We start from the raw sequence: 72,089 nt of genomic DNA on the forward strand, positions 1-72,089 counted from the left end.
ATGGTAAGTCTAAGTGATGTAGAATACGATCAGAAAGTGCATTAAACAGAAAAGAAAGCATGTTAGTTCATACAGTATAGCATTAAGTCAATGGAGATCATGATAGTTACTTGATAAATAAAAAACTGTATAATAAAATTATATATGTCAAATAACTGTAGGAGATAAAAGTTTAAACTGTAAAGCAAATCCATAAGGACATAAAAGCTTAAATTGTAAAGCAAATCTCAAAATGGATGATAGGCGCAAGATAAATATTCTATCACCACTCTTATCATTCTACCTAAACTAAGAGAGAAGATAAAATCAATTTAGATATTTTCTTTGATGATAATAACCAAATGAGGGATACATTTATGTTGAGTAAGATTTGTGTTGAGTAACCTGAGTGCAAAAGCAGTGTGGACAGCAAGGTCAATGTCTGGAGCTAACAAGAAGATGATTGAGGCACTAGCTGCTAGGAAGAAGGAATAGTATCTGAAGAAGGAAGAGTACTTGCAACAATTTAAGATGAACTGCCATAAGTTCCATTTTCAAAGCTTTCATCCAATATATGCATGTTTTCAATAATGCAAATAGTAAACCAATGACACAAACCAATGTAGTATTGATTTATTCTAAATAGAAATGTAGTATTGATTTGCTCCATTTTATGGACTCATATTAAATGTCCATAAATTATTAATGAATTAGAATTATGTGTATGAGTTATGTAAATGAATCTTGCAAAATAAAATATATAAATAGAAAATTACATTAGACGATGTTAATTAATTCTCCTTCATCATGATCATTACGATTAGCATGAATGTCGTCAACTTCTTCTTCTCTGACAATGTTAGGGGTGATTTGTGCGGTCAAAGGACTAACATAGGTGTCCATGTATGAATCATCATCTTCTACATTCACACCAATTGTTTTGCCCTGGAGAACCACGCACCACCTTTCATCACAGGGGTCTTGCACGTAAAATACTTGCCTAGCTTGTTCTGCCATGATGAAAGGGTCATTGTGGTAACCAAGTTTCTTTAGGTCTACCAACATAAATCCTATATCATCAGTGCGCACACCGGTGTTGTTGTCAACCCATTTACATTTGAAAACACATACAGTAAATTTCACATAGTTGAGCTCCCAAATTTCATCAATGAACCCAAAGTAAGGGATAGAAGCTACACAGGGATTGGCGTCATTCACACTTACGAAGTGTTGAGATTCAGCCCTTAGGGTGACCCCGCTGTTCTACATTGTACTTTTGTCATCTTGTGCTTTAGTGTAAAATGAATACTTGTTTATCTCGTATCCTTGCCAAGTTATAACATTCCTTTTAGGCCCATCTGCTAGCTTTCTTAATGTTTCTGAAGCATTCTCATCTGCGAAGATTGTATCTTTAAACCAATCACAGAAAGTCTTGTTATGCTTTTTCAACACCCAATTCTTTGACATTTTTGGATTATTCTGTTCGACTAAAGCTTCATGGTTAAGTATGTATGGCAAAACTTCATTACTATTGTTCAAGACATACAAGTGAGCTTGTAACAAATCTTCTACACTTGGAGTGATCACATGCAGTCCTCTTGAACCCTTACCACCCACTCTGTCATCATGCCGAGACTCAGGAAGGCCAATAGGTTTAGCCTTCTCAATGTATTCTGAACAAAACTCGATGGCTTCTTCTGCAATGTACCTCTCAACAATATATGCTTCTGGACGATATAGATTCTTTGTATACCCTTTTAAGATCTTCATGTATCACTCAACCGGGTGCATCCACCGTAGATAAACAGGACCACAACATTTGATTTCTCTGACCAGATGCACAATCAAGTGAATCATGATGTCAAAGAAAGCAGGGGGAAAATACGTCTCCAACTAGCACAGTATAATTGCGGCCTCATTTTCCAACTCATCAAACTTGATAGGATCAATGACTTTGCTACATATAGCATGGAAGAAAAAGCATAGGTGAGTTATGGCTAACCTGACTTTGTTTGGCAAGATGTCTCGTATAGCCACGGCTAACAATTGTTGCATGAGCACGTGACAATCGTGAGACTTTAACCCTACAAGCTTAAGCTCCTTCAACTGCACAAGGATCTTAATATTTGAAGAGTATCCTTGTGGAACCTTCACCCGAGAATAGTATCTATGTACAACTCAGTTTCTATGTTCTGTGTTCGGCTTATGCAGTTTGAAGATGAAGCTACTAGGTTTGTATATTATATACACACATTACTAGTATTTATTCTTTTATGTTTCAGCTTAAGCCCGTTGAACAAACAATGTAGGACAAACCAAGAGTGTGCTTCTTGGCTAGGTACTCCCTTGATAAACAAAGCAGGAGTACTTCTCTTGGGCAAGGTATTCCCTTGACTAACAAACCAAGAATAGTCCTCTAGTGCAGAGTGCTCCTCTAACTCAAGTTTAAGATATTTTCTAAAGAAATGTAATTCTGTTATTATTATGCCAAAAGTCTTCCAAGCATATAGTACATAAAGCCTAAAGGGTATGGATAATAAAAATCCTAGATAAATCCTAATAGAATATGGCATTATAATCAAAATGTGATTTTCCTAAGCTATGAAATCCTGATCAAATAAAATATCTTAACATGATAATATTTACCCAAGAATATGTTTTTCTAAATTTGATAAGAATAAGAATAATTCCTAAATAACACAAGAATTCTTAATATTGCTTTTCAAAGTAGTTTTCGAATCAAACATATAAATACCTGAGTTCGAGGCTTCAGCACAATTAACTTTCCAACAATGACCGCAAGACCACTTTTAATTTCGAAACAGCAATGACCACAGGATCAACAATGGATGACTGTCTTTGATACAACAAATGCTTCAATCTTTTTCCAGTCACTGTCAAATCTGATATAGAATGAAGAAACAAAAAAAAAACAATATGAGATAATGCAAAAGGATGGTACTAAGGCAATAAAAGGGATAAACAAACAAATAACTTACATATCCTAAAATATAAATTAGATATCCTAAAGCTTCTTAGATATGGGCAAACATGGAATAAGCTTTACTTCTTGGATATGTTTTATGTTATTGTGAGATGTTCAAGCAGCTTAAATACAGCACATCCACAAAGTTGTTAATCTTGTGACCTGTTAAAGAGCATGTACTTTGAGGATCAGTATAGTTGTAGTTTATTTAGTTTATTTACTAAATCATAAAACTATAATTTATAAAGCTATGTAAAATTGTGCTTAGATTTTGAAAAGATGTTTAAATAAAAAAAAAGTTGCATAAAAATTGAGCAAATCAAAGGTTAAAAATGTTTATAGTATGAATTAGTTGAATGGAGAAGAGGGACAAGTAATTGCATTTGGATGAATAGTAAAATTTAGTTAGACACAGAGAAACAGAAGAGGCGCAAATAAGTAACTTTACTAGGATGAATACTATTTCTTTAAGATTGGAAATGTTTATTCTTCATAAGCAGCAGGGAACTTGCATTTACACTATAGGTGGCTTCTTATAATTGTTTAGAGTATTCAATCAATATTGGGTGTTGATTTAATTACTTTGAAATAGATTTTGATTATTAAAGAAAAAGGTTTGGGGAAAAAATGAGGCAATATTTTTAGGGCAATGTGTGGTTTATGCAGTCTTTTAGCATTTGGTTAGAATAGAATGCTTCTGTGTTTAACGGAGTCTCTCTACTTAAAAATTTACATACTGCTGGTAGTAAACCCAAGCCATACAAAGTGAGCATGTCATAATTCACTGGATTCAGTTAAACGTCAGTCGTTAGATTAATTGCAAAATGTAATATACACAGTTTCTGTATCCACCCAAGGAAGATAGGAACTGCTCCTCTTTGTCCCTCAACTTGCTATGGTACAAGAATTTTAGCCTACAATTTGTAGGATACAGTTCTTGTAGCATAGCAAGTTACCATTTCAGATAGAGATTTGGTAGCTTCTGCTGTTAAAATTATGTTCTAATGTGTTACCTTTATGTTCTAGAGTATATTTTGTCCTCCTAATTAAGAACTTCCTCTCCTTTCTTTCTAATGAATTTAGAGTCAGGTGTGGAGGAAGTAATGCATGGCAACTTTTATTTGTGGCATCTCAAATTGGTGACTCTGATGATGTCATTTCCAAAATGTAAAACAATATTAAATAGTGAACATAAGTTACCTTCATTGGCAGCCACTTCAGGCAGGTATGTAGCACTACACCTTGTGTTATAGACAGGATCAGAAAATTCAATAATTATACCATGCTTTTCTATCTGCAAGAAAGAAACTGATAGAATCTAAAAGTGCAAAATTACAAATACAATAGTGTCCTAGAACTAATACTTTATATCACTTTACATTTTACAATATCTTGCAAGTCAGTATTATCCGATTATTTGAAAGACTAAACATCAACAATTAAAAAAATCAAGAAAACAACTGATTTACTTCCACATTATATTGATAGAACTTAACATTATATTATCACCAATAAAATCCCGTAAAATATATACAATGCATTCTAAGTATTAACAGAATTAGTATAATACTTTTCTTCAACAGAACTGTAAAAAAAATCTCTACCATGTTAAAGTTCAGAATGAGTTTACATTAGGGTAGTGTTGCCAGACTACTTACGTATTGAGGTCAAGCACCTTCCCAATGGTGCAGTGTTGCTTAAGTCTCACCTACTCTACAAATCAAACATGGAAGATGATAAAGGCATATCTGCTTTGATCAGTCCATTGTAGGTTCCTTGGGATATGCCACTCTCACAAGACCTGAGATTATTTCCAGCCTTCAGGGATGAACAAGGTCTATCAATTCTTTCACAGACCCTGAGGAGAACTGGAAAGTGGTACATTGTATTCATAAAGATACCTTAAAGGTACCATCATTCATACCTTAAAGGTACACACAGAACTACACTTGTTTTATGTCCAAGAGATGGTCATCAACATGAATCCCACTGTCTCACATAACAGCTCAAATAAGCTAACTGGTGTTGAGTTGCATGACAAACTTAGGGTATCCAACCCATTTTCATTAATCCATTCTCCTTGAGTGTCACAGGAATATTAGAGTAACCACTCATGTGGTAATTAAAGAAGTCAATTCCTAACTCCAAATATGTGTGTTTGGATATGACATTTCAAACGGGTAAACTAATTATCGGGGTATTTAAATTACTGTTTAATGAAATGCTCCATTTGGATACTCAAAGAATTTAGCAAGAGCATAAAATAAAATTGGAGATTATATTAGTACTTAGAATAACTAAAAGGATAATAAATTGTGTCTTAATTAGTTTAATAAAATAGGTGTTGTTACTAGTAAAAGTGGCCTGTCATACATAAGTGGCTAAGATTAAATATAGAATTGAACCCAAGTGACTCTAGTTTAATTAGTTGGGGGTTTCTAGTCTCACCCCCAAATCTCATCCCCCAGCATTGGTAAAATTACCTACCTACCATCTTCCCTCACAATCTTCTCTTACGGCACTCCCACCATCTCTTCTCTCCTTTTTTTACATCACATTGTAGGGGTAGGAGGTTAACATCAACATTGGTATAGAGAATGGAGAGTATAGTATAATAGGGTTTGGTTATTTATATATACAAATGAAATGAGAATGAAGAGTGATGGTTGGTGGGGGCGAGGGAGTAAGTACAGTCTGTAAAGGACAAGCCCTTCGTCCTCTCCTCTCCCCAATTTCATTCACTACTCTGTCATTTGGGTGTTCCTACTACTACTGCTACAACCTTGATGATGGATACATAGACTTCTCTCTCTCTCTCTCTCTCTCTCTCTCTCTCTCTCTCTCTCTCTCTCTCTCTAATTGATTATGCTAGAGTGGACAACGAGTAAGAAAATAAGAGCATGTCTGGTAGAGGGAAAGGAGTGGGAGGGTGCAAATAGAATGATGCACCCACTATTCCTAATTTCCATTCTCACATGGGATGGGGTTTCTATCTTCTACCATTGATTTGAATGATCAATCATCTCATTCTCCCTCAACAGATCCTTCCTCTGCATTGCTACCACTTACTTAATAAAGAAAATGACAGATATATATTTGGGTACAATAGTTTATTAAACAATAATTAGTTATCAACATTTGTGGTTCAAAATAATAAGGAGTTAAACAGGTTTAAATTCAAGATAAATAACACAAATATTGAGAAAATTTTAGGTCCATTATTTATTCAAGTTTTAGGTTAGTTAGAAGAAGTTGAGCAAAATAAAAATAATAAGGAGTTCAACATAGCCTTATATTATTAGGTTAGTTAGAAGAAGTTGAGCAAAATAAAAATTAGGTAAATAACAATATTAGCTGGGTTAGTTTAATGACTAAATAATTACTTATTAATTTATTATCTTTTCCTAGTATGTAAGTCACTTATATACCTACCTTCTCTAGTCTTTGGCTTGTTTGCCAAATTTTATAAAGTTACACTTTTAATTAGTTTTTATAAAATGTAAATTTTATTAGTTTAGTTATTAAAATAAATCAAGGTTTTTACCTGTTGTGGACCAAGGCTTGTTATGGACCAATTCTTAAGGCCTGACCTAGCCTATTTCAAAGCCCAGGCTGGTCTGATAAGCCAGAAATTAACTCTGTCACCTCATTCTCAGTCTCGCCAACGAACGAATAACAATCCCAAATTTTCCATCAATCTAATTCTATTTTAATTTTTTTTTTATTTCTAGCCATGATTGTTTCTATTTTTTTGGATTCAGCTGTAGTCTTTTGTGTTGGAAACAGTTTCTTATTCCGATTCAGCTCTAGTTTTGTGATTGACAGTAAATTAAAAAAAGAAAAGAAATCACAAAGTGCATACAATGGGGGAACACATGAATGCATGATATAAAAAGTCATCAATGACATAAGAAGAAAAAAGGCTTCAGGCTTCATATAACTCTTGTGCTAATCAATGTTATTTGGGTGCTTTTAATTCAGAGGAGTTGTTGTTAAGGATCCATATGCTCCCCATGGAGTTTGACTTTTGATCGAGGACTATCCTTATGCTTCTGATGGGCTAGAGATATGGGATGCTATCAAGTCTAGGGTGGAAGAATATGTCTCATTCTACTACAAGTCAGATAAGGAACTTCAAAAAGACCCCGAGCTCCAAGCTTGGTGGAAAGAACTTGTAGAGGTGGGTCATGGGGATTTGAAGGATAAGCCATGGTGGCAAAAGATGCAAACTCGTGAAGAGTTGGTTGAAGCTTCCGCTACCCTCATATGGATTGCTTCAGCTCTTCATGCTGCTGTTAACTTTGGGCAGTATCCATATCGAGGTTTAATCCTGAATAGGCCAACTATTAGCAGGAGATTCATGCCTGAGAAAAGGGTCTCCTGAATATGATGCGTTGGCTAAGAACCCTGAGAAGGAGTTTTTGAAGACTATTACAAGCAAGAAAGAGACCCTCATTGACCTTACAGTTATAGAAATTTTATCAAGGCACACATCTGATGAGTTCTACCTTGGGCAGAGAGATGGTGGTGACTACTGGACTTCTGATGCCGGGCCATTAGAGGCCTTTAAGAGGTTTGGAAACAATCTTGAAGAGATTGAAAAGAAGCTTATAGAGAAGAACAATGATGAGACATTGAGAAACCGCTATGGGCCGGCTAAAATGCCTTACACTTTGCTTTATCCTTCTAGTGAGGAGGGATTGACTTTCAGAGGAATTCCCAAAAGTATCTCTATCTAAGGGCTCTATGGTTGCTGAAGTACTGTCCCTGGCTTTAAATTAATGTGAAATAGAAGGAATTTGATTCCTTCATCAGTTGTGTATGTTTAAGTTATGTATTTGGAGTGGCTGAATGTACTTGTATTGCCATATATCTTATTTTGGGATAATTGAAGGACCCTAATTAGTAAAACCAACTATATTCAGTGACTGATAAAACAACAACAACCAACCTTTTTCCCACTAGGTGGAGTTCACTACATGAATCAGACAATGCCATAATGTTCCATTGTATCTGTAAATCTTTTTTAATTCTTTTGCTTATAGTTTTTCTTACTCTCCCTCTGCCTCTAGTGACTAGGCTATCCTCCATCTGATCTACTCTCCATACTTAGGCTTATAAGATTATCCGCACACATGCTCAACCCTCTAAGGCAAGAATGTACCATCTTTTTTACAACGGGTGCTACCCTAACTTTTTACCCAATGCATTCATTTGTGTGTGTGTGTGTGTCTCTGTGTATCAGCTATCGAGTTTACACCATATAGAGGGCAGCAGTGTGTCAAATAGTGGTGAGGACAAAAGATGCCAGAGAGAGACAGAAAGACAGAGAGAGAGCTGCAGTGTGTCACACGACATTTTAGTCGTCTTTCTAAAAGCTATACTTCACGCGAACATGCTTCTATTTTTTTTTAAGAATTGAATTCTATTTGAATGTAAATGTTTGCACTTAAAATACGTATCTCTGCATGCAACAGATAGTTGGACTTCTAAAGGATATTGAACCTACAAACTAGTTAGTCAGCATGATGAGAAAGAGTCAAGCATTTTCTCTGCATTTCTTTAGTATTCATCAATTGACTACAACTCTAATATACACAATTGACCAAAAGACTCAAGCAATTGACCATAGGAAAAAAAGCAGCAAAGTAGGTAGCCTTACAGGAGTTATTGCTATCCTAGCAATTACATCAAAACATTCAAACATTGCAGCAACACTAGCAATCAATGCATTGCAGTACACACACATAAACTAGTATCAAAGATTCAAAAATTGAAGAAATGGGATACCTGAAAATTGCCCAAGAAACTAGAAAAAGCAACGCAAACAATATATGGACCAACTTTCTGCTCAAACCCTGCCCAATCAATTTTCACTAACCCAATCAATCACATCATACCTAACCACTATTTACAACATTGAACAAAAAAGTACAGGACAAATTAGTAAACTATATTATTTTTACACACAGTGACAATGGCAATGACAATGAAAAAGAGTGAACACCCACTGAAACAGAGACAATGGCAGTGACAATGGCAATGAAAAAGAGTAAATTATACTACAAATGAAAAAGAGACCAAGCTTACCTCGAACCCAAACAGTAACAATGGCAATGAGATCTAACAAAATGGCACGAAACTTGAAGCTTTCCTTGTACCTCAATCAGCAATACTGCAACTGAAGACGTATTATTATTATTATCATCAATAAAACATGAACACCCACTCAAACTTAGCATACACGAAGTTGACCTACGTACCTCGCGGAGAAAGCTTTGAGCACCCACGACTGTTTCAGCAACCTAGTACCTAGTAGAGGAGTGTATGTAGGGTTTTCTTCGAGCCACAGTTCCAAGAGCAGTGTAAGGGGTTATGTGGGTTCGAGCGAGGGGTTTCCGAGAATATTGAAAACAATGTGGGACAATGTGGGTGTCGAGGGAGCAGTTTCCGGCAGATTTCAGGCGGGAGGAGAAAGAGAAGAGTGATTTCAGGCATGAGGAGAAAGAGAAGACTGAGTGCAAGGTTTTCGAGCGTGTGGGTTGTGAAATGTCAACGTTTTAACTTATAAACATAACAACATCGGTTTTTTAAGGATAACCGATGTTAACTTAATATAGTTAACATCGGTTTTCAAAAAATCGATGTTAACATCAAATAGGTTACATCAGTTTTTTAAAAAACCGATATTAAGATCAACTCCTTAACATCGGCTTTCTCAAAACCGATGTTAAGTCTATGAAGTTAACATCGGTTTTGCCAAAACCGATGTTACCATATTCATCTTAACATCATGTTAACATCGATTTTTTGAATAACCGATGTTAACATGAAGTAGTTAACATCGGTTTTGCTAAAACCGATGCTAAGTAACTCCATTTAATTACAAAAATGCCACTGCGCTTTCGTTAACATCAGTTTTTGCAATAACCGATGTTAATGGAGCGATGTAGAAAGCCTTTTTTTTAGTAGTGAAACAAAGAACTGAAGTTGATTGGCTTCACGGATGCAGATTGGGTTGGTGACGCAAATGATAGGAGATTAACCTCAGGCCATTGTTTATTGTTTGGTTGAACAACAATTACATGGTGTAGCAGAAAACAAGGTACTGTAGCTCTTTCAAGCACGGAAGCAGAATACATGGCAGCCACTCTTGCAGCACAAGAAAGCATTTGGATAAAGAGCTTAGTTGGAGATATGTTACACAAAGTAGACTACACAATGGAGCTCTTTTGTGATAATGAAAATGCCATTAAATTATCATCAAATCCAGTTTTTCATAGGCGCACCAAACATATAGAAGTGCATTACCATTTTGTTAGAGAAAAGGTGTTGAATAAGGAGATTGACTTGAAGAAGATTCATACAAAGGAACAACTGGCTGATATTTTTACAAAGGCTCTGGAGAAACCCTTGTTTGAGAAGTTCAGAGGACAACTTGGAATCATGAAAAAGGAGCATGCATTAAAGGAGGGGTGTGACAAATAATGCATGACACAGAAGAGAAAATTAAGCAGTTGATGTGTTTATGACCAATCTTTAATTTTGTTAGTATCCCTTGATATATGCAATTAAAATAAGTTGCTGATTGCAACATATTAGGAGAATCATTGTCATTTTAAATTTAGCCAAAGTCTAGGAGTTTGTTTCCCTAATTTTAGCATCACTAGTCATGTATAAAACCAGCACACTATCTATGTATTCCTCAGTTTAGTATACAATAAAAACACAGATTGGGTTCTGGTAGCCTTTTTCAAATATTCATTTATTTGTTTTATATACACCAACACTAGTCCAAATGCCCCTCCACATGCATATCCTATTGCTACAGGTTTCCAATCAAACCTGAATTCTTCATTGTGTTGTAAGGTAGCTGAAACTCTCAACTGTTTTTCGTCCTTGTGGCATGATTTTGACAAAGGCATCCACATAGCCCTAGATTGCCCTCATTGGAATCATTTTGAAATGTGTTGAACTGTTTACCTGTTGGTATCATCCCCACCAGCTGGTTTTGTGAAAGATCTAAGACCGAGAGAAAGTTTAAGCCCTTTGAACTGTTTACCTGTTGGAATCATTTTGAAATATGTTGAACTGTTTACCTTTTTGTGAAAGATCTAAGCATGTTTGAGGAGAGATCTAACCACTCAAGATTTTCCAAACCAACTAAGGTTTCCGGAATAAATCCAGTGATTCTGTTGTGGGAAAGGTTAAGCCCTTTGAGTAACTTTAACTTTTCAGTGATTCTGGAATGACTCCTTCAAACCTATTAGTTGAGAAATCAATAATTGAGATAGTAGTTAAGATCCTATCCAGCTCAATTTTGTTACCTTTTATGGTGACCACCGTAGAAACATAGTACACGGAAGAATATCTTGTACTATTCATGTATTGCAAACCATGATTGATATTCAGCATCATTCCCTTAAAGTCACTAATGCATGCTATTGGAAAGTTGCCACTGAAATTATTGTTGATGTCAAAAACCCACAACTTCGGAAATGTTTTCCTGGATTTCAGACAATTTATGGTACCATTGAACGTATTAGAACGTAAAACAAGGACTACTTGCAGCTATTGAAATGACTCAAGCTAACTAGGAAATGTATTTTGGATATTATTTTCCTTTGCAGATCCAAAACTGAAAGGAAAGAAAAGGTTCCAAGGCATGGTGGAAGCTTTCCTTTCAATTTATTGTGAGACAAGTTGAGTATCTCAAGGGAGCTTGCATTGCAAATAGCTGAAGAAATGTCATCTCAAGACAATTTGTTATTTGAGACAGAAAAGAATCAAGTGTTAGATGAGGGAACTGGAACGTCTCCTTCCAACATGTTGAAGCTTAGGTCAATGATCTCCCACGAGAGTGAGGGGTACTCAACTGGTGTAAGAAGGTTATGAGAATTGTCCAAAAAAATGAAGCTTTTGAAGATCGGTTAAACAGAGTATGTTATTTGGTAACTTCCCTTGCAATATTGTATCTCGAAGACTAAGAGTGACCAAAGAGAATGAGAAATTAATTAACAAAGACAAAGAGCTCGGTCCAATGGAAGACATATATCTAGGAAATCAAGAGTGAGCTCCCTTAAATCAGTTACATTTACAATGAGATTTTCCAGGGTTGCTGCTTCAAATATTAGTTCATGTGTTGAAAAGAGCAAGACTGAGAGATCTAGCGAGACTAATTTAAAAACTAAAAAGATTTAGTTTAATATTTTGCTAAAAAATTAAAAGCAATGACACCGAAAAAATATAAAGAAGTATATCCTAAAAGCATTTCATAAAAATAAAATGCTAATTCCGACTTATGTTATTACTATATATATCATTAAAATGTTTTCATTTATAAAGTAGAATTTCATATTAGATATTTTGAGAAAAGTACATATGAGTCCAACTTGGGAGCAGACCACCGTGGATCATTAAATTTGATGGTCCATTTTAGATCATGTTTTATTCAACATCAAATTTATTAGCTAGTATAATATGCAAAGTTGGAAATCGGTAACCAAAAACAGTTTTAATCAGTTTAAAACAATTTAATTTATTGAATTATATTATTTTTACATCAATTAATTTTACTCAAGTTCCCTTTTGTTTTATTGACCATTTAAATACATTAGATGTATTAGGTGCCTTATGGTGACGTTGGAAAGTAGTTGCCGGCGGAAACAAAACAAATCAGAAACTTTAGTCCCGTATGTATCCATAGCTGCCGCAAGAAAGGGAAAGAGAATATGGAGACTCAAAGGCAAAGCTAGAAGATGGCTTCATGGGTATCAGTGTTTTGGATGTGAAAAGAAATTGTTTTTTTTTTTGCACAACCACTAAAATTGAGTTTTGCGGGAAAAGATATTGACACAATATCTCATTCTCTCTCTTTCTATCTCAAAGTTCAGATCTCTTTTGAAGTATAAAATTTAGTGTTCCTTTCACCTCTCTCTCTCTTTCTCTCATTCTTTTCATACATTGAAACTTACTCTCTAAACTTCTTATGCAAAACACTCTCTTGGTATTGAAGTTTCTTCTTCCATAGCTTATTTTCTAATGGATGACGTCTCCTTTCACCTCTTCTCCTTCTCCATTCCGCTGTTATTAAACTTCAAGAAACAAAGGACTTTATTGATGGAGAATATTCAAAGCCTACAAGCTCCACATGGAGCTATGTCATGTGGTATCATGATGCAATCTTCTCTATGAAGGGATTCAGTCACCAAAGCCATGAACAAGAGGTTCTAAGAGGATTGGGCTAGAGTTGTTGTTGATGGCCATAGGGTTCTCAAAATCCCCCGGGTAGATATCTGAGTTCATGGGTCAAGGTTAGATCCACTTATCTTTGTACATATTAAATTAAAATTTCATTCTTTTTTGACATTGTATTTAGGGCTTCATAATGCAGGTAGGATACCCTAGATCAAAATGTAGGATTTTTCAGCCCTTGTATTTTAGGACACCTAGACTAGTTTTGGTATTAGGGGTACTTTTGTAATTTCATGTGCATTAAGTGAATATTTAATGTGTGTGTTGGAAAATAAATTTAATTAAATTGAGTGAAGTCCAATCCAATTAAATTTTAGAGGGAAATGTGAGCATTTGCTTGGTACACCACATTGTCACATCATAGTCACACTTTGTGCATGTTCTTTATGTTTTACATGCATCATGACACCTAAGCACACTTAGTGGAGAATCTTTGACTTATCTTGGATTAGTGGGTTGAACCATAGCTAAAATTCACTAATAATAATTAGTGAAATTTTGGCTCCAAAATTTAGCTCCACGAATTCAAGTGAAATTTGAACAGAAATTCTCAAATTTTCCTCCAATTTTGTGTGACACTTATGTTATAAATAAATGTCATATGTGTGTATTTTTTTTAACTTTGATCATTTGAAAATTACACTTCAAAGTTTAGATCACATTGAAGGCACATCATTTCTAAGCTTCTTATCCAATGCACTCTCTTGGTGGTGAAACTTCTCCTTTCATGATTTATTCCCTAGTAGATGGCGCCTCCTCTCACCTCTTCTCCTTCTCTATTTGTCATTTAACTTCAAGAAGTAAAAGACTCCATTAATAAAGAAGATCCAAGGCCTACAAGCTTCTTTAAGCTTCTATGGGTGGCGAATCACATTTTGATACTTACACATAAAACTAACATAAGTCCCACAGGATACATGTAATGCTTTTAGCTTAGGTTGATATCATGACTAAGTGCTATGTATTGGCAATCTTCGAGATTACCAATGAAATTAGAACTAAATATTAAGCATTGATGAGTTACTCACAAATATTCTAGATACATAAACCAGCAAATAAAACAACAATAAGCATAAGTATTATTCCATTAACTACAAACATATCTTTAGATATGCAAAGTTATTTTCATGAAATTCAAAGCAAATATACCTTAAATGATTGCAAACACTAAGTGAAACAAAAACACCTGAATCCCCAAATTCATCATCCAAAAATAGATGAAACCGAAACATGTATTTGTTTTTTAAAAAATATAACCACGAGCGTTAAAAAAATTAGATGGAAGATAGAAAAAATAGGTATTTCTTTCACAGATTTCAATCGTAACAACATTCAGTCAAGTCAGATTTTTGCACATTCGAAATAAGAGATTAGAGGGTTCTGAAAAGATAACGTTTTGATAGAAAATTTTAAATTTTAAGTTGAATAAAAGAAAGATGAATAGAAGAAGTTGAAAAAAAAAAACTCAAAATTTTAAAACGTGTCAACCAAAAGAGGATAAAAGTGATTTTTCCACCTCCTAAAAAATGTATAGATAAAAAGTAGATATGCAAACGCTGGAAATTGGTTACCAGTTTTAACAAGTTTAAAATAATTTAAGTAATTGAATTATATTAATTTTACATCAATGTATTTTACCCAAGTATCCTTTTATTTTATGCACTATTTAAATACCTTAGAAGCATTATGTGCCTTATGGTGACGTCAAAAAGTGGTCGGCGGCGGAAACAAAAAGTGTTTTGGATGTGAAAAGAAACAAATAAACAATTTTTCTGCATAACCATGAACATTGAGTTCGACATAGGCCTTGGGGTTCGGCTTAGTTGAGTTCATCAGCGGTGGAGGGGAAGGGGCCCAAGAGGATCGACAGTGGAAGCATGAATATGGACAACTTTTGCCGTAGAGGAGAGGTGTACGGAGATGCAGCATCAGAGGAGATTAATCTCTCACGGACAAACATCCTTTCCATAAAAAATTGTTTTGTTTTTGTTAAGGGTCAAAAGGTCATTCTCGCACTAATTAATTAAAATTTATTAATAAAATTTCTAAATTGAAATAATCCTGGCACAACCTACTATATTCGATTTATCTGCATGGTCAAAATGTATCATTTAAAATACTATTAGTTCACCAAAGCAATGTCCACAACTTGACAATCGAGATACAATTCAAAAATGAAAAGTTTACTTATCATTGTCATATATGATAATGTATATATATGTGCAGGAAACTACAAGTTCATGTCACATGACCACAATGCTTTATCAATAGTGTATGATTTTTGTCATAATTAGTTCACTATTTATTTCATTTAGGACTCAACCAAATTAATTTGCTGTCTTGCAAGCACATAAATATATTTGGGGCATTTAGTAAGGAATGATTAATTTTGTGAATTAGGTGAATAAAATTTGTTAAGAGAATAGCATTGAAAATCTTTAGATATATTTTTTTATAAATAAAAAAAATTACATATATTTTTATCGATTATTTTAATAATTTATCATATTATATAATTTAATGAAAAATAATATAATATTTTTATGGTAATAAAGAAAAAAAAAATCCAAGGAAAGTAAAATTCTTACCTTCTTCTATACAAAAGTTTTCGGAGAATTTGTTTAAAAAATATACCCAAAAAATATCCTTTTCAAAAATATTATTTTTTAAAATATTATGAGAAAGAAATAAGTTTTCCAACCTATTATTTCTGAAAAACAAAAATTTCTCTCTAATCAACTGTTCTAGTTAGCAACCTTCTAATTGCATGTGTTCTTATTGTATGGGGCTATTGTAGTTCACGATCCTACGTACGCCGTACTTACTGTACGGAACTAATACTTTGTGAGTCATGATAAAAAATTAAGGGCTTCAGCATTTTGTAACAAAATTGGGTAAAAGGAGTCAGTCATGTTTTCTTTCAAGACTTTCATCACAAGTTTAGAGTCAGAGATACTGAAGGAAATTCCAAGTCTACAAGTTCTTGCATGCAATTTAACTGGTACACTAATAAAGATCTAAGGAGATAAAATCCTTCTATTCAACACACAAATGATACAAGATCAAGTAAAAAAATACACAACTTATACGCTTATTACAACACACGAATTGAAAGAGTAAACTTGTCAGAGCAAAATTTTCAACATGTTCAACATCACGTGCAACACCAAAGGGACGAAAATAGAATGGAGTAAAAGAATGACCTCAACCGAAATGGCGTTCACTATGTGTGACATCAACTTGACACCTGTATGTTGTTCCATAAATATCAGGTTAGGGATTATCAGATTAAAAATTACGATACAATTTTTCATTAAGTAACACCTGACTTGTAAAATTCAAAGCACATGAAAATTTCACTTACCTGCTATATATTCCGACTGTGGACCGATTCTCTGTTCCTTTAACGACGTTGATTGTATCGTCTTGTATTTGCATTAGATCTGTTGCTCTTCTTTCTCACTCTTTGATTAAGAATGCATTCAACAAAACTGATTGACCATTCTGGTTTCCGATAGAAGAAGACAATATAACCCAATAATATTCCAAATACCCCTCCACATGCATATCCTATAGCTACGGGTTTCCAACCAAACCTGAATTCTTCATCATGCTGAAATGTTGCTGATTCTGTTGGCAGTTTTTCATCATTGTGACAAGATTTTGACAAAGGCAACCCACATAGCCCTTGATTGCCTTCATAGGAATCATTCTGGAAAGTATCAAACTGTTTACCTGTTGGTATCATCCCCACCAGCTGGTTTTGTGAAAGATTTAAGACCGAGAGGAAGTGAAGATTGGTCAATGTTTTTGGAATCTCACCCATGAGCATGTTTGAAGAGAGGTCTAACCATTCTAGATTGTCCAAACCACCAAAGTTTTTTGGAATAACACCTGTGATTCTGTTGTGGGAAAGGTTAAGCCCTTTGAGTGACTTTAAGTCTCCAATGATTGCGGGAATCACTCCTCCAAATCTGTTATTTGACAAATCAATAGTTGTGAAAGTAGTTAGGATTCTCTGCAGCTCATAAATGTTTCCTTTCATGGTGACTACCACAGAATCATAGTAACGGGAAGAATAGTTTTCTCCCGTCATATATTGCATACTATTATCAACATTCACCATCATTCCCTTGAAGTCTTCTAAGCAAGCTGTTGGCAAATTGCCACTGAAATTATTGTTGGAGATGTCAAAAACCCGCAACATGGGAAAATCTTTTGTCAATTTCATACAATTGATGGTACCGTTGAACCTATTAGCACGTAAAACAAGGACTTGCAGCTGCTGAAGTGACTCCAGAAAAGTTGGAAATTTATCGTGTATGTTATTTTCTCCAAGGTCCAAAACTCTTAGCTGTTTGCACTTGACAACAGACCGAGGTAATGGTCCCTCCAATTGATTGCCATTAAAATTCATAGTCTCCAATGCTTCTATCTCAAGATATGTTTTGGGTATCATTCCACTAAGGTTGTTTCTTCGAAGATCCAAAACTGAAAGGTAAGGAAAGGTTCCAAGGCATTTAGGAAGCTTACCTGTCAAGTTATTGTGAGACAAGTCAAGCATCTGAAGGGAGCTTGCATTGCAAATAGTTGAAGAAATGTGACCAGTCAATTTGTTATTTGAGACAGAAAAGTATTGAATGCCAGATGGGGGAACTGGAATATCTCCTTGCAACATGTTGAAGCTGAGGTCAATGGATTGTATGGTCGCCCATGAGAGTGAGAGACACTCAATCGATGTTAGAAGGTTATGAGAAAGGTCCAAAAAAGACAAAGTCTCTTTCCCTGTTCTATTAAACCATTTTGGAATCCTACCATGAATTTGATTCCTTGATAGATCTAAAGTTTCTAATTTGCTAAGCTTGTCAAACAAATCGGGAATCTCACCACCAAAATTATTATATTAAAGATCTAAGTAAGTAAGATGCTGAAGGTTGAAAATAAATGATGGTATGATCTCGTCCCTAAAGTTATTCCCAGAGAGGTCCAGATGATTTACTTGTGTGATGTTCCCAAAACATTTTGCAATGGTTCCAGTGAAACTATTATCAGAAAGATTAATGAAAGTGAGATGTTGAAGATTTGAAAGTGATGATGGAATCTCACCGCTGAAATTGTTCCAACCAAGGTTCAGATGATATACTTGTGTGATATTCCCAAAATATTGCACAATGTGTCCTGTGAAACTATTATAAAAAAGATTAATGAAAGTTAGATGTCGAAGGTTTGAAAGGGATGACGGAATCTCACCGCTGAAATTGTTCCCACCAAGGTCCAAGAATTTTAGCTGCGTGAGGTTAAATAAAAACACAGGAATAGGTCCTTCGAAGTCACATGATTCTAAACCCAAAAAGTTAAGAGACTCCAAATGGTTAATGGTATTGGGAAGTTTTCCTGAAAAGCCAGTGTAAGAGAGATCCAAGTATCTAAGAGGAGTGCTCCGATTGAACTCTGGAAGTTCACCTTCGAGATCCAAATTGACAGACAGATCAAGCTTTTGAAGATTGGGTAAACAGAGTATGTTATTTGCTAACTTCCCTTGCAATCCTGTATCTCCAAGACTAAGAGAGACCAAAGAGGATGAGAAATTCACTAACAAAGATAGAGAGCTCGGTTCAATGGTAGACATGTTTAGGAAATCAAGAGTGACCTCCCTTATATCAGTTGCATTTACAATGACATTTTCCAGGGTTGCTGCTTCAATTCTCATTCCAAGAAATGAGAGATCAAGAGAGACTAATTTTGAGAGCAGAGAGATTTTAGAAGGAATAACACCACTAAATGCAGAGTGAGATAGATTTAGATGAGTAAGAGCCACATGATCACCAAAGCCGTTAGGCATTGGAGAATTGGAAAAATCATTGAAGGCAAGGTTGAGTTTTTTGAGATGAATGAGTTTGAAGAGAGTGGTGTTGGGATGAAATTCACCTTGAAGGCAACTGCAGCTAAGGTCTATGCCAATTACGTGACCTGACTTGGTGTCACAACTCACCCCTTCCCACAAGCAGCAATTCGTACCATTTTCCCATGATTCTGTCTTTGGATAAGGAGACTCACACCAACCAGAAGAGTCAGAAGAGCTATTGAGAGTAAATGAGCTCTTGAAGCTAAGCAAGGCGGAGGCGTCATCATGGTTGCAAAATGGCATCAATGAAGACGTTTGTGAAGGAAAATGAGAAAGCAAGAAACTCAGGACAAGAAACAGAAACCACCCCATACTTTTATGAATTGTTTTGCTCAACAGATTCACAGTTCACAACCCTTGTTTAGATACTAACCCAAAAAGTGTAATGATTATGGAATCTAAGCCATGCATGAACGTCATTTTATAGCCAAAACTGCGTGAGAAACACAAGTGAAGTAATGTGTATATTGACTTGCACAATTAAGTTTTTGCGGCTTGTAATCGGGGCCACTGTTTGAATTATAATTGATAAAACACAATTTTCATTGAAACTACAGAGGATAAAAACAAAGTTAAGCGAGAAATAAATTAATTAAAAAACCCAATAATGTTTCAGAATTTGTTGGACATAGCCACGTGATCTGCATAAGACTTGTGTCAGTGCGACAGTGCCTAGTTATAAAATTAATCAGTTAAAGACTTTTTTTAAAAGTTAATTTAATTAAAAGGATCGTGTTTTAGACCATTTAAGAAACAATAATTTCTTTCTAATATTTTTTTTATTCTAATCTCATTCCCTCTTTCTGTATTTGTGGAGGTGGCATCACCATCATAGGAATCTAATATAACGTACGCTTCCTCTTCCTCTTACGTAAGAGTCACAGCAACCCTACATCTCCGAATTTCTTTCCCTTCACACTCGATTGCTTCCACAAGAAACCTGAGCTCCAACTTTGATTTTATATATATGTTCAGATACGCGTTTTGTTTTTGTATGCAATAAATATAACAAGTATGCACGTGAGTGTTTCAGCATATGAACAGGAAGCTATTTATATCAGGCTATCAGCATTCAAGGACAAAACAATTACTATCATACGCTTGACTTACTTAACCATAACCACATATATACAAGTGGTTACTACAACCATAATCATAACCAGTTATAGTTGGCGTAGCCGGTTATCATTTTTAAAAAACCTGGTTATATATTTATATAACTAGTTATATATCCAGTTATATTTAAAATCAGTTATGAAAATATTGATTTTGAAGATTAAAAAAGTAGTTTTTAAAATTGATTTTATGCTATTTTTCTTTCTATTTTAAAGATATTTCATATCGAAAGAAAAAATACAAATAATTTTACTTAAGTTGGAGTTATCATTTTAAGTCATAAATTTTAGTGGAAAACAATTTTATCCATGGATTCTACGTACGTTTGATTTGGCTTGGTGAAAATTATATATGGTAGATAGGCAATTTGACATCAAAAAGAATTGAGAAGTTGAGAACCAAATATATATGCATGTTTTCATGGATATAGAGTATGAATCCAACTCTTCCCTTCAAGCGGTAAAGCAAAAACAAAACAAAAACAAATGTCCACTTTTGTAATAGAGTAAATATTGGCACAACAGATATTCTATTCTTGAAGCTATACATTTTTTTGGATGCTAAACTGAATATAGAATCTGGAAATATGAAACCAGTTAATTTGAGCACCCTTATTCTTACTTTTCTTTCATCTCATTTTTCGCTTTTTTATTACTATCATCTGTTATATTTATTAGTTTTTTTTTCTATCTTCCTCTTTTTTCCTACTCATATAGTTCCTTTTTCACAAATAAAAAATTTTAGATTTCTCAATCTTGTATCATTGGACTGGGATTGACCAGATTTATATATACTATAATATATATAGAACACTCAATTAATGTTTGTACAAAATTGTGTATCTTTTGAAGCCATAAATTGCTGTAGGATACGTATGTGAGGACGTATTTAATGCTGGGGTCTATTGTACACTTCGTTCGGAAACCAGGTTGGTCAATTGGTTTTGTTGAAGGAATTTTTAATCATGAGAACGCAGAGCTACAGATCTAATGCTACGACAGAATCAGGGTTGTTGAACTGTTGAAACTTGAAACAATTAATTGGGACTTTTAATTTACTAAAAGGCATAAAAATTTGGGGTCAATTTTAAATTATTATAAAGATTAAGTTATGACATGTGTTACTACCTTACAATAAAAAAAATCATATAACATCGGTTACAATTTATTAATTACTTTTCTCTTAATTGAAGTTATAAATTTTATGATTTTAGTTTAATTTTTTTTATTTTATTTCGTCGTATTAGTTTTTTTTTTTTTAACTTACGATCCTAAAATTTTAAGTTTTTTTTTTTTTACTTTAAAGTCATATTTTTTTTTTATTTATTGTTTTATGATTATTGTTTTGTTTTCAATTTTCTAAAAAGAAATCATAAATAATTTTATTTAGTTATTTATTAATTATATATTTTTAAATTTACTTGTTATTAGTTTTATTTAATATGATGTATAAATTCTTTATATGATTTCATTTAGTACATTATATATTTTTAATATTTTTTTATTTAATATATTTTATATATTTAAATTTTATATAATTTCTTAATAATGTTATTGAATTTGATTTTTTTGTCAATAAAATAAAAAACTAACATAATGATATTTAATATTTTTAATATTTGTTTTATTTTGAATACTTATATTTTAAAAAATTAAAATTTTAAAACAAATATTAAAATATTTTGTTAGTAAATTAACTTATGATTTATGAAATAATATTATTTAATTTGTATAAAGGAATTTACTTTAACAACTCAACTAAAAAATGTTATGTTTTATCAAGTGGTGTTTTATAATCTAAACTAATATCTTAAAAAAAATATTCTTTTAAAACAAGTTATAATAAATTCAGAAAATAAAATTATTGTATTTCTTGTTTGATTAGAATATAAAAGAACACATCACAAGATCTTAACAAATTCCCTTTCCCCCAATGTCATAACACCAAACAAGATCTTGAAGTCACACGATATATGGAGTATAAAATCTCTATGAAGGATACATCAACATGTTCAAACAGCAAGGTAAAGACCACAAAAAGTAGTGTGGCCATATACGAAAAAAATTAGAATATTAAATTTTTAATTTTTATGCTAATGTTGTGTTTGATATTTAATTTTAGCAGTGTAATAAGTATTTGTTGTGTCATAAATTCAGAATTTTATATTGTAAAACTAGTTGTTTTGCGTTATAAGATTGGCCGTTGCAAAACTAGTTATTATGAAAGTAGCCATTGAAAACTAGCCGTTGTAAATAAAGTTATATAAATGTCCAATGTTTCATCATCTAACATATTCTCATACAACATACACAATATTTCTCTCTTATTTCTAACACTTTGGTTACCATATAATGGATCCAAACATCGATTTAGATTATGTTTTAGATTAAATGATAGATGGGGAATTGGAAGACAACACCAATGAAAAAATCATTAGGTTGATACTTGAGAGTCAATGACAACTGCATGGCAACACCACCGGATGTAGCCAAATTAAGAAGAGTGGTGCATCGTAATCGTGAAGAAGGTCATGATCGATTGTTCAATGACTATTTTTTAGAAAATCATGTGTACACAGACATTCAGTTCCGAAGAAGGTTTCGTATGTGAAGACATTTATTTCTCCGAATTGTAGACACGCTCAACAACCATGATGAATACTTTCAAATGAGGGTCGATGCACTACGTTCAAAAGGCTTATCTCCATTGCAGAAGTGCACAACTGCTATTCGTATATTGGCTTATGGACCACCTATTGACAATATGGATGAATACGTTCGAATTGGTGAAACAACTACAGTGGAATGCTTGGAGCGATTTGTATCAGGCATGTGAATCATATTTGGGAATAAATACTTGAGGAGACCAAATAACGAAGACACCAAAAAACTACTACAAATGGGAGTAGCACGTGGATTTCCAAATATGTTAGGTTCCATTGATTGTATGCATTGGGAATGGAAAAATTGTCTAGTTGCTTGGAAAGATCAATTTTGTTGAGGTGATTATCGCAACTCAACAATCATTCTTGAAGCCGTGACATCACAAGACTTATGGATTTGATATGCATTTTTTTGGAACCGTCGATTCAAATAATGATATTACCATGTTAAATGGATCTAACGTATTTGATAAAGTTTTGTTAGAACGTGCGCTTGCAGTGCAATTCATAGTGAATAGAACCCAATATAATATGGGATACTATTTAGCGAATGTTATTTATCCAAACTTTGCCACATTTGTGAAGACAATCTCAATGCCACAAGGAGAAAAACGAAAATTATTTGCACAACGACAAGAATCGGCAAGAAATGATGTAGAATGAGCGTTTGGAGTGCTCCAATCTTGATTCACAATTATACATGGTCTGACACATTTTTGGGATGCTGGTAAAATGAAGAATACATTATTGTATAACATGATTGTTGAGGACAAACATGACATGTATCAAAATAATATTGATTATGATAGTGTAGGTAATAGCACTTCAACATTCGAAGTATCTTTAGGTGTTCACCCTACTATCAGATCAACATACCTCCAAAGGAGAGCACAACTTCATGACAAACAACAACACCGTCAACTTCATGCAAATTTAGTTGAGCATATTTGGGAATGTTTCGGAAATGAAAATAACAATTAATTTTATGTAATATTTTTTTATTTTTCATCATTATGCTTTTTAATGTCATTGTATTTATTTATCTATTATTATGTAAAAATGTTTTTTATTGTTACACATTTCCTTTCAATGTTATGTAATTTTTTTATTTTTAATTTATATTTAATATTTTCTTCATTTATTCATATTTATTATTTGTAGATGTTGGTTCTTTGTAAAAGTTCTGCAACTCTTAAACCTGCACAAGATCAAAAAGAAAAAAAAATAGAAAACACAGCAAACAAATACAGCAGAGCAAGAACCCAAAGATTTACGTGGTTCGACAATGTGCCTACATCCACGGGAAAGTGCAACTCCTCATCATCACATTGATCATGAAATTACAAGTTCAATACAAGCTGTAGCTAGCTTTGATCTCTCTTCGTTTCTCTTTTGACAAAATCTCTCTCAATCACCTAGCTCTCTTTCTCTATTGAACTCTCTATTTTTCGGCATTTTTGATTTTTCAGCTTCTCTGTTTTTCAGCCACTCTCAAAACCCACCACTGCATTACATGATCAAGAATATATATGTACACTCTAGCTATGCTTTGGTGCCAAAACCAATTCAATTATATTAACTGAAAACAGTTATGACAGCACTACTTTAAAGTCTTCTCACTTGTGTCATTTGTGATTTTGAGTCACACACCACAATAGACATAAAAACTGAAAAAAGAAATTAATTATTCTTATAATAAATAATTTAAATGTTTGGATTTCTTACAGTTTCTTGTATTGGAGTAAGATTTTGTATAAGTTTCTTATGAGTGGTAAGACATTGTAGGGACGGGACCACAAAGAGTGTTGTGAGGACCACAAAAAATTATTAAAAAAACTATATAAGAAACTTGCACTGGAGATGTCCCAAGTAACTGTTGGTGGGTGTTACGGCCAAGTCTTCTGCAAGTTAGATACAACACAATGTAATAAGACCTTAAGTATCTATTCTAGACGGCGAAGAGTAGGTAGTTGGTGGATATCAGTTAGTTTGCTAGAAGAAATAAAAACAAAAAAGATATTGAGTTGTAATTGGGAAGTTAGACATTTGTTGAGTGGAACCGTGGCCCAAGATACTTAAACCAAATGACTTGTGGTAAGGTATGGTTTCTATTTTTCACCTTTTCGACAACTAGAAAATATGACATACTTAAATATTTGTGAGTGAACTGCTTTAATGGTTGATATTTTATTTTTATTTAATTTTTTACTGCTTTTAGGGATTAAGTGATGATTTTTTTATTTAATTAGGGACAAATTTAGAGAAGTGGAAGAACACGAGTAAGGTTATGAAACTATATTCCCTAAAATAGATTAGAAAAAAAAAGATTCCATATGCAAAAGACATGAGATAACACGAGTGTAATTAGGAATTCAGAAGTGCAGGCTCTTAAAGCTTGGACAAACCAGTGCCTAGGTGGACTAGTTAGAATCAAAGTAAGAGATGTTGGGTGTAAAAATTTATGACATTCAGAAATGTACTTTAGAAAGTAGAGTGACTAAAACAGAAAATCAAGGAAGTGAATTCTTATTTACTCTATTTATTATCGACATGCTTGTATTCATGGTTAATTTTAATACATTAGTTAGGAAGTTGGTTACCCTGATTAGCTTTATAAGCTCGATTGTATCCTTGTAAAATGATCTTTCTCATTTTAATACAATTTTATTTTTAAGTTCTGTAATTTTTCTCTAATTATTTCATCTCTCTTGAGCTCAATCATGTTTACTAATTACTAACAATATAAAACGGACAGAGCAGTGTTGATCAATCTGATTATATGACACATCATAACATGTAGAAAATTAGAAACAAAAGTATTTGGTTGATGTGTTTTTCATGAAACCCACATATTTGTTCCACTATTTTTATAGAGCTACATCTTTTCATTTAATTCATTGCTTGTTTTAGACTTTTTCAATTGCAAGGGCCATATATATATGATCTTAAAATAACATAAAATTTATACAAGAAAATTTGACAAATCAGCAACAACATAGTATATCATTGAAAAAAGAGAGAATTAGCACTTACAAAATTTGCAAAGGTAATAGGTTTACAAGATACTAAGGAAATGTGTCATTGATATTGCAACTCCTTAATATCCTATTATGTCATGACCCACCCTTGAACCATGATCGGCGCACACACTATAATTTCCTTAGTCTAGCTAACCTAAGAATCCTCACTAAAAATCACAACTAAAACATCATCCAAAAGAGGTTACAAAAAATTCAACAAAATTTCCTCTAAAAATAGGTCAAACCCCATATTGAATAACATGTAAAAAAACATATCATACATCTAAACAAATCTATACAAATATATCTTCCGATCCAATAATTAGATATCAAAACCACAAATCACAACATAGACTCTTGACATATTGTCCAAAATATCAACTAATAGTGATGTTGGTCATAATTACTAATCATCAAAGTGTCTCAAATCAGCATAATTACATCATTACCATATCGATAAGAGAAGATCATTTAAATTTCAAAATAAAGAAATTATCTTTATATATATTACTACTCTTATCCCTATAGTTACATTATACTAGAGTCACAAAAAAATACTCTCCATTAAACGAACTGGATGCCTACTAAAAGATAATCAAATTCCTGGATAAGTTGACAAATCCTAGGAAGTCAGTTACTCCCTTATTTGTGAATATGAGAAAATAAAATAAAATAAGGGCATGAGTCACCAAGACTTGATGAAAGCATAAAATACATAGTGAATAGGAAGAAAAACACAACATAGCACGAGTTTTTACATTAAAAAAAAATTAAATGACATTAAATAAAATAAGGGAATTTGGAGAGGGGGAGGAGGAGGGTCACATGTTTTATAAAACTAAGTGGTGGAGGGTTTTTTTATTATTTCATATACATTAAAAGATTAAAAAAAGGTATGTTTCATGTTATAAAATCAAATATGTGAATTCTCATCAATATCTCATCATTTAGATTTTGTACTCCTCAAATCACTACCTATAGTGAGGCACTGATTCCCAATGAGAAAAACTAGAATAAAAATACCAAGAATTAAAGCAATTCACTCACAAATATTTTAGGTATTTCATATTCTGTAAGCATGGAAAAGTTGAATGAGGTTTATTTATTTATTCACTCAAGCATTTCAGGTATGTCACAATTAAAGCAATTTATATGATTAGTATTTAAAAGTTAGAACATACAAGTTTTTCAAAATAGAATAGTCAGGAAATCGACATATTTAATTATATAAAACAATGTGTATTTAAAAAAAGAATAAAAAATGAATTCTAAGTCTCTTGCTCTATTATTCCTACAATAAAAATGTGTATTTTATTTGTGTAAATGTTAGCATGTGTGTTATCTATTTACACCGTATCTAATCTAATTGATAAGTATAGTATAAAATTCAAATTCCATAATCCTCATAAATTTCCTTCTGCTGTTGTACAATTTCTCACATAACCATACAAAGACCACAACATCATTTGACAATAATCATTTATGAGAGAAAATATCAGCAGCATGTGAATGACTAATTAAGATAAATAGTGTAAAAACGATAATGTTCAATTATAAAAGGCATATGATTAGGACCCCAAATATCATAATGTAGAATAAGAAAGGAAGAAAACTCTATTTATTGATACTAGCAAGAAAACATATCTTAACAAAACAGAGATAAGAGACTATGCAATAGAACACGATGAAACAAAATATAGTTTCCGGAACACTACCAGATCTGCAAGAGAGAGAGAGTTGGGAGAACACTTCCAGATCCGCAAGAAAAAAATATTGCATCAACGATTCCAGATCTTCAAGAAAGAGAATATGAGCGTTTTGGGTAGAAAACTATGTTAGAGTTTGTAAATCACATTGAGAATAGAAAAGGACACTAAGAAAAATCCTAAACCAAAAATGAGAGCTGGAGTTTGGGAATCCACCATGTTTTGGCACTATGATGAACTTCAAACCCTAAATGAGAGCTGGATTTTGGGCGCTGGTGTTTTTCCGTAGATAGGTCTACACTATTGAACACTTCCAGATCGCAAGAATAAATGTTGCATCAATGATTCCAGATCTTCAAGAAAGAAAATATGAGCGTTTTGGGCACAAAACTATATTAGAGTTTGTAAATCACATTGAGAATAGAAAAGAACACTGAGAAGAACCCTAAACAAAAAATGAGAGCTAGAGTTCGGGAATCCACCATGTTTTGGCACCATGATGAACTTCGAACCCTAAATGAGAGCTGGATTTTGGGCGTTGGTGTTTTTCCGTAGATAGGTCTACATATTGAGTTGCAATTTTTTTAAAAAATAATAATATATTGTAAAGCCTGTTGAAATAGAATTAAAAAATTATACTGGTGAATGTTAAAGTTATTACTTTATTACTATTAAGTGATACGTGTAATATAAGTTGGTGGTCATTAGCTTTTTTGTAAAAAAGAATTATAATATTTCTGGCAGTTTATTAAGACTGCCACAAAAAAAATGTTTTTTTTGTGGTGAATGTCCCGGTTTTTATTCATGACAAAAGCTTCTATCTCAGCTTTTATTGCATCTATCCTGGTAACTAGTAGGCTCAACCTCATATGACAAGGACATAAGGTAATGGTGACAGAAAGATGAGATGCGAGAATATATGAGAACATTGTGTAAAGGATATAAGCACCTTGGGGATGATTGTGCAATGAAATTGCAATGATAGTTAGCAAGGTTAATGGGTGGTTTATGTGGTTTGGTTGATTGATAAAGAGGTTGAGGTTGGACAAGAGACAATAGTGTTGAGTTGTTTGGTGGAGATGGAGAAGGTGGGATATTGAGGTCTGGTTGATCAACATTGTATTAGGAAGGAAAGGAAGAATATGGCTCATTTTTGGTTCAATTTGAGATGTGTTATGTGGAGTGGGTTGAGTGGACAATGAGCCAAGGTTAGGGAGACAAATCGTGGTAGGGAAAGGTGTTGGGCTAATAAGAAATTGGTTGTCATGACAGGAAGTAGTCTTGATAAAAGGAAAAATCATTTCATGAAATATGATATTTCTAGAAATAAATATTTGGTTCAATTGGTTGTCATGAGAGGAAGTAGTCTTGATAAAAAAAAGAAAATCGTTTCATGAAATATGACATTTCTTGAAAAAAATATTTCCTTTGTGCCTAAGTCTAAAATAAAAAAACCTTTAGTCCCATTTTGAAATCCCATAATTGTTCCAAATTGTGAATGAGGATCAAATTTGTGAGGATGGGTCGTGTGATTTTATGCATAGGCTAAACAACCAAAGACCTTTAGATTTAGAAGATCAGGGGTTGTTTGTGTAGAAGTTCAAAAGGAGTTTTGTTCCATTTGATGGGAGATGGGACATAGTTTATTATGTGAACAATATGCTTAACAACACAGGGCCAAAAATGATTCAGAATGTGACTGAAATATGAGTGCTCTTGCCACATTAATAATGTGTTGCTGTTTTCTCTTCATTCTCCCATTTTGTTGGCGCGAGGCAACACAACTAGTTCATGCAAAATGCCTTTAGAAGCATAAAAATCATTTAAGAAAAACTCAGGTCCGTTACAAACTCAACACTTAAACAAAAAAATTGCACAAAACACAATCTAAAATTGTTTTTTCAACTGTTTATTTTATTTTATTTTTCAGTAAAATAAAATCACAACAATAGTGAATTATAATTTTTTTTACCAAAAAGAATCATAGAACTATGAAACAAACCTTCAGAGCTTCACTAAGAGGAACCAAACCTCCATTTGCAAGCTCAATGCAACAACTTGGAAAAAACAGTCCAAAAAATAAAATTCAAAAACCACAAAGTCAGAACTCCAATCTCATTTCAAAAATAGAGAAAGCAACCAGAAAAAATAGAGCAGAAAAAAAAAATCAAAATCGAAGAAAAAAAAATCATAAACAAGGTTCTAACATTTATTAGCTTCTCGGCATTCCTCGTCGCCATTTTCAGCTTCAATAGAGGCTAAAGGTCATCTGGATGTTTCAGAAGAGGATAGGCTCTTTCTGGTAGCTTCTAGAAGTTGGTGGAGGTGCTCCATGCCCGCCATCCTCTCGTTTGAGTCCTTCTCACGTGATAGTTCCATTGCTTCCTCCATTTCTTTCTTCGATCAAATCTAAAGAAGAGTGACCCACCTTCTTCAGATCGTTGGCTCGTTGCAAATAACAAAATCTAAAAGAAACAAGAACAAGAACAAGGACAAGAACAAAAACAAGGACACAAACAAGAACACAAATAACAGAACAAGAAAAAAATACGAATCTGAGACAAATTACAAAGAAAAAAGAATTGGATAGGATAAAACCTGTATCAAGAGCCGAAGTTGTGATACTAGATGATGTGATCCTGACTAGAAGCGGATCGCTTGATATAGGCTACAAAGTTTTGGATAACACCACTTTCGGAGAGGGAAGATAAGTCAGGATAGACGCCACAAGGATTACCTTGATAAGTCCGAAATTGGTTCAGCGAGGAACCCAGAGAGAAGTTCTCACAAAATTTTTATCAAATGCCTAAAGTGCTTCTATTGAAAATGAAATCCATACATATAGTGTATCTGAATGAAAAGATAGAAATAGACATGGGCCTACAAAACTGTTTTGGCCAAAATTGCAACAAGAAAAATTATAAATAAAAAAGACCATATTTGGCATGGGCCTTCAGCAACAATTAATATTCTTGGTAGTGCCTCTGTCTTTAAGCCTTCATCTTTCTCCACTTAGGCCTTGTTGAGTATGTCTGCTACCATTTGTTGGGAGGTATCCCCTGACTGTTTGGTCATACTCCTGGTCATATGTCCTTGTATTTGGGCAGTTTTAGGATTCTCATCATTTCCTTCTTCTTGGAAAGCATTTTTCCTTAAATGTTCAAAATCATCACTTGCCACAAATGGAGTCAAGTTAATAACATTAAATGAAGAAATTACTCCATACTCACCTGGAATATTGATCTTGTAAGTATTGTCATTGATCCTCTCTAGTACATAGAAAGGTCCGTCTCTTCTAGGTTGAAGTTTGGACTTCCTTTGTTTAAGGAACCTCTCTTTCCTCATGTGTACCCAAACCCAATCACCTGGTTCAAGTACCACTTCCTTCCTATTCTTGTTAGCTTGCTTGGCATATCTTTCATTCTTCTTTGCAATTTGAGCCTTCACCTACTCATGCAATCTTGTCACATACTCAACTTTAGCCAGTGCATCCTTATGCTTAAAATCAGAAGTGTTAGGCAATGGTAGCAAATCAAAAGTAGTGAAGGAGTTAAAACCATACACTACTTCGAATGGAGAGTGTTTTGTAGTGCTATGTACAACCCTATTGTATGCAAATTCAACATGAGACAGACATTCTTCCCAACTCTTTATATTCTTTTTAATTACAGCTCTAAGAAGAGAAGACAAAGTTTGGTTTACTACCTCAGTTTGGACATTAGTTTGAGGATGACATGTGGTGGAAAAGAAAAGCTTCGTTCCAACCTTACCTCATAGTGTTCTCCAAAGTGACTAAGGAACTTGGTGTCTCGGTCTAAAATGATGCTTCTTGGTAGTCCGTGGAGACACACCACTTTCTTGAAAACTAAATCAAGAACATCAATCTCTTGGGAATTGCTTTTGTAAGTTGGCCTGTTAGGCAATAAAGCTCCTCGAAGGAGGTCAATTTGATGTTCTAAGCCTCTTGAAGGTGGCAGTCCATGAGGAATCTCCTTGGGAAAGATATCTTTAAATTCCTGCAATAGGGGTTCAACACTAGGAGAAACATAAATAGTTAACTCATTAGAATTATCAATAGAAATTTTACTGTCTTTGCTTTGCAGTAGATAGAGTGGCTAACGAGCATGTAACACAATCCTCACTTCACTTGCCTTTGCTAAACAATTAAATTTTATCTCATGTGTATCACTCTTCTTTTTCCTATTCCTCTTTGGTGCCTCACTCTTTTCTTTCTCTTGTTCTCTCTTTTTTCCCATTCTGATTTGGTCATCACACATTTCTCTAGGGGACAAAGGTTTAAGAATAATTTTCTGGTCATGGTGCTGGAAAGAAATCTTGTTGGTGAAGCCATCATGCACTGCTTTGGTGTCATATTGCCATAGTCTTCCCAGCAGTATATGAGTTGCCTCCATTGGAATCACATCACACAACACTCTATCATTGTATCTTCCAAGGTGAAACACCTCAATCTGCTGAGTCACTTTTACCTCTTCACCTTCACTAAGCCACTGAAGTCTGTATCGCCTAGGATGGGGCTTAGTATCCAAATTCAATTTGGACACTAACCTAGAACTTGCAACATTGGTACAACTTCCTCTATCAACAATTAAAGAGCAAAGCTTACCATTAATTATACATCTGGTGTGGAAAATATTTTCTCTTTAGGTGTCATCCAATGGCTGCATCTGACTTCCCAATAACGTTCTCACTATTAGCATATCACCCTGCATGACTTCCTCCTCAAGCTCTTCTTCCACTTCTGATTCACTAGTGATTTTTCCATCTGCCTTTATGATCATGGTCCTCCTTCTTGGACAGATAGAAGCAATATGTCTTATGCCTAAGTATTTGAAGCATTTTGTGTTTCTGGTACTGGTGTTGGATAATGAGGTAGAATTATGCTTGGTTTCAACACTGGAAACTGTTGACTTTCCATGGGGACTAGATGAGTTGCCAACCTCTTTCTTGGATCTGTTGGTCCGGTTCTAGTTGAAATTGTTAGGTGAGTTCCTTCTGGGTGATGATAATCACCACCACCATCACTAGCTCCTGCCATAATAAACAAAGAAGAAAATCTTCTGCAGTAATTTAAAAAAAAAAAGGTTTCAAGACCTCACCACACTCTACTCATGTGTTTCTTTCTTTGATGGTAGTACACTCATGTTTGATGCTCTTAATATAGGCTTTTGTGTGATGTTTTTCACTCTTGCCTTTTATCACTCACTCCCTCTAAAGTTCCTCGATAAATCAAATTAGATGCACAAGGTAATATAACAGGAAAAATAGTTTAATTATCACATAGTCAGTAATAGATTTGGATAACAGATTGGAAAACAGATTTGGATAATAGATTGGATAACATATTTGGATAATTGATTGGATAACAAATTGGATAACAGATTAGATAACAGATTGGATAACAAATTAGATAACAGATATGTTAACAGATTTGATAACAAATATAATAATAGATTTGATATGATAACAGATTTGGATAATATATTGGATAACAGATATGTTAGCAGATTTGATAACAAATTTGATATGATAACAAATTTGATAACATATTTTGATAACAAATAGAAGAAACAAAGAAACTACTTAATTACATAGAAGAAGAGAACTAAATGAACGAAGATGACATGTAAACTTTAAATGATCATAACTTTTGCGATGGTTTTTGTTTGAGGCCCACTATATGTCAAAATGCTCAGAATTCAGAGGAGAATGACATTTGGTATGCTATTTTGGCAAAAAAAATGCCTCTAATAGCCTCAAATCCGTGTTCAAAGATCAAACACCTACTTTTTTTCTCTTTTTTTAACTTTCTGCAACCTTTTTTTTATAATTCTTTCTTTTCAAATTCATCTAGGATGATTTAGAAAATTCATTCAATAGGTAAATAGGAAAATAGAATCAAGAGCTACTAAACCCCTAAATTCCTCCAATAAGCCAAACTGGCCCCAAAACAAATTTGTAACAGAATTCAAACAATTTTTTTTGACACAGAATCTAAAAGAAACAAGAATAGGAATAAGAACAAGGACAAGAATGCAACAAGAACACAAACAAGAACACAACAAGACGCAAACAAGAATGCAAATAACAAAATAAGAACAAAACACGAACCTGAGACAAATTACAAAGAAAAAAGAATTGGATAGGATAAAACCTATATCAAGAGTCGAAGCTCTGATTCCAGATGATGTGATCCTGACTAGAAGTGGATCGCTTAATACAGGCTATAGATTTTTGGATGACGCCACTTCTAGAGAAGAAAGATAAGTCAGGGTAGACGCCACAAGGATTACCTTGATAAGTTCGAGATTGGTTCAACAAGTAACCTAGAGAGAACTTCTCAAAAAAAATTTATCAAATGCCAAAAGTAATTCTATTGAAAACAAAATCCATACATATAGTGTATCTAAACGAAAAGATAGAAATAGACATGGGCCTTCAAACACAGTTTGGGCCAAAATTACAACGAGAAAAATTATAAAAAAAACAATATTTGGCATGGGCCTTCAAATTAGTCTGGGTCTTCAGCAACAATTAATATTCTTGGTAGTGCCTTTACCTCTGGGCCTTCATCCTTCTTCACTTGGGCCTTGTTAAGTATGTCTAATATCATTTATTGGAGGGTATCCCCTGACTGTTTGGTCTTACTCCTGGTCATAGGTCCATGTAATTGGCCAGTTTTAAGATTCTCATCGTTTTCCCCTCATAGAATGCAACATTTTTAGTAGTGTTAGATTTGTTGCTCTTCTTTCTCACTCTTTGATTATGCCTTCAACAAAACTAATTGACCATTCTGGTTTTTGAAAGAAGAAGACAATATAACCCAATAGTATTCCAAATAGCCCTCCACATGCATATCATGTAGCTACAGGTTTCCAATCAAACCTGAATTCTTCATCGTGCTGAAATGTTGCTGAATCTGTTGGCAATTTTTCATCATTGTGGCAAGATTTTGACAAAGGCAACCCACATAGCCCTTGATTGCCTTCATAGGAATCATTCTAGAATGTGTCGATATCTTTACCTATTGGTATCATCCCCACCAGCTGGTTTTGTGAAAGGTTTAATGAAGAGAGGAAATGAAGATTGGTGGATGCCTTCGAAATCTCACCCATGAGCATGTTTGAAGAGAGGTCTAACCATTCTAGATTTTCCAAACCACTAAAGTTTTATGGAATAACACCAATGATTCTATTGTGGGAAAGGTTAAGCCCTTTGAGTGACTTTAACTCTCCAATGATTGCTGGAATCACTCCTCAAAATCTATTATTTGACAAATCAATATTTGTGAAAGTAATTAAGATCCTCTCCAGTTTATAAGTCTTTCCTTTTATCGTGATTACTACAGAATCATTGTAATTGGAAGAATCTTTCCCCCACATTAATAAACTATTTTGGAATCCTGCCATGAATTTGGTTCCTTGATAGATCTAAAAATTCAAGTTTTTAGCCCACTAAGGAATTTTTCTTCCCCATTGTTAAAAGTGAAGGAAAGAAATTTATTGTTAGAGAAATCAAGATTTTTTATAAATTGTATATTAAAAAATTTGTGAAAATCTACAAGGCCACACAAGTTGTTTCATGATAGTCTCAACTCAATGAGATTTTGTAGATGAAACATTGGGTTAGGGATATTACCTTGTAGCTTGTTATAAGAGAGATCACATGCAATAATGCAAGGAAATAGAAGAAAATTCACCAATTGGCCCTGTAAGCCGATTCCCACCAAGAGATAAGTATGACAAAAATGAAAAAAAAAACATTAGGGAATTGTTCCGTTTAGGGAGTTACCAGAAAAATACAGATATATTAAATTAGAAAGTCCACTAATTTTGTCTGGCATTGGGCCAACTAATTGTATGAACAAATTAAGTAACTAAGCTGAGTTAGCCCAGACAATGATGATGGCAATTGGCCCACTAGGTTGTTTCTTGAAAGATCAAAACTTTCTAATTTGCTAAGCTTGTCAAACAAATCGGTGATCTCACCACCAAAATTATTATATGAAAGATCTAAGTTAGATGCTGAAGGTTGAAAAGAAATGATGGAATCTCATAACCTAAGTTATTCAAATCGAGGCCCTAATGATTTACTTGGGTGATGTTCGCAAAATATTGAGCAATGGCTCCAGTGAAGCTATTATGAGAAAAAACAATGAAAGTGAGATGTTGAGGATTTGAAAGTGATGATGGAATCTCATTGCTGAAATTGTTCCAACAAAGGTCCAAGTGTTATACTTGTGTGAGATTAGATAAAAACAGAGGAATAGGTCCTTTGAAGTCAGATGAATGAAAATCCAAATAGTTAGGAGACTTCAAATGGTTAATGGAATTGAGAAGTTTTCCTAAAAAACCAGTGAAAGATAGATCCATGTATCTACAAGATTTCCTCCAATTGAACTCTAGAAGTTCACCTTCAAGATAATAATTATGAGACAGATCAAGCTTTTGAAGATTGGGTGAACAAAGTATGTTACTTGCTAACTTCCCTTGCAATATTGTATCTCGAAGACTAAGAGAGACCAAAGAGGATGAGAAATTAAACTAACAAAGAAAGAGAGCTCAGTTCAATGGAAGACATATCTAGGAAATCAAGAGTGAGCTCCCTTATATCAGTTGCATTTAAAATGACATTTTCCAGGGTTGCTGCTTCAATTCTCATTCAATCTGACGATAAGATCAAGCTAGACTAATTTTGAGAGGTGAGATATTTTGGAAGGAATGAGACCAAAAAATTCCATGGCACATAGATTTAGATGAGGTAGAGACACAAGATCATCAAACCCGGAAGGCATTGGAGAAAGGAAAAAGTCATTGAAGGTAAGGTTGAGTTTTTGAAGATGAATGAGTTTGAAGAGAGTAGACCTGGCAATATGATAGTTGTAACAAAATTTTTGTAAATAACTGTAACTTTTCAAAGATGATTTTCTCAAAATCATCTTTGAAAATACCTTACTACATCGGTTCGTCAAGAACCATCTTTGAAAATGCATCTCACTTGCGGCTGCTCACATTCTTCAAGAATCGTCTCTCCAACTGGCCAAAACCCTAAGCCCCAATCTCACGAAGGATCAAAAGCAGAGGCTCTGCATTCAGTGCCTGGCTAGCCCTTCTTCTTGCGCTCCAATAATGATCAACTCGAACCAATTCAATCCCCACTCTCTTTCTCTCTCTCTGTTGCAAATGACCCTTCTTCAGGGCAATGCCAAGAAGGGCGAAAAAACTTGATGAAGTCGACGGAGAACTCGTCCTCTCTATTGAAAAGTTGCAGGAGATCCAAGATGAGCTTGAAAAGGTGCACCAATTTTTTTCAATTCCCCTCCCACTCTTCTTTTTCCTTTTGTTCAGCTTTCATTTTGTGTAATTTGAATCATCCTTCGGGTTTTTCCAAGGTTTTTATATGCGATGTTCAAAATGTGGCTTTTGCTTTTGGAGTCTCAGAGTTGCACTCGTGCTCAATGTGTTTGGTAATCTATTTCTAGTTTTGAAACGTGTTTTAATGAACCTATTTTTGTTTTTTTTTGTTTTTGGTTTGTTTGGGTTATATTTTAGATCAATGAGAAAACCAATGACAAAGTGCTCGAAATAGGGCAGAAGTACAATGAGATACGGAAGCCCGTCTATGATAAGAGGAATGATATTATCAAGGCTATCTCCGAATTTTGGTTAACTGCTGTGAGTTTGAGTTTTTATACATATTATGAAATTGTTGTTTGTTATGATATTGGGAATGCATTGTTTACTATTGTTATTGTCCTTGGGTAGTTTTTGAGCCATCCTGCTCTTGGTGATCTTTTGAACGAGGAAGATTAGAAGGTCTGACCATTTTTTCATATACTTGTTTGATTTTGTTTGATTTTGTCTACCATAATTTGCATCCATGAAGTGATTTGGTTTTGTATGGATGGTTTTAGATGGTAGTGTGTGTGGGTTTGGAATTGAATGATTATTTTCCCAGTCTTCGCCAAGTAAAATTGACCCACGACGTGACCAACTTGAATTTCATTTCATATGCTTTTACAATTATACTTATTTTATTTTCTGTTATCACTCTATATATGGTGATGATGAAGATAAATTTCAGTTTTAGCCAGGCATTTCTTTTACAATTGCAAAACTTTGGAAAATGCCAATGTCAATTTTTAATTACTTTAGTGCTTTTGCCTTTTCCTTTTTTAACCTTTTAAGAAATACTAATGAAGTCAAGCTCTAGTCATTGAATGGCCTTAATTTGCTCCACATAATATGTAACCTCAATGAGACAATATTTGAGATATAGATACGTAATAAAATTTATTTTTCAAGTGAAGGATTTTAATATTGCAGAAGGGGAGGAAGATATCAGTATCTATGCTCGTTATGTAGGTAAAATTATTTTCATTATTTTTATCCTTTCGTTTGTTATATACTTCTATCATCATAAATTACTTTATTATGATCTTCATGTGACTGAAAAATGTTGTAGGTCTGCATTCATGCTTGGCAGATGTTTGGCATCTATGTTATCGCTATGGTAGAAAACCTGTTGTGATTATAAGTTTTATTTCATCAAATGTAAGCAGACTTCACCTTCAATTTGCATGTGATATTATTATGAGTTTATTGTCCAACTGAATAGTGGTTTCTATTTGGATTTTTGAATTTATTCTAACACTTTAATGTAAATTACAGTGTTGGATTGGACATTCAATTATTGTTGTTCTTAGTTATTCTAGGGGCCTCACATGGGGTATCTCTTATTTTTCTTCATAAGGCATTAGTAGAAAGAATGAATATAACATCGTTACGTTAACATCAATTTTTTAGAGAATCGATGTTAATAAAAACGTGGTGACATATTCATAAATAAAGAGAGTTGGTTAACATTGATTTTGAAAAAATTGATGCTAACGCAAGTTGATTAACATCAATTTAAGAAGAAACCGACGTTATAACATGAGTTCGTTAGACCTGTTGCTTTTCTTTCTCACTCTTTGATTAAATGCATTCAACAAAACTGATTAACCATTCTGGTTTCCCAAAGAAGAAGACAATACAACCCAATAGTATTCCAAATACCCCTCCACATGCATACCATATAGCTAGGGGTTTCAACCCAAACCAGAATTCTTCATCATTCTTAAATGTTGCTGAATCTGTAGGCAGTTTTTCATCATTGTGGCAAGATTTTGACAAAGGCAAGCCACATAACCCTTAATTTCCTTCATAGAAATCATTATGGAATGTGTCAAACATTTTACCTGTTGGTATCATCCCCACCATCTTGTTTTGTGAAAGGTTTAAGACCGATAGGAATTGAAGATTGGTCAATGCCTTTGGAATCTCACCCATGACCGTGTTTGAAGAGAGGTCTAACCATTCAAGATTTTCCAAACCACCAAAGTTTTATGGAATAACACCAGTGATTCTGTTGTGGGAAAGGTTAAGCCCTTTGAGTGACTTTAACTCTCCAATGATTGTTGGAATCACTACTTCAAATCTGTTATTTGATAAATCAATAGTTGTGAAAGTAGTTAAGATCCTTTCTAGCTCATAAATGTTTCCTTTTATGGTGATTACCATAGAATCATAGTAACGGGAAGAATAGTTTTTGCCTTCCATATATTCCAGACCATTATCGACATTCACCATCATTCCCTTAAAGTCTTCTATGCAAGCTGTTGGTAAATTGCCACTGAAATTATTGTTGGAGATGTCAAAAACCCACAACATGGGAAAACCATTCTTCGATTTCAAACAATTCTTGGTACCATTGAACCTATTAGCATGTAAAACAAGGACTTGCAACTGTTGAAGTGACTCTAGAAAAGTTGGAAATGTATCTTGTATGTTATTTTCTCCAAGGTCCAAAACTCTTAGCTGTTTGCACTTGACAATAGACCGAGGTAATGGTCCATCCAATTGATTTTCATTAAAATTCATAGTCTCCAATGCTTCTATCTCAAGATAGGTTTTCGGTATCATTCCACTAAGGTTGTTCCTTCGCAGATCCAAAACTAAAAGGTAAGGAAAGGTTCGAAGGCATTGAGGAAGCTTGCCTGTCAAGTTATTGTGAGACAAGTCGAGCATCTGAAGGAAGCTTGCATTGCAAAATAGTTGAAGAGATGTGTCCAGTCAATTTCTTATTTGAGACTGAAAAGTATTCAATGCCAGATGGGGGAACTGGAATATCTCCTTGCAACATGTTGAAGCTAAGGTCAATGTATTGCATGGTCTCCCATTAGAGCGAGGGATACCCAACCGATGTTAGAAGGTTATGAGAAAGGTCCAAAAAAGACAAAGTATCTTTCCATGTGCTATTAAACCATTTTGGAGTCCTGTCATGAATTTGGTTCCTTGATATATCTAAAAATTCAAGATATTTTAGCCCACTAAGGAGTTTTGGGAAACTATTGATATTGCATGAAGATAAATATAAAGAATGAAGGTTGCAAAATGTGTAGTCACCCTCAGTGCTGTTGAAATTGAGGTAGAGAAAATTATTGTGGGAGAGATCAAGACTTCCTAGAGATTGCATATTCAAAAATTTGTGAAAATCTACAAGGCCACTCAAGTTGTTTGATGATAGTCCCAACACAATGAGATTTTGTAGATGAAACATTGAGTTGGGGATATTACCTTGTAGCTTGTTATAAGAGAGATCACATGATTCTAAGGAAAAAGAAGAGAATTCACCAATTGGCCTTGTAAGTTTATTTTGGATCGAGTGGCCTCAGAATAATTAAGAAGGGGGGTTGAATTAATTATTCCTAAACCTTTACTAATTAAAAATTTACTCTTCTAAGGCTTTTACTTATGTTGTTAAGAGAATAAGGAATAGAAGAGAAACTTAACAGAAAGTAAAAGCGGAAATTAAATGCACAGCGGAAATTAAAAGAGTCGGGAAGAAGGAGACAAACACACAAGAGTTTTTATACTGGTTCGACAACAACCTGTGCCTACATCCAGTCCCCAAGCGACCTGCGGTCCTTGAGATTTCTTTCAACCTTGTAAAAATCCTTTTACAAGCAAAGATCCACAAGGGATGTACCCTCCCTTGTTCTCTTTGAAACCCTAGTAGATGTACCCTCCACTAGAACTGATCCACAAGAGATGTACCCTCTCTTGTTCTCAGTCAAACCTAAGTAGATGTACCCTCTACTTGTACCACAAAGGATGTACCCTCCAATGTGTTAAGACAAAGATCTCAGGCGGTTAAACCTTTGATACTTTGTGAATGGGGATACAAAAGAATTCTCAGGTGGTTAGTCCTTTGAACACTTTTTTATTAGGGAAAGGGAAGAATCTAAAGAATTCTCAGACTGTGTCGTTTTGAATTCTTTGACAAGGGAGAAGGGAGACACAAAAGAATTCAGGCAGTTAGTCCTTTGTTCTTTTGGAAAAGGGAGAAGAGAGACACAAAAAGAATTCAGGTGATTAGTCCTTAGCGAATTCTTTTTGGCAAAGGGAGAAGAGAATGAAAAGATGAATAGCATAAGTTTTCAAGGTTTAGAAAACCAGAAAACTTTGGAAAGCTTTTGGTACAAAGAAGAAGAAGAAGTTCAAAGAGTTTTAGGGCTTGTAAAAGATTGATTGAATAAGTGTTCAAGATACTTGAAATGCATAACAAAGCCTTGCTTTTATAGACTATTCATGTCTGGTCAAGACAACCATTAGAAGAGTTATGACTTTTAGAAAAACTTAAAAACCAATTTGAAAAAGTCAAAAACTATTTGATGAGTTACATCTTTTGATTTATTCAGAAACAGTCACTGGTAATCGATTACCAAAACAGTGTAATCGATTACACAAAGCTTTTATGTGAAAGGATGTGACTCTTCACATTTGAATTTGAATTTCAACGTTCAAAGGCACTGGTAATCGATTACCAAAAAATTGTAATCGATTACAGCCTTTTGAAATCAATTAGAACGTTGTATTCAGTTTGAAAACTTTTTCAAATCCATTTTGCTACTGGTAATCGATTACAACAATCTGGTAATCGATTACCAGAGAGTAAAAACTCTTTGGTAAACATGTTTTGAGAAAAATCCATGTGCTACTCAGTTTTTGAAAAAACCTTTTCATACTTATCTTGATTAAGCCTTTTCTTGATTCTTGAATCTTGATTCTTGATTCTTGAAATCAACTTTCCTCTTGAATCTTGAAGTGTTATTGATTCTATCTTGAATATCTTGAAATCATTCTTTGATTGACCTTTGAGCTTTTTGTCATCACCTTTGTCATCATCTTTTGTTATCATCTTTGTTATCATCAAAACATTTTTGAATCACTCTTGATTCATCATGAAGCTTTGCTTCTACAGTTTATTCCCATCAAGAGATAAGTATAACAATGATGACAAAGAAAAGCACCATTGGGCAATTGTTCCATTCAGGTAGTTACCAAAAAAATCCATATTAATTAAATTAGAAATTCCTCTAATTTTGCCTGGCATTGGGCCAACTAATTTATTCACAGAACATCTTAAATAACTAAGTTGTGTTAGCCCAAACAATGATAATGGCAATTGGCCCACTAGGTTGTTTTCAGAAACATATAATGCTTCTAATTTGCTAAGCTTGTCAAACAAATCGGAGATCTCACCACCAAAATTATTATATGAAATATCTAAGTAAGTGAGATGTTGAAGATTTGATAGTGATGATGGAATCTCACCACTAAATTTAGTCCCACCAAGGTCCAAGGGTTATAGTTGCATGAGATTAGATAAACATAGAGAAATAGGTCCTTCGAAGTCAGATGATTCAAAATCCAAATAGTTAAGGGGGTATTTGGTTTGGTTGTTTTCTGTTTTTATTTTCACCGGAAATAGAAAATGGTGATGGAAATGTGTTTGGTTGGATTTCTATTTTCATTTTCAGTGAAAATATATTCCCAAATGAACCAAAAACTGGAAACAATAAAATCTTGTTTTTAGTTGATGTCAGGAACCTCATTTTGGGTAAAATGAAAATGCGGTGGCAAGGATGTAATTTTAAGCAAATCTAAAAATACATTTCCTTTTGAAAACGCATTTTCAGTGTTTTTATTTCTTGAAAGCAAAAAACAAGAAGTCAAACCAAACATGTTTTCAGAATTCTAATCTTTTAAAAATGAAAATAGTTTTCAAAAAATAAAAACAGAAAATGGAAACAGAAAATAAAAATGCAAACAAAACACACCCTAAGAGACTCCAAATGGTTAATGGTATTGGGAAGTTTTTCTGAAAAAACCAGTGAAAGAGAGATCCAAGTATCTAAGAGGAGTGTTCCGATTGAACTCTGGAAGTTCACCTTTGAAATCCCAATTGTCAGACAGATCAAGCTTTTGAAGATTGGGTAAACAAAGTATGTTATTTGCTAACTTCCCTGCATGTGGAAGACTAACAGAGACCAAATAGGATGAAAAATTGACTAACAAAGATAGAGAGCTTGGTTTAATGGAAGACATATTTAGGAAATCAAGAGTGATCCCCTTTATATCAGTTACATTTACAATGACATTTTCCAAGGTTGCTGCCTCATTTCTCATTCCATATATTGAGAGATCAAGCGAGACTAATTTTGAGAGGTGAGAGATTTTAGAAGGAATAACACCACTAAATGCAGAGACATATAGATTTAGATGAGTGAGAGCCACAAGATCACCAAACCCAGAAGGCATTGGAGAATTGTAAAAATTATTGAAGGCAAGGTTGAGTTTTTGAAGATGAATTTGTTTGAAGAGAGTGGTGTTGGGATGAAATTCACCTTGATGGCAATTGCAACTAAGGTCTAAGCCAATTATGTGACCTGACTTGGTGTCACAACTCACCCCTTCCCACAAGCAGAAATTCTTACCATTTTCCCATGATTCTGTCTTCGGATAACAAGACTCACACTAATAAGAGTAAGAAGAGCAATTGAGAGTAAATGAGGTCTTGAAGCTAAGCAAGGCGGAGGCGTCATTATGGTTGCACCAAAACTTTTCTGTCCTCTTTCCACCTTATTGTATAAGTCATTGAAACTAACTAAGATAAAGTAAATTAATTCTACAGAGTTTAAGGAAATAGAACAAGCACCAAAACGAAGATTTCAAAATATATAACAAAAAAATCAATTTGAAGAATGAAACTATAAAACATAATCTTAGAAGAACACAATTTGAAGTAAAAAAGCATCTTACCAATCATGGCCAATCACAATTAACCTCCTAATTCTAGAAATAACAGTACACATTGGGCCAAAATATCAGAGTATGGCTGAGTACAGCCATAAAAGGAATTTAAGAACATATATTGCCTCAAAAGCATAGTCACTTGTCATAGAAACTACAGCTATTGTGAGGTTAGCTTGGGTTGTGGCATTACCACAGACATAGATACCACGTGGAGAAACAGCTGTTGCTGCTTGTAGCAACTAGCTCTTACCTAGATTACGATCACCTAGAAAATTGAAATTCCAATACTAATAGCTTATATTAAAAAAGGCTTTCCAAATATACCTGTGTATTCCGATGCAAGATATCTGAATGTTCCAGCCAAGCGTGTCTCAACAGAATACTTCTCATCTCATCGTTGATTAGAGTTCAGAATTGGAGGATGCCTGATTGGAGATCGTTAAAGTAGAAGTGATCGGGTTGGCGGAGGTACTGGAGTTGCCAGCGGTGTTGCGTGCTGAGGATGGAGGCCGGGCAACACCTGAAGTCGCCGTTGTTGATGTGCGCGACGGCAACATCGTGGTGGCCGAATTCAGAATCGATTTTTGATGGAGTTATGATGGTGGAAGAGAGTTTGGGATTTTTGGGTATGTGGGAGTTGTTGTGGTGGTTGTTTTCGTGGATGGTGGTGGGAGACATTGAGATTGGGGATTGAGAAATGAGGAATAGAGGCATATGCAAGACACTGGAAATGGAGTTTCAAGTGAGACAAGAGAGAGAAAGAAGGGTGGAAACGGTGAAGACGGAGGGAGGGAGAAAGAGGGTTTCAGAGTTTGTTTAGGGCTAGGGTTTTGTCTTTGGAGAGTGAGAATATGTATTCCCACTGGAGAGTGCGAGATAGTAGCTAGAGGGACACATTCAAATATTAAAAAAAGTGAAAAATCTTCAAAGACGTTTATATAGCCTTCTAAGACAATTTTCGAAAAACATCTTAGTACATCTCCAGTTACTTACAAAAATGTCACTGCCTGACATTCTAAGACGGTTTTTTGAAAACCGTCTTAGAAGGTGCGTCATAAAAAATAATTTTTTTAGTAGTGCAACTTACAAAGCTAGCCCCAGCCAAATGACACACAGATTGATGCTAACGATCATTTTCAGTCAAATTCACTCGATGATATGATGCATGTATAATATTGTTGCTTAAGGATGCATATGCATAATACTTAGTGTAAGTATATAGCTAGGTTGATTATTTTTTATTTCATAGTTATGATGGAATGAAATCTTGATGAACAATGTTTTCCCTTAAAAAGTTCTAATATATGATAATTACAGACCTCATGGCCAATAATAACTCCCAATATTGCAGCATAATCTGCATCAGTAGCAGTTTCTGGAGAGGCCAATACAAGCTTTGAATTGAAAATCTGCAAACAAGAAAAATAAATTATAGATATTGGTTGGTCCCATCGGGGACAACTAGGAAATAACAGTGATTTACATATGTTAAGAGGATGATACTTGATTTTAGTGTTTATATATGGATCCACTTGTTGCAAACTTACACGGATCATGTTTCCTTTCAACAGTTACTTTTGCTACTCTTGGTGAGAAAACCACAGTGATGTCGCCTGAAGTATTTATTAGTGCAGGTGTTCCATGCTGCAGGTACTAATATTTTTAAATGTCATACTATATATTGTTGTGATGTTCTTTTTTGGTATATCCTCTGATTAGCATCAAAACGGTGTGTCGTTTAGCTATGAGAATGAGGAGAGCAGGGAATGATGGAGAGTTGAGCAGCACAGAGATGGAATGCATAAGGAGACACCATAGGCAGGAAGCAGCAGATGACAATCAGTGTGCCTCTTCTCTCGTTAAGCATATAAGGGCCTCACTGCCTCTCGTCGTAAGTACTAATTCCTTCCCATTTCTCTCTTTTCTATTCTTTTCATTTCATCATTAATTTATCATTTTTAGGTGTGGTCATTAGTGAAGAGATTTGATGAGCCGCACAAGTATAAGCGGGTAGGTGGTGAGGGGAAACCTTGAGATTGGAAGTTTGAGAGAGGTTGATGTTAAGTCCAGCCTCCCTGCAACTACTAGTACCGAGAGATTGGAGATTCTTGATGACAATCATCATATACTTAGTGTCAAGATTATTGGTAGTGATCAAAGATTTAGGGTACATAACTTATAACATCTCTACTTTCATGTCTAGCAATTTACAAATTGTGACTTGTCAGGTCAGTATTAGTTCAGATTTCTTCAATTCTACTGTCAGATCAGTTTTTGGAATAGTTGGTTTGTGACAAGCAATTCCAGTTATACATTCACACTTTTACAAAAACTTAAGCCAAAGATATGGTTTTCATAAACCACCTCCCATTTGCAAATTAAGAAAAAATCTGTCATTTTAATTGTGAATGGTCATGTGGTAAGTTTGTTATCTTTTATAATAACTACTTTAATTAAAATTTATATATAATTAATAAACAATGTAAAAATCTAACAACATATGGAAATTGTATGACATGGGACACTTGGAAGAAGAGTCAGGGGTATTCTGTTCTAAGACATAACACATGCAATTGGCAGAATTTTATGCTACTGCTAAGGTTCCCGCCAAACCTTCTTACAAGCACTAGTGCTGTAAAGGCCTTTTAGATCAGTTATTTAACCCATGCATTAATTGTTTTTTTCTTCCTGTGAAAATAGGACTTGATCTCTGCCAATGTGGCAACCTGTTCTTGGAGTCCTACCATACTGCATTTTCTCATTAGAAGAAATTGAAGATGCTACAAACAACTTTGACCCATGAAATCTTGTAGCAGAAAGATCAGAGACAGATAAAAGAGTTTTCATATTTGTTCATTTCATAGTTCATAATGATATTCTCTACAAGACCAAGTGGTAAATGCCTTAATATTTTAAGTTGATTACTTTTAAGAAGTTGTTGATTTAGGATTCAAGTACACTGAGGATTGTCACTAAACTGAAGCTTCCTGTAAAAATTTGAATGTTTTATATGTAGGTTCTCTATGTTGGGGATCACATTTATGGAGATATACTAAGCAGGAAAAAGGTTCTTCGTATGTCATTCATCCTTTTAACTATTCTGATAAATGGATTTTTAATTTGTATTCAATCTACCCGTAAATTTTGGTAATAAAATGTGGTTATGATTGTAGGAGGGGAAATAATAACTGGAAATGTAATTGAGAAAATAGACATTGATGAAATCTTTAATGAATTAATAAAATACTTGTTTGTCTAGAAACCAATTGTTAACTACTCCTTTTGAAATTCACTCATATTTGTAGATGTTGCTTTAAGTAATTAACTTAAATTTGATACGATGCGATGCTCTCAATGGACAAGATGGAGAACAATGCTTGTAATCCCTGAGCTTGAGAAAGAGGTTAAACTCCTGGGAATCTAGGGAAACCCGCAAGATGCTTATTATTTACCATTATTGACTATGATTATGGAATGTAAGCAATGGATGACGTTAATTTAAAGCCAATGGCTTCAGAAATAGAAATATATGGTCCCATATTATGGAAATTGATCATGCACAACAAAATTGCCTTGTGGAACGGGAGTCCATCTATGAATTACAAGCTCTTGACGCTGATACTATATATATGACAATTTTGATAGAAATTATAAAACAAAATGAAGAGATAAAAACTAAAAACTAAAAGATCAATCACACGTGAATGACGTTAAGACCTGGCAATATGATAGTTGTTTTATATTCCAGGCTCGTTGCTTGACCCACTCAGGCGTAAGGAAAGGACTATATAAAACAGGTTTATTATGACAAAATTTTTTAAAAGAGATAAATTTATTTAGAAAGATTACTTGAGTCATTGAAAAAGTTTTCTAACCCACTAACATGCTGTAGGTTTAAGTAGAACTGAACTAAAATATTTTTAAAAAAATTACAAATTGCAGCCTTGTAGATGAAATACAACAAATATCATCAAATAAGTGAGATGAACTCATTATAAGTCAATTAGCCCAAAGCTACAAGCATCTTACAAGTCAAAAATGGCATTTTCATCATCTAATGAAGAGGTTTATCAAATCTCACAAAATCCATTAAGAAAGAAGGCGAATAAAAAAACTGTCACAAGTCAAAGTCCAAAACTACAACTATCTAAGAAGTCAAAAGATGCATCTTTATCATCAAGAAGAAGAAAGTCCATGAAAAAAATGTGAAAAAACAATTTGTGATAAGTAAAAGCTCAAAGTTACAAGCATCCAAGAAATCAAAAGATGCATCTTCATCATGAAGTTTATTCAATTAATCTCATAAAGTTCATTAAGAGTCAATCTTACTTTAAAATTTAAAAAGGAGCACACTAAAAAAAACAAAATTCAGCCACATAGGTAACCAACAAAAGGAACTAAATACAAAACGAAAATTTAAATGAATAATTTCCAGTGTTTTATTCACATCATTCTTATGTGTTTTACCATTATGATTGACTATTTTTTTCGTTAAATATATTTGTTTGACTGTTTTATTATGTTAATTTCACTTTATTCTTATATTGTTCTTATAAAATTTATATATATAATGTTTACTTTTATCTTCATAAGCAGTTTTATTTGAGTGGTCAATTTCTAATTTTGAAATATTTCTTTATAAATATATTGATAAATAAAAATATCTTAATTTATATATAATTTTTTTATCTCCTTTAACAGAAAATGATATAAAATATCATTAAAAATTATATTTTTAAATTTAATTTATCAAACAAAAAAATTTATTTAATTATTTATAAACCCACGCAACACGTGAATATTTATCTAATATGAAATAATGGTGGAAGATTTTAATATAACCGATAACATGTTAACATTTTACATACATTTCTTAAAAAGTAATTTGATATAAATACAAAATTATACAAATTTTATTTGGTTATAGTCCTAAAAATTCGTAAATGTCATTTAAGCCTTGAATTCTAGAGGTACAAAAGCAGGAAAATCAATGTTTAATATCAATTTTTTTTATTGTCACCATAGAATAACATTTACTCACGAATATAATAAAAAGAATGAATAAGTAACACCCAAGATTAGTGGAGCACTACTTACATCTATCCAACCTAAAGGAAAAAGTGATAAGCTGTCTCAACTTCAAATATTTCTACTTCGTTCAGTATTTGACACTAGATATTAAAATTCAATTAGATGCAATGTTGCTACATTAAAAAATAACATCAAACGGTAGGAGAAAAAAATCAATGGACCGTGGGAAATTACAATCCTTTGAACTCCTAAATCCAAATGAGTACTTCATAATGTGCTAGTTCTATTAATATATGACTAAACTTGTACATTAGTTCTCAATATTGTATAGATTGGGCATTTTAGTCTTAGTTTTTCTTTAAAAAAAAACAAACCTTCGTTGGTCCTTAAGTTTACAAAAAAAATCATTCAAATTAATCTTTTTCAACATTATTTTCCATTGTCGTTTTGCACCAAAGAAGACTAAAGTGAATGACATTTCACAAAGTCCAACTAATGAAGGATTATTAAAATCTCAAGGACTAATTTGTAAATTTACTCATTTATATACAATATGCAAATATTCTTTACACCTTTTCCTTTTTAATTTGGTGAATATAAGCAGTATATAATTTTACAATCAGATAGAAATCCAGGTATTTGATTTAAAAAATGGACAATTGGACATAAACCCCAATTACAGACAACAGAACCACTGCTGGAAAACATTCACTCAAAATATAAAATATGTGATGGAGAATCCTGAAGGCCCAATTCGTCACTCAAATTCAGCCTAACTTCAACTCTTCCTTCTCTTCGCATTTATCCCAACTCAACCCAACCATATACCCTTCTCATCCTTTTCCACTTGCATGTAGGCAGTTTGCTATACTTCGGGTCATTAGCTTTAATATTTCCCATCTCATTCTGTAATTTGTGGGCTCACTACTTAAAAAAAGTGATTTTTATGATGTGCATTTAAAATCAGTTGTCGAAATTATAGTTTGAGGGGCGGTGATAATTTTGTAAATATTATTAAAAAATGACTTTGGTTTTAATGAAAATTGTCTTTGTTTCATTGCATTCAAATACTGTTCATGAAAACCGACTTTAAATCAATGATAAAAAATACTTCAAAATACAAACTGAGCTTCACACTCAGTCCCAACCCTACTCCCACACACATTGCAAATGAGAACCAAAGAAAAAGAAAACTTCTTCCATTCTCTGAAATCAAAGTATTAGGGTTAGGATTTTTTCGATCTGATAAATTTCTCATAAGAACACCAAGATTTGGTATTGATGGCCGAGGAACCGGAGAGCACCAGTGCCACTAACAAATCATTGCTTGATAAGATCACCGAGAAGCTTCACGATCACAATTCTTCGTCCTCTTCATTCTTCGCCACTTCGGAAGAGAAACACCCGTTCACTCCGTCCTCGGCACCAGAAAACGTAAAACCTTTTTTTTGTTCATTTTTTCTAGCTCAATTATTTTTGTTTGTTTTATTGCATTTTGGGTTTTGTGAACAAATTCAATGTGGGAATGTTGTGGTAATTACACAGTATACGATTGTGTCAACACCTCATTGTTTCCCGGCACTCTCACTTCTATTCTATGCATATTTTGTTCTTGATTATTTGCATGTCCTCCTTTACTCCTCTATCAGTTTTCACACAAATTTGTATCTATGGTGTAAAATCATAAATGATTTAAATTTAATATTCAGAATGATGATAAACTCATTTTGATTATGCACTCACTACTAAAGTGGTAATCTACTGTCCAATTATTTGAATTTTATCCCCTAAAATAATTTAGGATGCTTTTACCATTTTGCAGATGACAGCAATGGAGTAGATGGCTTGCCAATTGAAGGTGTAGAAATTGCATCTTTCGATCAGGTATTTTTTTTTTTTTTGCCTTCAATTACACAAATTTGTTTGATTGAGAATGAACTAAACCAGTAGAAAGAGCTCTCCTCCTACAGTTTCCTTTTTTCAAAGGGTTTCCCCTTTCACTACTCATTTGCTAAGCTCTCAAAAAACAATTTCTAAAGTGTAAAGAAACGAGCTTTCCATATGGAAGGAGAAACCTTTCCCTAGGGAAGGAGAAACATACATCTAAAGTGTAAAGAAAGCTCTCCCATAGACAAGCTTGTACCTCCAAGGCTCCAACTATGCCATGAAAATATTATGATGATGCAAAAAGCTTCTTTTGTATATCATCTCTATTCTCAATGCAACATTCAGCTGCATTGTTCAAGGGCGAAGGTTGATGGAAACTTCTCTTTAGGTATTCTGATAGAGTAATTCTTCCTTTGTTAGAGGTGTGCTTACACTACACCCTTCCACTTTTCAAGAGATAATTCTTGTAATTTATAAAAAAAAATTAGGATGTAATTAATAGCTAATAAATTATATTATGGACTGAATATAACATAACATATATCAGTGGAATACTGTTAAAAAACAAAATAATTTAGACACTTGTATAATGTATAAAATGATGGAGAGAATACTGTTAAAAAAATTTCTATCATTCAACTTTTTTGTATATGTATCTTTCACTACTAAAAAAAGGACTTTTAACGACGGTTAATAAGTGTATTTAATGACGGTTTACAACTGTCGTTGTTTAAAACATCGTTAAAACGAAATTAATTTTTACGACGGTTTTTATAATAATTGTCTTTGAATGTATGAATCTTTCAAAGACGGTTATTAGTTAATAATCGTTTTTATATGATGTGTCAGCATTTACATTTAAAGACGGTTATTTCTTAATAACCGTCTTTGAATGTCAAAGTGAAAACCTTTCAAAGACGGTTATTATGAAATAACCGCCTTTAAATATATGTTATTATGAAAACCTTTCAAACTTATATTGTACATGGCTGGCGATTTGAAATTAAGTGATACTGTGACAGTATAACAATTATGTACACTATCAGTGTTTATTATATTCTTAAAACAAAATCCTACTTGAACACACACACATATACATACCTAAGAAAGAGAACTGGATCTCCAAAAACAAGATTCTTTTGGCTAACTAAAATACAAGCATAAAGAGTTCTTATGAAATGATATTTAAAATGAATACCAACTAGAGTAGGAACTAACACTGATCCTCTCTTAATTCTCTCGGCTGTACAAATGTCCTACTAGTATACACTTACCTTTTTTTTGTTAATCTGTAGCATCTTAGAATAAATATCTAAAAGTCTTGAAGCAAATTCATCCGCATTCTTAGTTCTGCATTGAGACGAAGAGAGAAATATTATATCTAATTAAAGGCATAAACTAAACTGAGTTGAATAAGAAAAAAATCTAGGAGATTATAAGTAATTACAAAATTATATGACAGAACAAAAGATTCCAACCAAGAGTTGATTAACGTCTCCTTGATAATTATTTTATAATGTAGGAAAACTTTAAATGATAATTGAGCAAATATGATTTTAATGGCAATTGAAACTATTAAAAAAAAAGACAATGAAGGAAATTTGGATTGAGATTGAGAAGAAAAAGTAAGATGACATATATTATATAGATTGATATAGATTATCCCAGTATTAATTGGTACTCAACTCATGCTGAACCAAATTCTATTTTTATTTTATTTTTGTTGTACATTTATATATCATGTCTTTTGTATCTTTAAATATATGTTTAAGGGGTTAATATATGAAGACATTTTTTTTTACTATTAATGAGTTATAATAGTTAACAATTACAAATTTTTAGAAGCACTTTGAAATGTATTTTTAAACATATTAATTAGTAACATATTTAAAAAAAGGTTTTATCACTTGTGCAGAACCTGGACATAGACCTACGGTGCAAGGAAAGGCCAAGCATCATCTTTGGGCTTTGGACTTGGGAGTTAAAATTAAGCAGAAAAAAAAAAGGTAATTATTATGTGCTTATCAATGATGTTCTGGGTCCAAAAGCATTAAAGAGAATTGGGGAGAAGGGGAAAATTCAAGAGCAAGAAATGATATCATTAGTAGTACCTCTTCTTTTGAGTTTCCATTGCCTCAAGAGCATCCTTCTTCAGCTCCTCCAGTTGTGCTTTGGCTACTTTAAGTTCTAGCTCCTCTTCATACTTCGGTAGATCTTCCTTTCGAATTCCAAGTCTAAGGTACACCACCAAAGGAAGAAAAGGATGAGGGGGGGGGGGGGGGGGGGAAGACAAAAAAAAGAGAGAAAGTAATTACAACTGAGTAATTTTTTGGGCCCCACTGAAGAGCAAAAAAACCCTTTCAAAACCCCCCCCCCAAATTTGGAATTTTAACAAGCAAATGGGAAACCCCATGGCTAAAAATAAACATTGGGGGGGAATTTTTCCCTCTACCCAAAAAAATTTCCCCCCCTATATTTTAAAACAAAAATTCTTACCCTCTAAACCATCTAATGAAATGAGCATTTTCCCATATAATGAGGGCATAAATGCCACTCAACCATATAAAAATATTTATAAAATCAGCAACAATTAGAAGTAATTGCATGCTTACATTCCATGACAATGATGATGAAATAAAATCATCACAAAGACAGATTCAAAAGTTAGAATTTAGATGTCACATAATATTAGCTGAAGCCAACATATAAAAAATATATCAAGGGATATGAACTTACTTCTTATTAATCTTATCAAACTCTGCCAAGAGAAGGTCCATTCCTTTCTTATCATTTCTCAGTAAAGGTTTTTTTAAATCCTTTTCAACTTTGTCCAATGCATCTATCATCAGAGCCTCTGCACCAAGATCATCTGTAAGACCTCTCCTGTAAAAAAATGAACATATAAATATTATAATATATGTGCCCATGTAACAAGAACCCAACACATCCAGAAGCAAGGGATGCCATATGTTGCCTTTTATCTCAATTGTAACATATATATACACAAGTATAAAAAGACAACTATTAGGTAAATCCCAATAATAATTTAGGCTAGTCACAATTTGCAGAAAGAACAAAGCCATATGCAATTTTTAGAACTGGAGGTTTAAAACAAAAGCAAAGTCAAAATGGTGCATGGAATTGAAAAAATCATTTTACATATCACAAAATAATGAAGCTGGTATAACTGAAAAAGTAAAAGGGCACACTTTACATATCAATCATCACATCTAGTTACAAAATGAAGAGTAGAGAGAATAGATCATCATCACACACTTGACTCTTATTTCCTTCAAAGTCAGAAGATAGGTCCGAGCATCTGGAATATCCTGTGTCTCAATTTCAATGGTGGATAGTATGTCTTGGGACTCCGGCAATAAGCTTGCCCTGTAGAATGCACAAAAGATTGTAGGCATAACATAATTAAAACAACAAAATGTTGAGAAGAAATATTCAGATAAAAAGAACAAGTTAAAGCAGAATCTCACTTCTCTCTAATTGTTTTCATGACCTTTGCATAATGAGAAACAACAGCTGGATCTTCTGGGTCAATGGTGATTTTCTCCTTCTTTAATATTCCTATGGCGGTCTCAAATTTGTTCTTCACCTCCACAAAAATGTTCTTCAGCATCTCTTTCCCATTCAATCAAAGAATACGTTGTTAGGACGCAACATAAAAATAACAAAATTTCCATTGAAGATCAAAATGCATCTTTTAAAACTCTACAACTGTATAAGAGAACTCACCGTCTCCCTTAAGGGCAGGAGGGGCAGACTCTTTAGCAAAGTGACGAACTGGAATAGCATGCTCCTTTTGTAGAAGTATTTGACTGCCATAGATCTGTAAGAAAAATGAAGAAAAATGAGCACATGACAAAAAAAAAGTGGATAAACCACTAACATCATCACTTGCTAATTAATAAACAAAACTTATGCATATTAACGATCATGGAAACGTGAGTTTCATATCATTCATTTTCACACACCATTCCGCAACTCAACATGAGATAAATCACAAGCATCGTCACTTTTAAATTAATAAACCAGATTTATGCATATTAACCATCATTAAAACACGAGTTTCATATCACTCATTTCAACAAAATATGACAGATAAGTAACAAGCACCAAGACATTTTTTTTAATCGGGTGGCCATATCACAAATCCAAACAATAGAATACGTAATTTCTCCAAACAATAGAATAAGCAAAGAAAGAAAAACCTAATTGACCAAAAGAAATGGATAAACGAAATGTTAAGCCTCGAAATCTAACGTAAGTTCTGGTGAACGGGCTTCGCGTTATATCTCAGCCGTTTGATATTCCTTCCACGTGATGCTCCCGTCTTCGCCGCCCGCGAAGAAGCAGAAGAAGCGGGTCGAGGCCCAAGTCCAGCCCATTGGAGTCCAGATTCAGCGACAGTGTAGTCACTGCCAGGTGCAGAACACGCCACAGTGGAGGACTGGCGACGACAACCGAGCTTGCGGCACAGTATGACCCTCACGGCAGAGTGAAGGAGGTCAAGATGAAGCTTGCAACTGCGTTGGGAGTGAAAGAGGGTTTACTCTGTCAAGAGAATTCAGACAGACGCATGTATATACCAGTGAGCTTATAAAGTAAAAAAATTCATTTAAAATATTTGCAATTCAAAGACGGTGCCAATGAAAACCGTCGTGGTCCACTTAAAGAACAAAGGCGGTTTTATACTAACCATCGTTAACTTGTTAAAAAGTTCCTATAAATTTCAAAAATGCCACCGTGATATTTACTACATCGGTTTTTTAATAACCGATGTAGATTTGCCGATGTTAATTCATGTTTTTGTAGTAGTGTTTCTTATAGAAATTATTTAATAATAATTCTAATATAAAGAAGAAACAATCATGAAAAACACTTTTATAATTTGCCTGACATGAGTGTCATTCTGACCACATCTTTATCAACTATCCTTGGTACTATCACATAAGCACATTGGATGTTTGAAGAAGCAAGTATGAAAGTTGCATACGGCAAGCGAGAAACTCTAATTCTGTTGATGTATATTAGGATTAGCTGAGAGGATCAAACAACAACTTGAGGCTGGTCAATTTGTTAACGCAACCAATTCATGGAGTGATTTTGAATATGTAATTAGCATTAACAGCAACTATGTAGTACTATACTATACTTTCATTCAATATGTTTTATGTCATATCTTTTTATATATAATCTCTTAAGTGCTTAAGTTTCGTACCATGGCTCATGGAATCTTATGTTTGGATATTTAAGAATTTCTATAGTTTTACACTAGATTCTAGAACTGATTCAGGAACCGTATCCATAATGAAGCTGAATTTATTCAAAGAAATATCAATGAGGCGATACTCCAAGCATCTCACTTCAACTCGATATTCATGTTTTTGTCGTCTAACAGGAGGTCAATCTCTATATTTACCTCAGTTATTATACTGCAGGACATACTAATTCATAAGAAGGAATTAGGAAAAAGCAGAAACATATAAATGTTTCTGTTATAAATGAACTGCAAGACACACACTTCTTAAATGTCCAGGTTTATAGTTTTTCCTAACTAGTATATATCACTTGTGTGTTGTATGGTAGAATTAAATAAAAAATTATTTATTTTCTTTAGAATGAATATTTTATCACTACTAAATAAAAAGTAGGCTGAAAAGCTAGATTAGTTAAGTAGTAACCCAAAGGTGTGCTTTTATAGTAGTGTGTGTTTATAAGAGAATTCAAATCCTCCGGTACTTGTAAGTTTTACAGTAGGCGAATAATTATTCTTCTTGGTAAGGTTATTTAATATGGTTTTTTGTTTAAATTCATGGAGACATATGATATATTTATCATGAAAAATAGTAACTTGGGTTCTTGTTGGTTTTAAAATATATTATGGGTCTTGTAAGTGCTTATAGGTGGAGCCTCTTTTAGCCAACGAGGTAAGTTTCTTTAGGACCATGTTTCCCCAATTTGTCGTGCGGAAGCAAACAGGAAGACAAAGTCCCTGGCATGTACAAATGCATGGAAACAAAATTTTTGGGCTTTGACAGATTGAGTTTGGCCACCTGATGCGTGTTTCACTACTAGAAAATGTAGATTTAACATTGCCATATTAACTTCAGTTTTTAACAAAACCGATGTTAAGTTAAATGCGGTGGCATAATTGTAAATAATGTGTATTCCTTAACATCAGTTTTTCAAAAAATCAATGTTAATTTACTGACATTAACATCAGTTGTTGAAAAACCAATGTTAACATTCATTCTTAACATCGGTTTTTGAAGAACCGATGTTAACGTCTTTTAATTAACATCGGTTTTTTTATAAAACCGATGTTAACGTATGATATGTTAACATCGGTTTCTCTCAGAAAACCGATGTTAACGTTAACATCATTGGATTAACATTGGTTTTTTTTATTGAAAATTGATGTTGGACTTATATTAAAAAAAAAACCAATGTTAATGTATCATATGTTCACATCGGTTTCTCTCAAAAAATCGATGTTAACGTTAACATCATTGGGTTAACATTGGTTTTTTTATTGAAAATTGATGTTGGACTTATATTTTAAAATATCAGAACGCGAGCCCTACTTTGCTCGCGCTCTGATCTTATCCATCTAATTAAGCTTCTTCTTATTCTTTGTAACTGCAAGGATCTTAGTCTTCTTCTTCTTTGCGACCGTGACACCTCAGCACCTTACCTAGGTACAGGTTTCACGACTCTTTGTTGCCTTTAACATGTTGTATTGTTTATTTGTTTGGGGAACTCATGCTCACTGCAAGATGTTTGTTTGTCTGTGTTGCAACGAGTTGGTTTATGGAAGTCGTGCTCATTGCAAGGATTTGGTTTGTGGAACTCGTGGTCATTGCTAGGGCTGTTTGGGGTGCTGACTTTGCAGTCTGTTCAGGGTGCTCACTCGTGCTCGCAAGGTGTCATTTTGAGTGAGGTAATTCAGATTGTTTTGTGTCCTTTGAATGCTTAATGGCTAGGTAGCTAGGTGTGTGTTGTAATGCGTATAGCACCATGGCAAATGTAACAATGTTCTGCTTTTGTTTTTATTGTTGTGTTCTGAGCTTTGAGGAGTCAGTGTCTCACACCATTTTTTAAAACAAGTTAATAGAAATTAGAATAGTACCCACATTGTTATTTAAAACAAGTCAGTCTCACATGGGGTCTTTTTACCTAGGGTTTTATTTTGTTATTTTGTTAATTTGTGATTTGTTTTTTATTTTGTTGTTTGATTTCATTGGTTTTGTTTTTGACTTGATTGGGTTTCCTTGATTTGTTGGTCATTGTGCTTTGTTGTTGTTTGATTTTTCACTCCTCAAAGACCTAGAAGGTAAAAGCTTGATTTAATTTGTGCTTTTGTTCGTGTCCTGCTTTGAATGGTTTCCTTAACTTTTACATTTTAGATATGTGCTTCGTTTATGTATAGGTAACAGTTCTGTTAAGAAAGCATTGTATTGAAAGTTTGTGTCAAGTATGCTTATGCTTACCTTGTCAAGTGTGATGGTGCACTACAATAATCACAACACAGGGATCCTTAAAATCATCGTACAGTTAATACTACAAAATACCTATTTAAGTGCTTCACATAAACCAAAATAGGTAATACAATCTTCGTTATCAACCTTTGGAAAGGAAAATGCATGACTCTCAATCAATGAAGCTCTCTGTAGTAGATATTGCAAATGGTGAAATTCATTGTCCAGAAGCAATTTTGTTCCACACAAAAAAAAAAATATATGGAGAAAGATAACTACAAAATCAGAATCCTTGTGTAAAATATTGAATGTTTTGGCTCACTAGGTGTCCAACTCTACTATGTTAAATCTTCACAATTCTATGCTGGTTTTGTTGTTGATTTCATTTTCAGGCTTTCAGCTTGGTGAAGTTGTGCCTATTCTCTCAAGTCTTTACCTTTGTACTTTTTATGCCAAATGGGTTTAGATTCTAGGTGCCATGTTTTAATTTGTTATTTAGGCTCACCTTGATGCCAACCATTTCCCTAGTTTAGTTTGTGGAACTTTGATTTTATTAGGTCAACAAAATAATTATACCATTAACTAAATATTATGGAATGATCAACGATCATTTGCTTACCTGGAGTATCAACTCAAAAATGCTGTCACGATTTTTCTTTTCCACGTCATTGAGCTTCAGCCTAACATCCTTATAGTTCACTAAAAGTGATGTGTACTCCTCCAATAGACCTATGGTTAGCTAATACAATATACAAAATAAGTAGTAGAGAACCAAATATGTGGCTATTAGCTTTCCAAGATTACTCTGCATGGTTGACAGGTATGAAGGCGGAATATCATGCCTAAGTATTTTGAACTAAGAGTCCAAGCATAGATGCAGAATAAGTATTTTCTACTTAAATTGACTTAGAGTCCAAGCATAGATGGTAAATTAAATTTGTACCATACCCACTCCATTATCAAACAGTTTAAATTTTTAATAGTTTTTGAAACACCTATTATCATGGAGATAAATATATGATACGTAGCTACGATAGTAGGGTTTACTGTGTCCAGCGTAGTTGATTGCAGTGCAATTTTTGAAAATGCTTGATACCAAATCCTTTGTGTGGAAAAAAAAAATAACATAAACTAAACTATAATTGAAATCTCAATGATTCAGGGAGGAACAATGAGACATTTAAAATTGCCAAAACTTGCTTTACTTTATTTGATAAGGAACAAGAAAAGAAAGTTGGCTTCGAGGGCTAATGCCTCTAGATAAGGTGAGAAAGAAGATAAGCTTGTATATTCTATATCATTGTTCATTAGAATTGCCTTATTTATACTAATTCCTCACTAACAGAATTTGTCATTTTGTGCAACGAATATTTGCTACAAATATTGTCTAACGGATTCTGGTTATGCTTGTACCCCTAAGGTGAAGCAGGCCCTAATTTGGCAATCTTCTATTCCAGGTGAGCCTCTTCTTTCTTTATTGCTGTTCTAATACACAATAATTGAGATAAGAGGGCTTTGTGATGGCCCTCTAGGATCTTCCTTCCGTCTGCACCCCTGTATTGTATGGTTGGACCTCTGTTTCTGTCTGCACCCCTGTATTGTATGCCTGCACCTCTGTTTCTTGTTTTTTGTTTACTGCTCGTTGTTCCTCATCCTTTGTATCATGATTTCTTATTAGTCATCAGTATACCTAGCTTGAATAATAACACAACTGACAACCAAGACCATATGCATTCTTCATATGAAAATCACACAAGATATGAGCAAAGCTATTTATGTTACAAAGACTTAAAATTGGAATATCGTAGTATTAAGGTACTAGTATGCAGAGATGACCATGGACAAAGATATCTCTGAAATTTAAATTTAAGCTTTGCTGTCAATAGTCATTGGCACAGGCTCCCCTGTTTTTGAGCCATTACTGCCTTCCCACATAACTTCCTTCTCTATCTCTTCGACTATAGTATTGGGTTATCTTAAAAAGGGTCTTTGCAACCCAAATTCTGACACACTCCTTCCTTTATTGGCCAAGAAAGGACTTCTGCTTCACCAATATCCACATAATACATTATGAGGTAACTATCCTTAGTTAAAAGTTCACAACTTTAGGACCCTCCTTCTTCTTTGGTTTTACATGGTCTTCTGTTGACTTTGCTGGCTTTTTTCTTGTCTCCACTATGTATGTCATCTGTCATGAAGTCATCCTCAATATCATCCCCGCTGACAAATTTGGTAACCTGACCCATAGGCCTTTCTTCATTTCTCATCCCTAAAAGAGAATATTTATCAACCATATTTGATTTAAGCACCCTTCTTTCACGTGACTAAGATTTCTTAGCAATCCAATCATCAGAAGAAATCAAAGTTGAATGTCATTAAATTGGAGACATACAGAAAGTGCTCAGGCTGACCAGACAACTCACTCCAAAAATTTGAGTTCATTTTCAATTTCTTTGATGGACAAATTGTTTTTATAAATAAACTTCAACCCACTGCCAGACATCTAATAGAAACAAATATTACTACCCCTTTGTTACAACAATGTCTCTTCATGGGTGAAATCTCAAACAAGGATTACAACTAAGACACTGATTACTTTTAATAAGAAATTTGCACAGTTAATTAGATCAAATAAATGAAGATCAATATCCAATAAAATGAAGGAGGCCAGACTGTCCATGTCCTCATGACAATCAAGTTTGAAGCCTATCACAACTGACAATCATTTCCCCTAATATTCTATATAAAAGAATAGATTTGAACATTTGTGAGGACTGATGTGCAAGCAAGCATAGTCATACAGTTTACCACCAATAAACTTTTGTAATCTAAAACTCAGATATGAAGAGAACAATTATCGAGTTTCTTTAAAATTATCCATGCATGTGCCATGTTATTTTTGCCCTCTCACACGCAGTTCTCAACCTCCTTAGGGTTCTCACTAATGTCCACTTTGTTCTTCTTTTTAAATTCCTGTACAAAATAGCTCCCCATTTTGTTTTCAAAGTCCTCTCCACCTTAAGTGAGTGTTTCCAGCAGTAGCCTTATCTTGGAATAGCTTATCCTTGATCGTGAGAAGTACCACCACCAAGGTCAAAGATGAAAATGTTTTTCTCTCCAATGCAATTAGTCCTCTTGTCAAGGCCATATGCAATAGCAGCAACAATAGCTTTTCCCTGAGAATCATTGAAATAAGTAGACACTATTAGAAAGGTGCTTCTGGAATCTCCCACATCTATGTGAAGACCATAGATGATACTTCCTCAGCACAAAGGTGCTTTTCCTGCCCTTTGTACTTGACAACAATCATTGGTTTGTCATTAATACCGACAACAACTTTGAATGGCCACAACATTTTGTCTTTTTGAATAATAGGATCACTATACTTTCAATGCCCTTTCCTTTGTCTCAATTATAGGTTGTCCACAAAATTGATTAGGATTGGTCTTTTTTTTTTCTTCAGAAACTGATTTTTTTCACTCCCTTAATTTTAACCATGCAAATTGGTTTACCAATTGAACCGAGAGCAACACACTCCATCTACTATTCCATATATTATTTAGAAAATACTCCAATTATATTTGGAGACAAAATTCAATGATTGAGAACTCATGGAATGCCATTAATTAATTAGCAGATATTAAAACGAATTTTGTATCTTAACTTGACATATTTCTAATAAACTTGGTAAACCAATGTTATGCAATAATAACCAGGAATGATCTATTTAGCTGAGAGTTTAATGCAGGATATCCACCTTATATGCCATGTAATCTTGTATTATCTTGTTTTTTTATTTTTATTGCAACTAGAATTAGTTTGTTCCATTTTAAATAGAGCATTGTATGTGTAAATTTTTCCTCATGCCAAACAAGCTTATTGTTTTCTGTGTTAATTAATTTGTTGTATGTTGGTTCATTAACAACCAATAGTTAGGTTCTCTTAGACTTTACCAACTTAGTTATTTTATATTTTCTGTTATTTTGTTATAGCATGTAACAGTTAAGTAGTTTTAAGTTGGTTGGGTTAGTTAGGCTTGAAATAGTGCTTTTATTTCTTTTTCTTATATAGCCCAAAATTGTAGAGAGTTTTCTACCTAGAAAAAATTCTGCAGAGATTGAATATATGTGGCTGCTGAGTTATGTGCAGTTTTTTGTTCATCCCTTTTTTTGCATTTTGCTTATTCTTGTTCATACAAGAATCTCATCCTTTTGTGAAGTAAAATCTGATCTTGGCACAACAAATTGATGCGGTGAGCGTGAAGCGATTTTGAGTTCAATTCGAGAAATGGGCTCGGCCAAGTATAAGGTTGAAAAATTCACAGGGCAAAGATAAGAGCTCTTCTTGTTCAGCAGGGCCTGATGGAAGCACTTGATGGAGAAGCCAAACTTGAAACGATGATGGCTGATGGGGATAAGAAAGCACTACTGCATAAGGCACACATTGCAATTATCATCTTTACCTAAAGTAGTCTTTGTATTCGTTTAAAATGCATGAAGATAGATCAGTAGGAGAACAATTGGATTTGTTTAATAAACTGATTCTAGATCTTGGAAATATTGATGTCACTATTGATGATGAGGATCAAGCTTTGTTATTGTTGTGCTCTTTGCCTAAGAGTTACTCTCATTTCAAAGAGACTTTATTGTTTAGATGAGACTCTGTTTCTCTTGGTGAAGTGCAGGCTGCTCTGAATTCAAAGGAATTGAATGAAAGAAAGGAAAATAAGTCCTCTACAAGTGGTGAAGGGTTGATAACAAGAGGCAAGACCTTCAAGAAAGATAGTAAATTTGATAAGAAGAAGCAAAAGCCAGAAAATCAGAAGAATGGTGAAGGAAACGTCTTCAAAATCAGATGTTATCACTGTAAAAAGAAGGGTTATACAAGGAAGGTTTGTCCTGAAAGGCAGAAAAATGGTAGCAGTAACAATAGGAAGAAGGACTCAGGAAATGCTACAATTGTTCAAGATGATGGCTATGAATCTGCAAAGGCACTGATGGTGTCTAAAAAGAATCCAGAAACTAAATGGATAATGGATTCAGGGTGTTCATGGCATATGACACCAAACAGATCATGGTTTGAACAATTTTCTGATCAAGCAGATGGGTTAGTACTCCTTGGAGGTAACAAACCTTGCGAAATTAAAGGAATTGGGTCTATAAGGTTCAAGTTTCATGATGGGGCTGAAAGAATTCTCACAGAGGTTAGATATGTACCTGAGTTGAAGAGAAATTTAATCTCTCTTAGTGAATTTGATAAAAGAGGGTATTTGTTCAAGGGTGAAAAAGGAATATTGAATGTAGTTAAAGACTCCATGGTTGTCATGATGGGAATTATGGAGAATGGCCTCTATTCTGTAGATGGTGAAGTTGTAATTGGCTCTGTAGCCATTGCAACCAGAAGAGTTTTATCAAAAACTGAGTTATGGCACATGAGGTTGGGTCATGTAAGTGAGAAGGGGTTGATTGAATTGGCAAAACAGGAGCTGCTATGTGGGGACGGAATGGAAAGATTAAATTTCTGTGAACAGTGTGTCTATGGCAAAGCCTGCAGAGCCAAATTCAATGTTGGACAGCAGAGAACAAAAGGTACCCTTGATTATGTTCATACTGATCTTTGGGGTCCAACCAAGACTCCCTCTCATTCTATAGCAAGGTATTCCTTGAGCATTATGGATGACTACTCAAGGAAGTTGTGGATTTACATTCAAAAAACAAAAGATGAGACTTTTGATAACTTCAAAAGATGGAAACCACTTGTGGAAAACCAAACAGGCAGAAAGATGAAGAGGCTTCGTACTGATAATGGTCTTGAGTTCTGCTCTGAACCTTTCAATGATTTCTACTAAGAGAATGGCATTGCAAGGCACATAACAGTTGTGGGCACTCCTCAACAAAATGGTTTAGCTGAAAGATTCAACAGGACCATTTTGGAGAGAGTGAGATGTATGTTGCTGAGTACAAGATTACCCAAGATTTTTTGGGCTGAAGTAGCAATGACTATTGTATATCTCATCAACAAGTGTCCTTCAACAGCTCTGAACTTTAAAACCCCTAAGGAGATTTGGTCTGGCCATCCACCAAGTCTAAAACAGCTAAAGGTATTTGGTTGTGTTGCTTATGATCACATCAAACAAGACAAATTGGAACCTAGAGCTGTCAAGTGCATTTTTATAGGATATCCTCAGGGAGTGAAAAGGTATAAGTTGTGGTGTTTGGAGGCTGGTTTTAAGAGGTGTTTAGTGAGTCGTGATGTTGTCTTTAATGAAGCTGAGATGGCCTACAAGACCAAGCCCAGCATGGTTCAGTCCAGCATTGATCAGAGTAAGGAAACTGATTCTGAAAAATTAAATTTTGAGGTGGAGACTGAGGATAAACATGTTGAAACACAAGTTGTTAATTGGCTTCTTGATGAAGAAAAATCTAAGGAAGAGAAACAAGAAGAAGCTGATTATGTGCTGGCTCAATATAGAATCAGAAGGGAAATCAAACAACCTAAGAGGTATGGATATGTTGATCTAATACCATTTGCTCTGGTAGCTGCCAGTGAAGTTTTGGAAGAAGATCCAAAAACTGTTAAAGTTGTCTTAGCTAGTAAAGAGAAAGAAAAATGGCTAAGTGTCATGAATGAAGAGATTAAGTCTCTCCATGACAACCATACATGGGAATTGATTAAAAAACCACCTGGTTCTAGAGTGGTCAGCTACAAATGGATTTTCAAGAAGAAAGAAGGCATCCAAGGAGTTGAACCAGACAGATTTAAAGCTAGACTTGTTGCTCGAGAATTCACTCAAAATGAGGGAATTGACTTCAATGAAGTTTTCTCTCCTGTAGTGAAATAAAGGTCAATCAGAATTCTTATGGCTATGGTGGCAAAATTTGATCTTGTGTTAGAACAAATGGATGTGAAGACAACATTTTTGTATGGAAAGCTTGATGAGGTGATATTAATGAAACAACCCGAGGGGTTTGAAGTCAAAGGTAAAGAGGATTATGTTTGCAAATTAAACAAATCCATGTATGGTCTAAAGCAGTCCCCCAGGCAATGGAATAGGAGATTTGATGAATTTATGGCTCACATGCAGTTTCATAGAAGTCACTATGATAACTGTGTTTACTTCAAATTTCCTTCTAAATCTGAGTTTATGATATTACTATTATATGTTAATGATATTTTGATAGCAAGTAACAGCAAGAGTGAGGTTGAAAAATTGAAATCTGAGTTGAGCACAGAATTTGAAATGAAGGATTTGGGAGCAGCCAAGAGAATATTGGGAATAGAAATCAAACGAGACAGAAAAAGGAAATTGTTGTATTTGTCCCAAGAGTTATATCTCAGAAAAGTTCTTGAAAGGTTTAGAATGTCAAATTCCAAACCTATAACTACTCCTATGTCACAACAGTTTAAGCTCAGTACAAGTCAAGCACCTAAGACACATGATGATATAATTTACATGGAAGGTATTCCATATGCTAATGTTGTAGGGTCACTGATGTATGCTATGGTATGTACTCGCCCTGACATAGCTCATGCAGTGAGCCTAGTAAGTAGGTTCATGGCAAATCTAGGCAAAGCACATTGGCAAGCCCTAAAATGGATACTCAAATATATCAGAGGATCACTTGGAAGAGTTCTGGTTTATGGTGGAGCTAGGAATAGCAGAAGAACAGCTGCTATTGAAGGTTTTGTAGATTCTGATTATGTTGGCTGTTTAGATTCAAGGAAATCCCTCACAGGATTTGTGTTCACTGCTTTTGGCACTGCAATTAGTTGGAAAACTAGCCTTCAAAGGTAGTGGCTTTATCAACCACTGAAGCTGAGTATATTGCTCTTACAGAAGCTGTGAAAGAATCTCTGTGGCTTGAAGGCATTGCAAAGGAGCTGAAGATACAAAATGAAGTGATCACATACACTGTGACAGCCAAAGTGCCATTGATTTATCCAGAAATTTGTGCATCATGAGAGGACAAAGCACATTGATATTAAGCTGCATTTTGTCAGAGAAGTTATTGGTCAAGGATCAGTTATAGTCAAGAAGATTTCAACTGATCACAATCCTTCTGATATGATCACAAAGGCTCTTCCAAGTAGCAAGTTTTTCCATTGTTTGGACTTAATTCAGCTGAAGGGTGATTAAATCCTGTTTCTGCAGCACCTCTGGTTTTGTTAATGTTTTGTTATTGAACCAAGGTGGAGAATTGTTGTATGTTGGTTCATTAACAACCATTAGTTAGTTCTCTTGACCTTTACCAACTTAGTATTTTTCTGTTTTCTGTTATTCTGTTATAGCATGTAACAGTTAAGTAGTTTTAAGTTGGTTGGGTTAGTTAGGCTTGAAATAGTGCTTCTATTTCCTCTTCTTATATAGCCCTAAACTGTAGAGAGTTTTTTACCTAGAAAAAATTCTATAGAGATTGAATATATGTGGTTGCTGAGTTCTGTGCAGTTTTTTGTTCATCCTTTTTTCTGTATTTTGCTTATTTTTGTTCATACAAGAATCTCATTCTTTTGTGAAGTAAAATCTTATCTTGGCACAACATAATTAAAGACATAATTCTTTTTAATTAGAAATAAATTCGAAACTTCTCATGATGAAGCAAGTTGTGTTTAAAATATTATGTTAACTAGTAATAGAACAATGGATACATATAATTGGAATAAAATGAAGTAACCATTGTACCCAAAAATATGGCAGTACCCAATATAACTCAAGCATACCTTGGGACATCATTTCCACATGCCTTTGCAACAAGGACTAACTCGAAACAACACTTTTAGCTGCCCCGGCCCTTGTTGCTTGAAAATTTTCTTTACAAGCATGAAGGTACAACCTCAAAAGGCGTCGAGCAAGGGCATGAACCTTACTGATAGAGCTTCCATGCTCAGCAACTACTGAATATAAAGCAGCCTCAATAGCAGCAGCTTCTCTTAACTCTCCTTCAAGCATCTTTATCTTGTTTTCCAAGTGCTCAATGTTGTTGTCTAAAATGGCATTTCTGGCTTCCCTTGGATAAACCTTGGCAGTTTTTTTGTCACTGCTTCGAATGTTCGCTCCATTATTTTGGGCATCTCCATTAACACCATTTTCCTTTACCTCAGTGAGATGATTGTTACCAAGTGACCCAATATTCCTAGCTGAGTCTGCTGATAACCTTACAGACCTCACATTCTTCAATCTTTCATTTTTAAGAACATTGCCTTTCATACCATTATTTGACCCACCAAAACAATAAGAATTGCTACTCAATAAAACTTGATATTTTGAACCTTCTGCCACTGATTCATCTTCTACATGATATTGTTTATCAGAATGAAACATTTCATTTCCATGCTTATGTTGAATGGAACTGTAATAGTTATCACTTCCCCCCTCCAGCACACAACTTTTGTCAACTTCCTCATAACTCTCACTTAATTTGTCTTTGGTTTCCAAACCAAAGCTTGGATTCCTGTCCACTGTCTAGAGATGTAGTGTTGCTAGAATAAATTCCAAAATCACTTTCGTTATTGTTTCTTTGTACAACTGTACTCATATTTCTACAATTGGCAACTTTTTCACAACTCTCCTAATCCAAATTTTCATCATCACTAATTCTGGGCCTACTCTTAGAATTTTCCTCCAAGGTTGGGGAAGAAGAATCAGCATTCAAAGAAGCAACCTACTTTGGGGTTGCTGATCTATGATTGGGAGTGCTTGTAATAGAGGTATGACAACACCTGTCACTCATGATAACTCGTCCAATTTGTTAGCGGCGCTAACGAATCAGAGGACTTATCGTGAGCGGTGTGTGTGACGAGAGTGGATACCTCCACCGTCTGTTGCCCTAACTCCACAGTCATTGTTTTCTTGTTTGGTTAGGGTTCTTCCTAATCTATTGTGTTGTGTTACATCTCACTGTATTTAAATTGTATGTCATTAATGTGGTTTGCTGTAGATTAAACTTTTGTTCATAATAAGTGAACCTTAGATTCCCGTTTGAGATTGAATACAATGATTCTTGTGGAAAGTTTGCATTAATCATTGTATTCAATCTTGAATTGTCCATTTGGACATTTTAGGGAGACTCACATTTTTATGGTATATTCATGTGTTAAGGTTAACATTATTTTGTTTAATTTGATGAAATTACAATACAATGCATTTCTAGTTGTTCTCTGAGTGCATATTTGATTATCGGCGAATTATTGTCACCAATTTCATGTCGTGTACTTGGAGACCAATGCGAAATGCTGACGCATGAATCTACCATAAAAATGTGTTTTCCTGAATGGGATAGGGCCACACCTTAAATGAAAAAGTGAGATATCATGCATTGAAAGAGTTTCAGAGTTTGAAAGAGGTATTTTTTTAGATGGATCGAAGTTAGATGAATGAAAGTTGTTTGAGCCCTGCGTGTGAGGAAGACGAGGAACAATTCATACAATTTGCTTCAAAAAGAAGTCGACCAGATGAAAACGAGAAGTTTTTTTGTCCATGCATAAATTGTTTGAACGGGAGACGGAAAAAAGTCAATGACATACGGGACCATCTATTGTGTGATGGAATTCAGAGGAATTATACGACGTGGATATGGCATGGTGAAATGACAGACATGCAGAGTGGGCCTCAATCTGAACCATTTGATGTAGAAATGGGAGATCACTTGGAGGATATGATTCGTGACCTTGGACAAGAGTGTTTTCAACAAGCACATGCCCCTATGTATGATACATTACAAAGTGATTCAAAGAAGGCTTTGTATCCAGGGTGCAAGAATTCATTGACGTTGTTGTTTATGAGAATCATGAAACTGGCCAAATACAGGCTAAAGGCCCAAGTGGAGAAGGACGAAGGCCTAAGTGGAGAAGGACAAAGCCCCCGAGTGGAGAAGGATGAAGGCCCAAGTGGAGAAGGATGAAGGCTCAAGTGGAGAAGGATGAAGGCCCAGAGGCAGAGACACTATCAAGACAATTAATTGTTGCTGAAGGCCCAAACTAATTTGAAGGCCCAAGTTAAATATGTTTTTAGTTATAATTTTTATTTATTGTAGTTTTGGCCCAACCTATTTAGAAGGCCCATGTCTATTTTTATCTTTTTGTTCAGATACACTATAAGTATTGGTTTTTATTTTCAATAAAAAAACCTTGGACATTTGATAAAATTTGGTGAGAGTTTCTCTCTGAGTTCCTTGTTGAACCAATCTCAGACTTATCAAGGTAATCCTTGTGGCGTCTACCCTGACTTATCTTCCTTCACCGGAAGTGGCGTCATCCAAACCTCCGTAGCCTGTATCAAACGATCCACTCCTACTCAGGTTCACATCATCTGGTATCAGAGCTTCGGCTCTTGATACAGGTTCTATCTTATCCTATTATTTTTTCTTTGTAATTTGTCCAGGTTCGTGTTTTGTCCTTGTTCTGTTATTTGTTTTCTTGTTTGCGTCTTGTTGCGTTCTTGTTTGTGTCTTTGTTTCGTTCTTGTTCTTGTCACGTTTGTGTTCTTGTTGTTGTTCTTGTTTCTAGTGTCTTTCAGACTTTGTGTCATAAAAAAAAAATTGTTTGGGTTCTGTTTCAAGTAAAAAAAAAAAGTTGCAGAAATTTTGAAAAAAAAAAAGAGAAGAAAAGAAGAAAGAGAAAAAAGAGAAAGTGGGTGTTTGATCTTTGAACACGAAATTGAGGCAGTTAGAGGCTTTTTTTTGGCAGAAAATCGTGTACCAAATCCCCTTATCTAGATTCTCCTCTGAATTCTGAGCGTTTTGATATATAGTGGGCCTCAAACGGACAACCGTAGCAAAAGTTATGAGCATTTGAAGTTTACTTGTCATATCTGTTATCTTATCTGTTATCCTATCTGTTATCTTATTTGTTATCATATCTGTTATCCAAATTAAATCTAATTTGTTATCCAAATCTGATCTATTATCCAAATCAAATCAAATCAATTTTTTTATCCAAATCAGATTTGTTATCCAAATCTAATCTGTTATCCAAATCAAATCCAATCTGCTATCCAAATCAAGTCCAATTTGTTATCCCAAATCAAATCTGTTACTCTGATAATTATATTGTCTTTCCTTTTATTTTATATTACCTTGTGTGTCTAATTCGATCCATCCAGGAACTTAAGAGGGAGTGAGTGGTAAAAGGCAAGAGTGAAAACATCACACAAAAGCTTATATTGAGAGCATCAAACACGAGTGAACTACCATTAAAGAGAGAAACACGTGAGAAGAGTGTGGTGAGGTCCTGAATTTTTTTTAATTTACTGCAAAATTCTTTGTTCCTTAATCATGGCAAGAGCTGGTGACAATAGTGGTGTATATCATCAACTGGATGAATCTCAACGCTTATTTCTGGACGCGTGGACTACACAAATGCAACGTTTGTTGAACCGTAACAAAGAAAGCCCTACAGACGAATAGCCAAATCTTCCTCTTTACTCTTAAACCTCTATCCCCTAGAGAAGTGTGTGATGACCAAATCAGAATGGGAGAAAAGAGAGAACAAGAGAAAGAAAATAGTGAGGCACCACAAAGGAATATGAAAAAGAAGAGTGATACACCCGAGGAAAAGAGTGATACACATGAGAGAAAATTTAATTATTTTGCAGAGGCGAGTGAAGTGAGGAAAGTGTTACCTGCTCATGAACCACTCAATCTACAGTATTGCAAAGACAGTAAAATTTCTACTGATAATTCTAATGAGTTTACTATTTCTATTTCTCCTAGTGTTCAACCATTATTGCAGGAATTTAAAAATGTCTTTCCTAAGGAGATTCCTCATGGACTACCACCTTCAAGAGGCATAGAACATCAAGTTGATCTCCTCCCAGAGCTTCATTGCCTAACAGGCCAACTTACAAAAGCAATCCCCAAGAGACTCAACGTAAGGATGCACATGCCAAAGTTGAGTATGTGAAAAGATTGTATGACCAAGTGAAGGTGCAAATTGCAAAGAAGAATGAAAGCTATGCCAAGCAAGCCCACAAGAAAAGGAAGGAAGTGGTACTTGAACACGGTGATGATCTTGGACATTTGAGGACAAATGTTTTCCAAGAAGGAGGGAATGATGAGAATCATGAAACTGGCCAAATACAGGCTAAAGGCCCAAGTGGAGAAGGACGAAGGCCTAAGTGGAGAAGGACAAAGCCCCGAGTGGAGAAGGATGAAGGCCAAGTGGAGAGGATGAAGGCTCAAGTGGAGAAGGATGAAGGCCCAGAGGCAGAGACACTATCAAGACAATTAATTGTTGCTGAAGGCCCAAACTAATTTGAAGGCCCAAGTTAAATATGTTTTTAGTTATAATTTTTATTTATTGTAGTTTTGGCCCAACCTATTTAGAAGGCCCATGTCTATTTTTATCTTTTTGTTCAGATACACTATAAGTATTGGTTTTTATTTTCAATAAAAAAACTTTTGGCATTTTGATAAAATTTGGTGAGAGTTTCTCTCCGGGTTCCTTGTTGAACCAATATCAGACTTATCAAGGTAATCCTTGTGGCGTCTACCCTGACTTATCTTCCTTCACCGGAAGTGGCGTCTACCCTGACTTATCTTCCTTCACTGGAAGTGGCGTCATCCAAAAACCTCCGTAGCCTGTATCAAACGATCCACTCCTACTTCAGGTTCACATCATCTGGTATCAGAGCTTTGGCTCTTGATACAGGTTCTATCCTATCCTATCCTATTTTTTTTTCTTTGTAATTTGTCTAGGTTCGTGTTTTTGTCCTTGCTCTGATACCAGATGATGCGAACCTGACTAGGAACGGATCACTTGATACAGGCTACGAAGGTTTGGATGACGCCACTTCCAGTGAAGGAAGATAAGTCAGGGTAGACGCCACAAGGATTACCTTGATAAGTCTGATAATTGGTTCAACAAGGAACCCAGAGAGAAACTCTCACCCAATTTTAT

General features: G+C 34.3%; 3 protein-coding genes and 5 pseudogenes across 3 annotated transcripts; 3 read left to right on the forward strand and 5 right to left on the reverse strand.

Annotated features, from left to right (window-relative positions):
• The first annotated feature begins 7,027 nt into the window (after positions 1–7,027).
• LOC100786036 (linoleate 9S-lipoxygenase-4-like) lies at positions 7,028–7,749 on the forward strand (annotated as a pseudogene).
• A 2,910-nt stretch (positions 7,750–10,659) lies between these two features.
• Positions 10,660–13,270, reverse strand: LOC102668010 (receptor-like protein 9DC3; annotated as a pseudogene).
• Positions 13,271–16,129: 2,859 nt separating this feature from the next.
• LOC100795190 (receptor-like protein 6) lies at positions 16,130–19,555 on the reverse strand. The gene is given in 2 exon segments (XM_041009099.1): positions 16,130–16,466; positions 16,584–19,555. A coding segment is annotated over 1 exon segment (2,814 nt). The 5' UTR covers positions 19,437–19,555; the 3' UTR covers positions 16,130–16,466; positions 16,584–16,622.
• A 3,151-nt stretch (positions 19,556–22,706) lies between these two features.
• On the forward strand, positions 22,707–23,303 carry LOC102668137 (uncharacterized; annotated as a pseudogene).
• Positions 23,304–34,398: 11,095 nt separating this feature from the next.
• On the reverse strand, positions 34,399–36,624 carry LOC102668275 (receptor-like protein 9DC3; annotated as a pseudogene).
• A 1,949-nt stretch (positions 36,625–38,573) lies between these two features.
• Positions 38,574–44,463, reverse strand: LOC100796781 (receptor-like protein 7; annotated as a pseudogene).
• A 1,072-nt stretch (positions 44,464–45,535) lies between these two features.
• On the forward strand, positions 45,536–51,108 carry LOC106795909 (abscisic acid receptor PYL9). Its single transcript, XM_014766845.1, has 5 exons — positions 45,536–45,676; positions 45,748–45,795; positions 46,802–46,859; positions 50,639–50,700; positions 51,049–51,108. The coding sequence occupies exons 1-5, from the start codon at positions 45,536–45,538 to the stop codon at positions 51,106–51,108; spliced, it is 369 nt and encodes a 122-aa protein (XP_014622331.1).
• Positions 51,109–52,730: 1,622 nt separating this feature from the next.
• On the reverse strand, positions 52,731–54,546 carry LOC102668668 (probable ATP synthase 24 kDa subunit, mitochondrial). Its single transcript, XM_026125326.2, has 5 exons — positions 54,451–54,546; positions 54,192–54,336; positions 53,980–54,090; positions 53,440–53,586; positions 52,731–52,937 (listed from the first exon to the last, which is right to left on the reverse strand). The coding sequence occupies exons 2-5, from the start codon at positions 54,332–54,334 to the stop codon at positions 52,805–52,807; spliced, it is 534 nt and encodes a 177-aa protein (XP_025981111.1). The 5' UTR covers positions 54,335–54,336; positions 54,451–54,546; the 3' UTR covers positions 52,731–52,804.
• Between the last annotated feature and the right edge of the window lie 17,543 nt (positions 54,547–72,089).

The sequence above is a fragment of the Glycine max genome, chromosome 14, assembly GCF_000004515.6.
Source record: "Glycine max cultivar Williams 82 chromosome 14, Glycine_max_v4.0, whole genome shotgun sequence".
NCBI classification, from domain to species: Eukaryota; Viridiplantae; Streptophyta; class Magnoliopsida; order Fabales; family Fabaceae; genus Glycine; species Glycine max.

Coding starts and splice junctions, on each gene's coding strand:
- LOC106795909 (XM_014766845.1), top strand. CDS start 45,536: ATGAGGAGAGCAGGGAATGATGGAGAGTTGAGCAGCACAGAGATGGAA. Junction 45,677..45,747: donor GGGCCTCACTGCCTCTCGTC/GTAAGTACTAAT, acceptor TATCATTTTTAG/GTGTGGTCATTAGTGAAGAG. Junction 45,796..46,801: donor AGCCGCACAAGTATAAGCGG/GTAGGTGGTGAG, acceptor TTTTATATGTAG/GTTCTCTATGTTGGGGATCA.
- LOC102668668 (XM_026125326.2), bottom strand. CDS start 54,334: ATGCTGAAGAACATTTTTGTGGAGGTGAAGAACAAATTTGAGACCGCC. Junction 54,091..54,191: donor ATGAAAACAATTAGAGAGAA/GTGAGATTCTGC, acceptor TGCATTCTACAG/GGCAAGCTTATTGCCGGAGT. Junction 53,587..53,979: donor TTGAAGGAAATAAGAGTCAA/GTGTGTGATGAT, acceptor ATTTTTTTACAG/GAGAGGTCTTACAGATGATC.